This window comes from Lissotriton vulgaris, unplaced genomic scaffold, assembly GCF_964263255.1.
Source record: "Lissotriton vulgaris unplaced genomic scaffold, aLisVul1.2 SCAFFOLD_6280, whole genome shotgun sequence".
In the NCBI taxonomy this organism is placed as follows: domain Eukaryota; kingdom Metazoa; phylum Chordata; class Amphibia; order Caudata; family Salamandridae; genus Lissotriton; species Lissotriton vulgaris.
In genome coordinates this window covers 2,709-74,797 of record NW_028242100.1, presented here as the reverse complement: position 1 = coordinate 74,797, position 72,089 = coordinate 2,709, and the positions used below count along the sequence as shown (strand labels likewise).

Genomic DNA, 72,089 nt, shown 5'->3' with positions numbered 1-72,089 from the left:
CTCCGTTTGTTCCACTGTCACGGGAGCTTAAATCTGTTTGATGCTCTCTGCATCAGGTTGTGAAACCCACCTACATCTTCAGGCGGTGAATCTGAAGGCTGAGGAGTCGGAGGGGATGGCATGGGGATAACGTATTCATCCCATGGGTCTGATGAAGGTACGTTAGGCAACTCTCAGTCTTCTACTTCCTCTTCTGATGACGTGTCCGGAGTTTGCGGAGGCAATACCGGTGGCGGGGTTTCCACGACTGGAGAAAGCGGTGGATTTTGAGGAGGAGGAACAGTAGTACTAGGTTGAGGCATTTGTGGTGGAAAACGTTGTTTATAATCCGCCAGCATAGCCTGTAGGTCTTGTATCAAAGTAGGCGGTAATTGAGTGACTTCTGAGACCCTAGGCCGTCTCTGATGTTCCAATGCATGAGGCACTATGATATCCTCCTGGTAGTAGTGCTCAGTGTAAGGTTCGTCTTCATCATCATCCTGACACTTGATGATGAGGTCAGATGGGTGACGCCCCACACCAAAAGCACCTTCATTATCATCGTCCTCAAAATCATCCTCTTCATCATCGGAGTAAGATTCTAGAAGATGAGAGGGCATAAGTGGCGATATATATGAACCTTGTTGCCTCTTGTAAGACACGAGTTGAAAGTTCTTTGTTGAAACTGGCGTACAAAAAGCCTGATTCCCCAGCAATAGGCTTCAGCAAAGCTGATTCCATGAGTTTTGATGGCACCGGTGACAAAGGTGCATCCGCCTGCTGAAAAGATGCCGTCGTCGACGGGTTTATCGTTGACGAGGTTGACGGCATCGTCGTCGATGGTCTTACCGTCGACGGGACCGTCATCGATGGGCTCGACGTTGACGGGCTCGACGTCGACGGGACCGTCGTTGATGGATTCGACGTCGATGGAGTCACCGTCGACGGGACAGTCGTTGACGGGATCGTCATCGACAGAGTAACTGAAGGCGGGCTCGTTGTAGACGGGGCAGCCGTCGATGCTTTCTTCGTCGACGAGACCGTCGTCGACGGCGGCGTCGATGACTTCGTCGACGGGCTCTTTTTAGACGACGAAGGCTTCGTTGACGATGATGTCTTCGTCGACGAGTCGTCTACGAGAGTTCTTTTTGCCACAATACAAATCTTTGTAGACACAATAGGTGTAGCAATAGATGCAGTGGATATCATAGCCATAGAAGAAGAGGTAGAAGTAGAAACAGTAGTTACTGGTGAGGAGACAGTAGAACTCTTACTCACAGTTTTCTTTGAAGGATCGTTGGTGGCTGAGGCTCCAGAGACAGAAGAAATGCGTTACTTACCTGTAACTGCAGTTATCCAGTATTAGTGTCTTTCATAGATTCACATGCCTGATTCATTCCCCGTCGTCGAGACGGGAGCCTCCGGTATATAAAAAAGTAATGTCCTAAGACATACATAAAGAGATTAGGTCTAAGGGGCTCGCCTTAGTAACCTATCTAGGTCCTTATGCAGGAAGGACCAAACAGAGTAGGCTCCAGGGTCCCACCTTGGTAGCCTATCTGAGTCCTTTTGTAAAAAAGGACCAAAGTAAAAGAAACAACCAATCAGCAACTACCTCCCTCTAGAACCTTCCTGTGAGGAGCCTCAGTCTCTCAGATTTTCGTACGCACCAAGTTGGTAGGTGTAAACCTGTTAGAGAGAGGTGAGTCCTGCCATGGGAGGCGGGAGGGTGCATGTGAATCTATGAAAGACACTAATACTGGATAACTGCAGTTACAGGTAAGTAACGCATTTCTTATCCAGTATTTGGGTGTCTTTCATAGATTCACATGCCTGAATCAGAGTAGCAAGCAATACAATATGCACATCCTGTGTTGATACAGAACGTATACACCTGCAAATAAGGAACATTTGTGACTGTATAAGCAACAGCATACAATGTCATGCAGAATCTAGTAATAAAGAAATGTGCATACCAGTCAAGGATGGCGGGAAGTAGGAGGGCTCACCTCACCGGAATAGATGGCGAAGCACTGCTCTGCCCACTGCTGCGTCTTTCGTCAGCTCGGCGTCCAAGCAGTAGTGCCTGGTAAAGGTATGCGGGGACTTCCAGGTCGCCGCTCTACAGATGTCCAGGAGTGGCACTCCGGCAAACAGTGCCGCAGACGTAGACATGGCCCTGGTGGAGTGGGCTTTGGCCCGTGAGTCCAGGGGTCGTCCTGCCTTTTCGTGGCAGAGAGTTATAGCTGAAGAGATCCATCTTGATATACTTTGCTTTGATAGGGGCATGCCCTTCCTAGGTCTGCTGAATGCGACGAAGAGTTGGGATGACTTCCTGAATTGTCTTGTTCTATCAAGATAGAATTTTAGGCATCTCTGAAGGTCTAAAGAGTGCAGTGATCTCTCAGCCGGAGTAGATGGATTCGGAAAGAATGATTTAAGAACCACGGGCTTATTCAAATGGAAGTCCGAAGGGACTTTGGGTATGAATCGTGGGTTAGTACGCAGGATGACTCTGTCCTCTTTGAATTGTAAGAACGGGTCCTGGATGGATAGGGCTTGCAATTCGCCTACTCTTCTGGCCGAGGTTAGTGCCAGTAGGAGGGCTGTCTTCCACGACAGGAATTTGATATCCGATTTGTGGATAGGCTCAAAGGGATGCTTCATCAACTGGTGAAGAACTACGTTGAGTTGCCACGTTGGAGGGACAGGTTTTGGTCTAGGGAAGGACCTAAAAAGGCCTTTCAGGAATTGTTTAATGAGCCTGTCCGCCCACAGGGAGGGGCCCCTAGAAGTTCGAGTGAACCTAGAAATTGCTGCCAAGTGGACCTTGATGGACGCATGGGCAAGGCCTGAGTGCGCCAGGTGTAGGAGATATGGCAGGAGTTGTTGGGGAGTGACCTGGAAGGGATGTAGACCTTCCTTCTCACACCAGACGCAGAAGCGTTTCCACTTGAGAGTATAAGTCTTTTTTGTGCTGTCTGCTCTAGCGTTGGACAGGACGTCTTTGCACTCTTGTGGTATGTTTAGATGACTGAACTCGCGGTAGTCAGGAGCCAGGCTGACAATTTCAGAGGGCCCAGGTTCGGGTGGAGAACCTGCCCGTGAGACATAGTGAGTAGGGTCGGGTGGCTGTGTAGGCGAAGAGGTGGATGGACCGATAGACGATGGAGCTCCGTGAACCAGTGCTGCCTCGGCCAGGATGGGGCGATGAGGATCAGGGTGCAGGGCTCCGATTTCATTTTCCTGATTACCCTGGGTATCAGTGGGAATGGCGGAAAGGCGTAAGCAAACACGTTCTGCCAAGCTATGGAAAATGCATTCCCTAGTGATCCTGGTTGGGGAAGCCTGCTTGCGAAGCTTGGGCATCTGGCGTTCTCCCTGGTGGCGAAGAGGTCTATCTGTGGTGTCCCCCACTTCGTGAAGATGTAGTCCAGTGCACTCTCGTCTAACTCCCATTCGTGGGACAGGGACTGTTCCCTGCTGAGGGCGTCTGCCAGGACGTTGTCTTTGCCTGGAACGTATTCGGCTTTGAGGGTGATGCCATGTTGTAGAAGCCAGTTCCAAACTCTCTGAGATTCTCGAGAGAGAGAGAGCGAGCGCGTCCCTCCCTGTTTGTTCAGGTAGTGCATCGTCGTGGTGTTGTCTGTCCTGACTAGCACTGGGGAGTTTCGGATGCGCGGGAGGAACGACTGGAGCGCCAGGAAGACTGCCCGTAGCTCCAGAATGTTGATGTGGAGCTTGGATTCCTGTGGCGTCCATTTTCCGTTGGTCTGTAGTTCTTGCAGGACTGCACCCCAGCCCTCCAAGGATGTGTCCGTGGTGATGATATGCGGTTGCGCCGGAAGCAGGAACGGCAGTCCTTGCGACAGGTGTTTGTCTGATCTCCACCATTGTAGACTGTTGATCATAGGTTGGGTGACTCGTAAGCGGTCCTCGAAGGATCCCGCCGCTTGTGTCCACTGTTTTGACAGTTCTTCCTGCAGGGGCCGCATTTTTAGGCGGCAGTGCGGGATGAGTAGGATACATGATGACATCATGCTGAGGAGCGACTTGAAGATACGGACGGTCAGAGTCTTTTTGGATGCCACTGACCTGGCCAAGGAGATGAGTTTCGACTTTCTCTCCTGTGATGGAAAGGCCTTCATGCATTCCCTGTCCAGGGTCGCTCCTAGAAAAGTGATGACTCGGGTTGGTGTTAGGGATGACTTTTCCTTGTTGAGGGTCAAGCCGAGGCGGCGGAAAAGATTGCAAATGCTACTTACCAGTATGCATCTGTTCTTGGCATGTAGGGCTGCTGACATTCATATCTGTGCATAGTCCGCCACCTAGTGTTGGGTCCGGATGATTGCACATTGTTGTCCTGGAAGAGTCTTCGAAGTATCACAAGATAGGTGGCTCCTCCCTTGGACTTCAGTGCGCATGGGCATCGCCTCCATCCCCAGATTGTTTTTAGCCATTGGCAGAGATGGAGTGAAGAAAGTGAGTGATGACCATGCTATGAGCATATGTGTGTATATGAATAAATACTGCAGCTGCTACAGGCGCCGGGGAGGAGGGTGGGCGATATGAATGTCAGCAGCCCTACATGCCAAGAACAGATGCATACTGGTAAGTAGCATTTGCAGTTCGAGGCATGTGGGCTGCTGAATTCATATCTGTGCATAGAATACATAGCAGTCCCTCCATTAACGGCGGCCGCCCGTGCCAGCTGCAGCAGTTTGAAAAAGCGTTTTTAGAACAGCCTGACCAACAGCTGCCTGCTGTTTGGAATGCACGTCTACACAGTAGTGCTTAGTGAAAGTATGTGTGGTAGACCATGTGGCTGCTCTACAGATGTCTTCTAAGGGAATGTTACCTAAGAAGGCCATAGAGGCCCCCAACTTCCTAGTGGAGTGGGCCCTCGGTGGGATAGTGAGAGTGCGCTTAGCTTTAGCGTAACAGATCTGAATGCACTTTACTATCCATCTAGCAATCCCCGCTTTGGAGATTGCATTTCCCTTGTGTTGTGTGGCAAAAGCAACAAAAAGTTGTTTGGTTTTGCGGAAATCTTTTGTCCTGTCTACATAGTACATCAAGGCCCTTTTCACATCAAGGGTGTGGAGCATACGCTCCGCCAGCGTCTCTGGGTTTTGGAAAAACACCGGCAATTCAATTGTTTGGTTTATGTGAAACTGTGAGACCACTTTGGGTAAGAACTTAGGGTTAGTGCGGAGCACCACCCTGTTAGCATGTACCTGGAAGAAAGGTTCTTGGATGGTGAGCGCCTGCAGTTCGCTAACCCTCCGTAGCGATGTGATTGCTACTAAGAACGCAACCTTCCAAGTTAAAAACTGGAGCTCACAAGAGTGCAGTGGCTCAAAGGGAGGACCCATCAGCCTTGTAAGAACCACATTGAGGTTCCATTCTGGAGCTGGTGGAGTCCTTGGTGGAATGACCCTTTTGAGTCCTTCCAGAAAAGCCTTGATAGCAGGGACCTTAAAGAGTGACAGGTGCTGCCTATTCTGGAGGTATGCTGCCATAGCCGACAGGTGAATGCGGATGGAAGAGTACGCTAGATTACTACGATACAGGTGAAAGAGGTAACATATGATGTTTTGAATGGAAGCGTCTAGCGGGTCAATGCTGTGGTCCACGCAGTAGATGACAAACCTCTTCCATTTAGCCGCATAGCAAGCTCTAGTAGTGGGCTTCCTTGCCTCCCGAATGATGTCCATGCAATCGGGAGGAAGATTGAGGTAGCCAAACTCTAGGACTTCAGGAGCCAGATCGCCAGGTTGAGATGTTGCGGATCTGGGTGCTGAATGTCGCCATGGCTCTGCGTCAGAAGGCTGGGAGTGAGATGAAGCCTTTGATGCGGTACCACGGACAGTTCTAGAAACGTGGTGTACCATGGTTGGCGAGCCCACGTCGGAGCAACCAGGATGAGCGTCATCGAGTGTTGCCTGAGCTTGCGTGCCACCAGCGGTATCAGAGGTGCTGGGGGAAAAGCGTACGCAAATCTGCCTGACCAGTTCATCCACATCGCATTGCCCTGTGATTGGGGGTGTGGGAATCTGCCGGCGAAGCTTTGGCATTTTGCGTTCTCCTTTGTGGCGAACAGGTCTATCTCTGGATGACCCCACCTTTGGAAGTACGGTTGGAGTACTGATGGATGTATCTCCCACTCGTGCATCTGATGGCTGTGCCTGCTGAGCAGATCCGCCATTTGATTGTCCTTGCCCGGGAGATGCTCTGCCATGAGGAAGATGTTCCTCTGAATGGCCCACTTCCACATGCTCTGAGCCAGATGAGACAGCTGTGGAGAGTGTGTACCTCCCTGCTTCTGGATGTAGTACATGGCCGTCATGTTGTCCGTCCGGATCAACACGACCTTGTTGCACAGATGTACTTTGAACGCCTTTAAGGCCATGAAGATTGCCATCAGTTCCAACACATTGATGTGCATCTTCCTTTGCTGAAGTGTCCATAGTCCCTGCACAGTGTAGTGGAGTACATGCGCTCCCCATCCCTGGAGAGAGGCGTCCGTCGTCAGGATGATCTGTGGGACAGGCTCTTGGAATGGTCGGCCCTTGCAAAGGTTTTGTGGATTCCACCAATGCAGAGAGTTGTACGCCCGACCGCTCACCAACACTAGGTCTGTCAGTTGCCCATGAGCCTGAGTCCACTGACGTGCTAGGCACTCCTGAAGCGGACGCATATGTAGTCTCGCGTGCGGGACAATGGAGATGCAGGAGGCCATCATGCCTATCAACTGCATGAACACCTTCGCTGGAAGCGAGTGTTGGGGTCTGAATCGTTGGATCAGCGCCTGGATACTGGCGATTCTCACTGAACTCGGCTGCGCAGTGGCTGCCAGAGTATTGATTGTCGCGCCCAGATACTGTCGCACGTGGGCGGGCTGGAGATGGGACTTTGGGTAGTTCAGAGAGAATCCCAGATCGTGCAGGAGGTGAATGGTGCGTGACACGTGGTCTACGCACTGCTGTTCCGTCTTTGCCTGAATAAGCCAGTCGTCTAGGTATGGAAAGACATGGACGTGCTGGCGACGGAGATGCGCCGCCACAGTCGCTAGGCATTTAGTAAATACTCTCGGTGCCGTGGTGACCCCGAACGGCAGGACTCTGAACTGGTAATGCTGGTCTAAGATCGTGAATCTGAGATACTTTCGGTGGGAAGGATGCAGGGGAATATGAAAATAGGCATCCTTCAGATCCAGCGTAGCTAGGAAGTCCCCCTGTTGAAGCAGGGGAAGCACCTGCTGCAATGTGAGCATATGGAAGTGCTCCGAGTTGATGTACCAGTTCAGGGGCCTGAGGTCCAGGATCGGCCTGAGTGATCCGTCCTTTTTGGGGATCAGAAAATACAGGGAGTAAACCCCTGTTCCCCGCTCTTGCAATGGAACGAGCTCTATCGCCCCTTTTTGCAGCATGAGTAGAACTTCTTGCTGCAACAAGGTCAAGTGCTCGCCGGACATAGCACGGCTTCTTGGCGGTATGTCCGGTGGAATGGACGTAAGTTCTAGACAGTACCCGTACTGGATAAGAGACCTCACCCACCTGTCTGTGGTGATGGACCTCCACGCCGGCAGGAACTGCTGGAGTCTCCCCCCGACAGGTGTCGTGTGATCGGGGGGAAGTGACAAGACGTCACTGCTTGTTGGTGGTGGTGGACCTGGAGCCATTGTTTCCACGTCCCCTGCCTTTGATATTATTGCCTCTGTAGCCACCCCTGCCCTTGTTGTTGTTATACGAGGACTGGGTGTTACCCTTGTAGTATTGTGTGGACTGGGATGCCTGGCCCCTTGAGGTGCCTCTTGAATTGGAGCGGCGAAAGGAACCACCCCGAAACTGCTGACTTTGTAAAGCCCCCATAGACTTGGCAGTTTCGGTATCTTTTTTCATCTTTTCTAGGGAGGCATCCACCTCAGGGCCGAACAGATGGTCAGGATTCACTGTTTGGCCCAATATTGTGGTTTGGATGTCGGGTTTGAACCCCGAGATTCGAAGCCAGGCATGGCGTCTAAGTAACACACTTGTATTGATAGCCCTGGAGGCAGTGTCTGCCACATCTAGGGCACATTTGATGGATGCATTTGTAATGAGTTAACCCTCCTGAATGAGCATCTCCCCCGCCTCCTTGTATTGGTCAGGCAAGTGTTGCAGAATGGCCTCTAATGTGTCATAATGGGCCCTATCATAACGTGCAAGCAGGGCTTGGGTGTTAGAGATCCTCCAGATGTTTGCTGCCTGTGCAGCAATGCGTTTGCCTGATGCCTCAAAGATCTTGGACTCTTTGTCTGGGGGAGGAGCGTCACCAGTAGTCTGCGAATTCGCCCTCTTTCGAGCGTTGGAAACCACCAGGGAGTCCAATGGCAAGTGTCCCTTAATATACGTGGGATCCGTGGGCGCCGCTTTATATTTCCTGTCGATTCGAGGATTGACCACCCGCGCCCGAGTGGGCTCCTTGAATACCTCCTGTGCATGCTTCAGCACCCCTTTAAGCATCGGTAGTGTCTTGACTTGCTTTTCGGCTACCGAGAAGGTGTCGACTAAGAAGTCCGCATCCACGGGGTCCGAGTGCAGTTCAACGTCATGGTTCGCTGCAGCTCTCTCTATTAAGGCATTGAAGGCCGCCGAGTCCTCTGTCGGGGACGTCTTGGCGGCGAAAAGTTGAGTGTCCTGACCCGACTGCGGGTCGTCTGCGTCGCCTCCTGCGGTCCAGGGCACATGCTCCTCTTCCGGATCCGAGTACGCAGGATACGTGTACTCGGCATCTTCCTCGTCCACATCAGGCGCGGGGGAATGCGTCGGCGAGTGTTCCAGGGCCTGTGGTGACAGAGGTTCCATCAGAGCCGAAGAGTCCGCAGAGTACCTCTTGTTCTTGAGCGGAATCTTAAAAGGTTCCAAGGCCGGCTCCGACGTAATCTTTCGTTTGAGGAGCGACAATTTTCCGGTGTTGGCGTTGATGATCACCTCACGACGTTCCTCCACCGCAAGCGGCTGGAGCCGAAGCTTCGACACCACCAAGGCAGCTTTCGGCGTCAATACCTCCTTTGAGTGTCCGCTCTGTTTAGGCGCGAAGGCCTTCGGCGCCGACTTGGGTGGAAGGGTAAAACGAATGGGCGCTTGTTCTTTAGCAGGCTTCGGCGTGGTTGTAGGCACTACAGTGTCCTGATCGGGAACCACAGTGGACTGTCGGATCCGCTGTAAGGATTCCCCCACCTTCCTTGTAAGAGATGCCGAGGGCTGAGCCGGCTCGAGCGACTCCTCATCACCGAGAGCCCGATCGCCGGTAGGCTTCTTCTTCGGGGCCGACGCCCCATGGCTATGCGCACCGTCGGCGTGACGCTTCTTCGAAGCCGTCTTCGGGTCCACGACCCCTTTCGGCGCCGACGCAGCCGCGTCGGAGGCCTTCACCTTCGGCGCCGACCCAGAGTGCTTCGGGTCGGCCATTTTGGCGTGGCTCCTCAGGTCGGCCATTTTGGCGTGGCTCTTCAAGTCAGCCATTTTGGGTTTCGTGGAAGTTGACGCCTCCAGAACCTTCTTCACTAACGCCACTTTCAGTTTCGGTTTCGCATCCGAGGGTGCGAGACCAGTTGGCTTCACTTTCGGTTTCTTCTTAGAAATGTCCGTGACCGGGCCCGGAGGCGGGGACGTAGGACTTATAGTTAGATCTTGGGTAAGGCCCGAAGGCGATCCCTCGACCTGGGCCGTATGACGGGGAGTAACCCCTGAGTCTGGTTGGGGATGCTCTTCCTCCGAGCTATCTCCCATCGTGGCACAAGCCAGTTCGTCGTCCCCTACCTCGTCGGAGACTTCGTCGTAGGCCTCCTCACCCGCGTCGTAGGTCTCTTCCTCGGACGCGGGGCCAGAGTCCGACCCTTGTACGTCGTCTTCTCCCTCGACAGATTCCTGGAAGATGTCATCAGGTGGGGGTGCCGAAGCCGATAATTGAGCCTGGAGCCGATTAGCCCGGCGAATCTTTAAAGTCTTCTTACTTCTAAATTTCGAACACGCCATGCAGGTGTCTTCTCGGTGATCCGGTGACAAGCATGTATTGCACACGGGGTGCACGTCGAGGTGTGAATATTTAGAGTGACACAGCGGACACTTCTTGAATGGAGTCCGCTCCATAGCAAAGGGTGTAGTGTAGGCCCGTCCGCGTCGAAAGCACGTGGAAGGGCAGTAAGAGATCGGAGCTGAGAGTCAGTAAGAAACCCGTACGCAACTATACCGACGCCCAGCCTAAAGACCTTTTGGTCTCGAGTATAAAGTAGAACAACTATCGGTTCCGACAGAGGGAACCGAAACACATCCGAACCCAATGGCGGAAAAAAACAATCTGGGGATGGAGGCGATGCCCATGCGCACTGTAGTCCAAGGGAGGAGCCACCTATCTCGTGATACTTCGAAGACTCTTCCAGGACAACAATGTGCAATCATCCGGACCCAACACTAGGTGGCGGACTATGCACAGATATGAATTCAGCAGCCCACATGCCTCGAACGCAGACAGGCGCTGGAAGATGCTGCTGCGGCTGCTCTCGACGGAGCCTTTACCAGCCAGTCGTCCAGGTAAGGGAAGACCTGGTGACCCTGCTGGCGGAGATAGGCTGCGACAGGAGAAAGGCATTTCGTAAAGATCCTTGGAGCAGATTTGAGGCCGAAGGGGAGGACGCGGAATTGGTAGTGTACCCCTGCGACTGCAAACCTTAGGAACTTCCTGTGTCCCTTGAGAATAGGGATGTGGTAATAGGCGTCCTGTAGGTCGAGTGATGTCATATAGTCGCCTTTTTCCAGGAGTCCCAGGATCTCTTGTAGCGTGACCATCCGGAACGACTGCTTCTTTAAAAACACATTGAGAGCTCTCAAGTCGAGGATCGGTCGCCATTTCTTCCCCTTCTTGTGGATGAGAAAGAAGTGGGAATAGAAGCCCTCTCCCTTCTGGGCGTGTGGAACCTTTTCTATTGCGCCCTTCTGGAGCATGGAAGCTAGTTCTTGTAGAAGCAGCCGTAGGTGTCTGTGAGGACGCTTGACAGGTGGTGTCCGTGGGGGGTTTGAGAGGAATTCCAGAGAGTGGCCGAATTGAAGAAGTTGTAGAACCCACCGGTCCGTTGTTATTTGCCGCCAATTTTGAAGGTAAAAAGAAAGTTTTCCTCCAAGTCGCAAAGAGAGCGATGGTGGAGGGGCTGGCCAATTGGTAGAGTCATTCACGATTGCCTGTTGGTCTCTTCTGCCCTTTTCCTCTGTAGGACGATTTGTTGAAGGAGGACTGACGTCCCGACTGGTTTTGGCGCTGAGGGAATTGCGTCTTACCCTGTGAGTATGAGTAAGAGGATTTATTTTGATAAGAGCCTCTATAGGAGGATTGTCCCCTCCCCCTGTTGGTACGAAAGGACTGATTGCGAGATTGCAGAGTGCCTAGGGCTCTGGCTGTGTCGGTGTCCTTCTTAATTGCAGTGAGGGTTTCATCAATCTTCTCGCCGAACAGGTGATCACCATCATAAGGCATATCTAAAATTTTGGTCTGGACCTCCTGTCTGAAAGAGGTGGCCTTAAGCCAGCCTTGGCGTCTTAGGACAGCGGCGCCCGCCAGCTGCCTGAATCCAGTCATGGCCACGTCAATGGCGCAGTCGATCAGTTCTGAAGCCGATGTTTGGCCCTCGAGGAGGAGCGAGTGTGCCTCCGCTTTAAGATCGTCTGGCAGGTCGGCAATGTAGGGCGCGATGTCCGCCCAGAGTTGGCGGTTGTAACGCCCGAGAAGGGCGATGGAATTGGCGATCTTCACCGTTGTCGCAGAGGTAGTGGAAAAACGTTTCCCAACTGCATCCAACTTCCTGCCTTCTTTATCTGGTGGAGTCGATAAAGGCGATGCAGGGTTACGCGAGTTCTTCTGCGCCGCCTGGGTGACCACAGAGTCCGTCTTGGGGTGACCCGTAAGGCATGCTGGAGCTGATGACGTAGCTCTGTATTTTTTGCCCAGTCTGGGTACGATTACCTGCAGGGAGGCTGGAGACTGCATGAGCTGCTTGCCCTGTTTAAGTAGATAATCAATGATCGGGATCGATCTTGTAGTTTTCTTTGTTTGTTCTTTAAAGTCATAGAGAAAACATTCAGTTTCCTGAGATTCCATGGACATGTGGAATCTTTTGGCTGCCCTTTCCATGAGGTTATGGAAACCTCCAATATCTGCAGGTGGGGACTCAGAGGATTGCGGCTCCGGAGAGGCTGGAGAGTGAGTGACATAGTCTTGGTCTGTATCCACGTCCGTATCATCATCTCGGACTTCCCCTTCTTCATGTTCCCTTTCCTCTTCCTCGGACGAGACGCACAAGTTACTACTTGTGTAACGATATATCTGTAAGAGACATTAGTTAGTGATAGATTCCTTACCTTAGAATATCCCCAGGCGTCAGACTGGATCCGGAAACTTTTGCGTAGCAATACCCCTGCGCGCTGGTAGGCGTCGTCTGCGGCTCCGCGTCCGTCGTCGGCGTCGTGAGCGCCGGGATGACGTCGTCGGAGTACTTAGACGGCGCCCATGCGCGCTGACGTCAGTTCTGATAACACAGCTTTTCCGCGCCAGATACACAGAGCCATGATAGAACTAACACTGGTGCCATGAAACTAGGGCCCTGAAAGGGGATGACCTTAACCCTAGATATCGGTTCGCAGAACGGGGAGGAAGGGTGGGCGGTAAGGAATCTATCACTAACTAATGTCTCTTACAGATATATCGTTACACAAGTAGTAACTTGTGCATCTGAAAGAGACACGTTAGTGATAGATTCCTTACCTTAGAATAGATACCCCAGCAATACCAACCCCGGTGGTGGGTCTGCGAACCAATATCACACCAGAAAGTCCTGGAGGACGGAACGGCCAAAGAAGCCATCCCTCCGGACTTGACTGTCCAGGCAGTAGTGTCTTGCGAACGTGTGCAGCGAGGCCCACGTGGCTGCCTGACAGATGTCCTGCAGGGGGACACCGCGGCCCAGGGCAGTTGTCGTTGCCGTGGCCCGAGTGGAGTGAGCCCGCAATCCAGCCGGGGGCTCCTTCCTCGCCATGGAGTAACATGCTTGGATACACAAGATGATCCACCTAGAGATGGTCCTCTTGTGCACAGCCTTTCCCTTCTTCGCGCCCACGTAACCAACAAAGAGTTGGTCATCCACCCGGAATTGGCGTGTGCGATCTAGGTAGTAGGAGAGCGCACGTTTTGGATCCAGACGGTGGAGCCTCTCCTCCTCTTTCGAGGGATGCGGAGGCGGAAAGAAGGTGGGCAAAGTGATGGACTGCCCAATGTGGAAGGCCGTGACAACCTTGGGCAGAAAGGAAGGTTGTGTACGTAACACCACCTTATCAGGATGAACAGACAGGAAAGGTGGAGAAGAAGAAAGAGCCTGGAGCTCACTCACCCTCCTGGCAGAGGTGATGGCAACCAGGAAGGCCGTCTTTAGAGTAAGGAGACGAAGAGGGCAGTTATGAAGTGGCTCAAAGGGAGCACACATCAGATAGGTGAGAACCAGATTCAAGTCCCACTGGGGCATCACGAAGGGAACAGGAGGGAACATGTGTGTGATGCCCTTCAGAAATCTACTCACAATAGGGGACTTGAATAAAGAAGGCTGATCTGGTAGCCTCAAGAAGGCTGATAGAGCAGAAAGGTACCCTTTAAGAGTGCCCAGAGCAGAGCCCTGCTGGGCAAGGGAAAGAAGAAAGAGCAGCACTTCCGAAAGGGGTGCAGAGAGAGGATCCACAGCCTTTGCTGTGCACCATGCCACAAATCTGTTCCACCGGCAGGCGTATACCGACTTTGTGGAGGGACGCCTGGCTGCCAGAATGATATCACAGACTTCGGGAGGCAAGTCAAATGGCCTCAACTGCCGCCGCTCAATCTCCAAGCTTGTAGGTGGAGACTGGACAGGTTCGGGTGCAGGACCGTCCCTTGCTGCTGCGACAGAAGGTCCTCCCGAAGAGGCAGACGAATCGGGGGATCGACTGACATGCTGAGTAGCTCGGGATACCAGTATCTTCGTGCCCAGTCCGGAGCCACAAGGACGACCTGGGCCCGGTCGCGCCTGATCTTCTTCAGCACTCTGGGCAGAAGTGGTATAGGCGGAAAGGCGTACAACAGACCGCAGCTCCACTCGCGACGAAAAGCGTCTCCGAGCGAGTGCCGCCTTGGAAACTCCAACGCGCAGAACTGCTGACATTGCGCGTTCTCTTCTGTGGCGAATAGATCTAACCAAGGCTCTCCCCACTGTCGAAAGACACCTTGCGCCACGTCCGAGTTCAGACGCCATTCGTGATCCATCATGCACCGGCGGCTGAGTTCGTCCGCCCTGGCATTCAGAGAGCCTGCCAGGTGTTGAACCACCAGGGTCACGCCCTGATGTTCCAGCCACTGCCAGAGGCGCAGAGCCTCCTGGCAGAGGGTCCACGACCCCACACCGCCCTGTTTGTTGCAGTACCACATGGCGGTGGTGTTGTCGGTGAACACTTGCACCACGCTCCCCTTGACAGAGGGGAGGAATGCCTTCAGTGCAAGACGAATCGCCCGCAGCTCCAGAAGGTTGATGTGGAGCCGGGACTCCGCCGGAGACCAGAGGCCTCTGATCTCCGCCTCTCCCATGTGGCCTCCCCAGCCCTGGAGGGACGCGTCCGTCACAACTACGTGCTCCGGCTGGGGTAGGGAGAGGGGTCTGCCACTGACCCAGTCGCGGTCCGTGAGCCACCACTGCAGTTGCTTCGCAGTGCCCTCTGAGATCAGGACATGATCGGACAGGTTGCCCTGATGCTGGGCCCACTGAAACTTCAGGTCCCACTGCAGAGCCCGCATCCGCCACCTGGCGTGACGCACCAGAAGGATGCAGGAGGCCATCAGCCCCAGAAGCCGCAGCGTCAACCTGACCGAGACCCGGGATAACGGCCTGAAGACAGGAATCAGAGCCTGAATATCCCGAACCCGCTGTTCGGGTGGGTAAACCCGAAACTGCGCCGAGTCGAGAACCGCTCCGATGAAGAGGAGCTTTTGAGAGGGACACAGGTGTGACTTCGGCACATTGATGGAGAACCCCAGCAAGTGCAGGAGGTCGGCCGTAGTCTGGAGGTGGCTGACGACTGACTGGGGCGAGCCCGCCTTCAACAACCAGTCGTCGAGGTAGGGGAAGACTGATATCCCCTGCCTGCGCAGATGGGCTGCGACCACCGCCATCACCTTCGTGAACACCCGTGGGGCGCTGGCAAGGCCGAAGGGGAGCACGGTAAACTGAAAGTGCTCTTGGCCTACCATGAACCGTAGGTAACGCCGGTGGGCCGGCAGGACGGGGATGTGGAAATAGGCGTCCTGCAAGTCCAACGCTACCATCCAGTCTCCCGGGTCCAGGGCAGCCAGGACCTGAGCCAAAGTGAGCATCTTGAACTTCTCCGTCCGGAGGAAGCCGTTGACGTTCCGCAGATCCAAGATAGGGCGTAGGCCCCCTTTGCCCTTCTTGGGCACCAGAAAGTAGTGGGAGTAACAACCACGTCCTACTTCTGGCCCAGGAACGCGCTCGATGGCCCTCTTGGCCAAGAGGGCCGAAACCTCCTCTTGCAGAAGTTGCAAGTGATCCCCCGACACACGGTGGTATTGAGGTGGCATGGATGGAGGGGAAGACTCGAAGGGGAGGGAGAAACCCCTTTGGACAATTTGCAGCACCCACCTGTCCGAAGTGACTGTATGCCAGTGGGAGAGGTGATGGCGAACCCTGCCTCCCACAGGCGTCACATGGGCCTGAAAACTCGGACTAGGAAGGTTTTGAGGCGGGGGCTGCTGAGGGAGGTGTGGACTGGCCTCGCCGCTGGCCCCGACCACCGCCACGGCGGTTCCCACGGCCGCCACCGCGTTGCTGAACATTCTGCGGCGCGTGGCTGACGGTCCGTGGTGGGGCGCCCCTTCCGTGGCCACGAAAGGAGCGAAAGGCACCCGATTGCTGGCGTGGGGCCGTAAGGCCCAAGGACTTGGCCGTGGCCCTGGAGTCCTTGAAACGTTCCAGCGCATGGTCTGCCTTGTCGCCGAAGAGGCGACGGCCATCAAACGGCATGTCCAGGAGGGTGGCCTGGACATCGGCCGAGAAGTTGGCGGACCTCAACCAGGCGTGGCGTCGAACCGCCACCGTCGTTGCCATCGCCCTGCCCAGTGAGTCCGTGGTATCCAGCCCACACCGGATAGAGAAGCGTGCCGCATCTCGGCCGTCCGCAAGGGTTTGGCTGAGTCTAGCCCTGACCTCCTCAGGGCATTGTGGCAGCACCTCCGCAACCGTGTCCCACAGAGTGTGGGTGTAGCGGCCCAAGAGACAGTTGGTGTTCACAGACCGTAGCCCTAGGCTCACAGACGAGAAGACCTTCTTCCCGAACTGCTCATATCTCTTGGATTCCCTGTCGGGCGGGGCCGACGGGAATGCGGTTTGGGAGTTAGAGGCCTAGATGACCAGGCTCTCGGGGGTGGGATGGGTGGACAAAAAGCATGGGTCGCCCGGTGCCGGGCGGTAGCGTCTGGCCACGTTCCTGTCCACAGGGGGGCCTGTGGCGGGCTTGGACCAAGTGTCCAGCAGAACGTCACACAAGGCCTCATTGAACGGCAGGAGGGGCTCCGCGGAGCCGGACTGCTGTTTGAGGACCTCAGTGAGGAGATTAGTCCTCACGGCCGCGACGGGGAGCTGAAGGTTTAAGGCCTTAGCTGCCTTCGTCAACACTACCCTGTAAGCAGAACCCGCCTCCGAAGCCACAGTCGGGGGCGACGTAAATCCAGTGTCTGGCGAGGTGTCAATACCACTGGCCTCCCCAAGCTCATATGTCCAGTCCTGATGCGACTGGCAATCACGTGCCAGAGGGTCCTCAGACCCCTCCCATTGCTCCTCGTCACCTGGCTCCTGGAGACCAGGATTAACAGCCAGGGCCTCCTCGTGGAGATAGAAGTCTCCAAAGGCCAACGGAATCGGCGCCCAGCGGCGCCCCTCCGACTCCTGAGTAGGACCGTAGGAAACATTGGGGTCGGCAACCACATCGGCTGCCGGGGACGACACCTGAAGGGACGGCGCCGGCGAGGTCGTAAGGTCGACCGGCGGGGTCCCGGATCCGGAGCCGGATCCAGCGAGGTCGCGCGGCGCCGGGACCGAAGTCGCCAGCGGCGCCGGGCCCGAAGCACCCGACGTCGTCGGGGCCGAAGCGCCCGACCCGGAAGGACCTCCAGACGGAGCCGATCGGCCCGAAGGCGCCACGGGAACCGACTGAGGAGGGAGGGCCCTCATGGCCATGAGGTACCTCTCGACCTCCTCCTGCGACGCGCCGTGCCCAGGGACCCGAAGGCGTGGGGCAGGCGGCGACGCTTGCGACTCCCGCGGAGCCGCGTGGGCGGTGTCGCCCGAGTCCCCGGCCGCATCGAGCGAGCGTCGGGGCGGGTCGGAGGACCGATGGTGTCGCTCCGACCTCTCATGCCTCTTACCTGAGGACTTGGAACCAGACGATCGGTGTCCACTTCCGGAACGTCGATGACTTCGACCTCGCGACCTATCCCTCGACCTCCCGTGGGACCGGGACCTGGAGCGGCGCGGGGCCGAGTGCCTCAGCTCGAGACGCTTGCGGGACCGCTCCCGCCTAGCCTTCGACGTCAGGGCCCGGCAGTCGACGCAGGTTCGATCGTCGTGGTCGAGGCCTAAGCACTTCAGGCACCGGCGATGGGGGTCCGTGACCGACATGAGTCGGCCGCACTTCGAACAAGGCTTGAACCCGGGCATCCCTGGCACCGATAGTCGAGACAGTCGACTAAAAGAGATCAAAAAGGATCAAAAACTTTTCAGTCAAAAAGTGACTGGGGGTAGAGCTTCTTCCGGATCTGCGCTAGCTGGCGCGGAAAAAAGAAGAACTGACGTCAGCGCGCATGGGCGCCGTCTAAGTACTCCGACGACGTCATCCCGGCGCTCACGACGCCGACGACGGACGCGGAGCCGCAGACGACGCCTACCAGCGCGCAGGGGTATTGCTACGCAAAAGTTTCCGGATCCAGTCTGACGCCTGGGGATATTCTAAGGTAAGGAATCTATCACTAACGTGTCTCTTTCAGATGGGGTCTTGAGCAGGGTCCTGTGTCCTAGGAAGAACCAGTGGAGGGGGCTTATGTCTTGGCACCTGCACAGGAACGGTCACAGCTGGCTGCGGAGTTGGCGGAACAGCAGAGGTGGCTTTCTGTGGAAACCGCTCTTTGTAGTCCTGAACGAGGAAGCGCAAGTCCGAAACTAAGGAGGCTGGCAAGCACACCATTGGGGTCACTTGGGTGTGAACTTGGGTAGACACAGCTGGAGGAACTGATTCTTCAACCTCCTGCTCTTCGTCCGTACTCTGGCACTTGACAATCAAGTCTGAGGGGCTGGTGGCCTGGGTAAACATCTCCTCCTCCGGTTCTTGGTCCTGTAAGAGGCAGGATGGCGTCAGCTGTTGGACCTTACTAGGCGATGTCATCTCCGGAGTAATCGGTATTTTGGTGATTCTGATGGAGACATGGGATGTCTGAGCGTCCATCGCATGTGATAGGAGCTCGGATTCTTTCCAGGTACCAGCAGCCGTCGGTATGGTCTTCGTCGACGGTGCGTCCGGCGACGACGTTCTCGTCGACGGTGCCTTAGTTAACTTTTCCGCCGTCGACTGCTTCGTCGTCGGCGCCGTCGTCGACGGAGCGCCCTTCGTCGACGGAGTGCCCTTCGTTGACGGCTTCGTCGACGGTGTGACTTTCGTCGATGGTGTCGTCGTCGACGTCCTCGTCGACGGTGCCGTCGTCGACGTCCTCGTCGACGGTGCCGTCGTCGACGTCCTCGTCGACGGTCGTGTCGTCGACGGAGCGGAGGATGAAAGCGGTCTTCCAGCTGACGACGAGTGAGTTAGAGTCGTCGCTGAGGATGACGCCGACGACGCCATCGTCGTCGATACCGTCGTTGTCGATGTAGAGACGGTCTTTAGCGATGAGGTGGTCGCCGATTGCGCCGTCGTCACCGTAAGCAGTGGTTGCTTCCTGGGGACAGGAAGGTCCTTGCTAGACACGGTAGGCTTGCCCTCTGAAGACCTTTTGGACTTCTTAGGAGGGGTTGCTGAGTGGCCAGGCGAGGAAGCCCTAGGCCTCTTCAGAGAAAACTGTGAGGCGCCAGACATGCTCTCACCTTCGGAAATGAGGTCGCCTTCCGGTTTGTCCTTAAGCCTGTTTAGCCAAATTAGAAGTCTCCCTTCCCGGTCTTTCTGGGTCTTGACGGAGAACTTACGGCAGATCCTGCAGTCTATGGACTGGTGGTGAGGATAGAGGCAATATAGGCATTCCTCATGTTCGTCGTCCACGTGAAGCCTCAGTTTACCACAGGAGGCACAGGGACGGAAAAGTGCTCTCTTCTTGACATCAGCCATAGCAAGAAAGTCGAAAAAACTGTGAAGTTAGAAGAAAATCCAATATTCCTGAGGAGAACTCAGGTGGAGAATCCCTAGCACAACGTGCGGTAGAAAATCTGAGAGACTGAGGCTCCTCACAGGAAGGTTCTAGAGGGAGGTAGTTGCTGATTGGTTGTTTCTTTTACTTTGGTCCTTTTTTACAAAAGGACTCAGATAGGCTACCAAGGTGGGACCCTGGAGCCTACTCTGTTTGGTCCTTCCTGCATAAGGACCTAGATAGGTTACTAAGGCGAGCCCCTTAGACCTAATCTCTTTATGTATGTCTTAGGACATTACTTTTTTATATACCGGAGGCTCCCGTCTCGACGACGGGGAATGATTCAGGCATGTGAATCTATGAAAGACACCCAAATACTGGATAATGTTGGGATCTCTGTGAAGAGCCTGAAGTGGAGTGGGAGGTTTTAGCATGCTTTCTCCCCTCACTTGTCTTATCCTCTTGAGACCTTGCCCTCTTGCTAGAGGTAGAAGCTCTATCATCATCATCCGTGGAAGAGGATTTAAGCCACAAAAGGACTCTGGCCTCCCTATCCCTTAAGGTCTTAGAAGGGAAGGTACGGCAGATCTTACAGTTTTTTTCCTCATGTTTGGGATAAAGGCAATAAATGCAGTCCTTATGCTGGTCGTCCACATGGACCCTCTTCTTCTCTCAGGTTCTGCAAGGTCTAAATAAGGCCTTCTTGTCAGACATCTTGAAGCTCTGAAGAAAAAACTGAGTCAAGACTCAGGGAGACTCCCTTCCACACGACGTGTGGTGAAAATCTGAGGAGAGCTGGCTCTGCAGGGAAGGTTCTAGAGGGTGCTGTAAGCTGATTGGTTGGAGCAAAGACTTTGGTCTTCTTAGCATAATGATGTAGATAGGCTACTATAATCTAGGCCTCAGGCCTTTTCTAGGGCCTACTTCTACAAAGTGCTTTTGGCACTGCTTTTTTATTTACCGTGGGACTCCCGCCTCGACGACGGGGAATGATTCAGGCATGTGAATCTATGAAAGTAGTGTGGCTCACTGGTTAGAGGCGGCAGACCCGAGAGCAGAGGACGGCCTGGGACCAGGGTTCGATTCCCGGCGCGGCAGGTTTCTGGAACAGGGTCAGCGGACTCGATAATTCTCTCGCCTCGGTGCCCACTCTGATCAGCGTTCACACTCGGCAACTCTGGGCATTAGCTTGCCTCATCTTCACTAACGGCCCCACCAGACTGCCGGGGATGCCTTGTCTCACCCTGGAGACACCCATTAAGGGACCATCTCTCAGGGAAGCCAGGAAGGGTTTCGCAGCGGTCGAAGCGCCTTGGGACCCTCTGGGTAAGTAGTGCGCTATATAAATGCCTATACATACATACATGAAAGATACCCCAATACTGGATAACTAGGAGAGTATTCTTGAACATATGAGATTTTGCTATAGAAAGTGGGAAGATTTTGTTTTTGTCCTGATGAAGGTGGGCAGCTACTCCCATTGGACCAGGCGAAACGTGTCGATGCTCTAACTTTGGGAAAACACCACGGATATATGACATATGCAAACAACAGCTTTTGATTATCTAGCTAGAATGTGTTTTTGCCTAAAGCTTTGTGCATACAATTCACAGGTCCTAGTACCGTGGTGCTCCTTGACTTGAAACTAATTTTTCTTGCTGTGTTTTTGTCCCACATGCTGATTTATGTTGTTTAATGAAATGTTTTTAACTTGTCTTTTACACTTGTACAATGATTTTTCAATTTTATAGCTGTTTTTGTTATAACATTGTTAATAAATTGTTAAGCTATCTTTTTTTAATTTTGCTTTTGCAATGATTTGTTTTTCTGGTTCATAGTGTGAAACTCTGTGAGTGGGTCATATACATCTGGTTGAACGCTGAGTGTGGCTGTAAGATTGAGTTGTTACATTGGTTTCCCAGGGGAGCTTTTTTTCACATGGGTAAATATGTACCTGTGTATAGGAATCACAGTCTACTTTACTAGAATATTAAGTAGAACCCACTTTGTACCAAACCCAGATCACTTGGGCAGTGTGATACAGGGAGAGTTTGGCTACACACTGTACATATAGCCCTAAGAAAGTTATTCATGAAGCCCATGATCAAGCAACAAAACAGCCTCCCGATGGGCATAGTAAATGGGATTTTTTTTTAGCTGCGAGATCCGCAGATGAACTGTGTAATAATAAAGATTATTATATCCCTGATATTCACTCCCATTAGTCCCTTCTCTTCCCCCTTGATACTGCTCGGTACTGCTACTTTTATCTGCTTTGACTGTAACACAAAGCCACATATTGTTTTTTTTTCCTTTTATGCAAGTGTTTGTACTAGTTGAACATGGTACGCCAGATGTAATAACTGGACATTACAGAGCTAATTAGAAACCTTAGGAGCTTAGAGCTACCTCAAACATATGAAGGATAACCCTATGATGATACTTCAGACTGTGGCCCAGACATACACACTGTGACTGTTACCCTGATGTGAGAGTTTTCCCATTATTTCAGAGTAACTCATCTTTTGAGATGCATTTACTTTAGCACTCAAACTGATTCTGAGCTGAGTGTGTTTGTACAGCCACTCTTATTCCACCAACTACTGGTGAGTGGTGGGCCAAGAATGCCAAAGAATGGGGAACAGGCTTGTACCCCTGCCCTGAGGGCATGATTGTGTGAGGAACTGGTATCCTGTCTTTTACTTTGAGTCAAACTAATCTAGTGTGTGTTCTGATGCCAAGTCCTGTCCCTGGTAAATTGAGGTCCATAACCTGTTCTGTGACCTGCAGGGGTGCACCGTGCTAGCCCTCATTGTGAGCAATGGACTACTCTCCATGCCCTAGGTGCATCGCAAAGCAGTGGTATCAGTGTACTGTGTTCTTCAAGGCTACAGTGTGTCTGTGTTAAGAAGAGGCAAGCCTCCTGGCTCCTCTGGTGTAAAGTTTCGCTCTTATGTGAAAATAAGAACCTTGCACTGGCATCCTATGTGGAGTGTGCTTATGAGCAGCGGGAAGCACATGTATCGTAGCAGGACTCAGTGTGTTGTATGAATCTGAGAACGGGGGCCAGTGGGATCCAATAAATAAATAAAACTAACGTGATGTCATTATTAGCGCACACCTACTAATATTAAGTGACTGTATACCCTATACTCAATATGTTTTTGTAAAACATCCTTGACAAGTGGTAATTTCACAGGCATCAACATGTGATGAAATTCAAACGTCACTTGGTTTGATTTCAAACCCAAGCTCAACATCATTAAATAAATAATGCCTAGAAGAATAATGAATATAAAGCATCTTGTACCACTTTTTGATAGAGGTGCTACTATTTCAGCCACTTATGTGTGTGCATTCCTATGCCACACTGTATTCACTGTCCCACTATTTCTAAATCTGGGCCCAAAAATTATTTAAACAAGTATTTGCAATGCAAAAGGTCTGGCATTACTAAAAGTTTGAGCTATTGGCGTTGCTAATAATAATGCAATGGCAATAGATCAAACTCTCAGTAATGCGAGAGCTATTGCATTGCAAATCAATTGCGGCACCCGCGATTTAGCTTTAAATATCTTAAGGTAAAGCACGGGTGCCACAATTGCTTTAAAGTAAAGAAAAAGACATTAAAAATGTTTTTCTATTTCTTTAATTTTGAAGAAATTGCAGCACCCAAAGATGTTTAAAGCTAAAGCACGGGTGCGGCCATTGCTACAAATGGCGGCACCTGCGCTTTAGCTTTAAACATCTTAAGCTAAAGCGTGGGTGCTACGATTGCTCCAAAAGTAAAAAATTAGAAAACAAGGATTTTTTTCTATTTCTTTACTGTTGAATCAATCGCGGCACCTGCGCTTTACTTAAAATGTTTAAAGCTATAGCGCAGGTGCCGCGATTGATTTGCAATGCAATAGCTCTCGCAATACTGAAAGTTTAAGCTATTGCCATTGCATTAATATTAGAACACCAATAGCTCAAATTTTTAGTAATAGTAATGTGAGAAGTTTTGCATTGCAAATGCTTGTTTAGATGATTTTAGGTCCAAGATTTAGAAATAGTGGGACAGGCTCCTAAAATTCGTTGTTTCCCACCCCCTTATCACTTAGCTGTGAATGCGTTGCAGTCTCAAGGCCTAGTCTGTATGAAAAACGTACCCTCAGTAACGATTTATCTTTTGGATACTCTAGCTGCAGATTTCTCACCTTTGAATATCCTTGGGGCCAGACTAGATCTGGAAACTTTGGCATACCTCTCTGGCGACATAAGGGGTCTTCCTTGTTTTTGCTGCAAGTCTGGTGACAAGCCTGTGCTGTGGGGTGGGGTTAACTTTAAATAAGCTGATGAACAAAATTGGTTTCTAAGTCTGGTGGCTGGGGGAGGAGGCTGTAGCCCTTTGAGTTCAATGGACATTGAGTGCCTGGAGCTGTGGGTCCCGCCAGTAAAGCACACGAAAGGTCCCCCCCCCCCCCCTCTCCGACACGTCCCATAAATCATTGGTTCAATTCCCACGAGCCCTCATACCTGGCGCCTGTGGCCGAGAAATGTGCCAGTCTGTTCTTCAGGGTGAGATGTTGTTACAGCCTGTCTCCCTCCCCCCCGCCCCCAGCAGGGAGGCACAGAGGTGCCCTCCCATGAGAGAAGAAGGAAGAAGACGCAGAGAGATAGATACTGACCCCCCTCCCCCCACCCCATGAGAGAGGCACAGAAAAGGTGGGTGGGTGGATGGATGAAGGATGAATGCATGGATGGAAGGATGAAAGGGTGAATGGATGTATGTCTGGAAGGATGAAAGGGTGGACGGATGAAGGATGGATGGATGGATGGATGAAAGGGTGGATGGATGTATTGATGGAAGTATGAAAGGGTGGACGGATGATGTATGGATGGATGGATAAAAGGTTGCATGGATCATGATGGATGGATGGATGGATGGATGTGTGAAAAGGTGGATGGATGAATGATTGGTAGATGGATGGATGTGTGAAAAGGTGGGTGGATGAATGATTGGTAGATGGATGGATGGATGAAAGGGTGGGTGGATGAAGGATGAATGTATGAATGAAAGTGTGGATGGATGAAGGATGGATGTATGGATGGAAGGATGAAAGGGTGGATGGATGAAGGATGGATGTATGGATGGATAAAAGGTTGCATGGGTGAATGATGGATGGATGTGTGAAAAGGTGGGTGGATGGATGGATGGAAGGGTGGATGGGTAAAGGATGGATGTATGGATGGATGTATGGATGGAAGGATGAAAGGGTGGATGGATGTATGTGTGGATGGAAAGATGAAAGGGTGGATGAATGCTGAATGGATGTGTGGAAAGGTGGGTGGATGAATGATTGGTGGATGGATGAAAGGGTGGGTGGATGAAGGATGGATGTATGGATGAAAGGGTGGATGGAGGAAGGATGAATGTATGGATGGATGTATGGATGGAAGGATGAAAGGGTCGATGGATGAAGGATGGATGTATGGATGGATAAAAGGTTGCATGGATGAATGATGGATGGATGTGTGAAAAGGTGGGTGGATGAATGATGGGTGGATGATGGAAGGGTGGATGGGTAAAGGATGGATGTATGGATGGAATGATGAAAGGGTGGATGGATGAAGGATGTATGTATGGATGGAAGGATGAAAGGGTAGATGGATGAAGGATGGATGGATAAAAGGTTGCATGAATGATGGATGGATGGATGTGTGAAAAGGTGGGTGGATGAATGATGGGTAAATGGATGGATGAAAGGGTGGATGTATGGATGGAAGGATGAAAGGGTAGATGGATGAAGGATGGATGTATGGATGGATGGATAAAAGGTTGCATGGATCATGATGGATGGATGGATGGATGTGTGAAAAAGTGGGTGGATGAATGATTGGTAGATGGATGGATGTGTGAAAAGGTGGGTGGATGAATGATTGGTAGATGGATGGATGGATGAAAGGGTGGGTGGATGAAGGATGAATGTATGAATGAAAGGGTGGATGGATGAAGGATGGATGTATGGATGGAAGGATGAAAGGATGGAAGGATGAAAGGGTGGATGGATGAAGGATGGATGTATGTATGGATGGATAAAAGGTTGCATGGATGAATGATGGATGGATGTGTGAAAAGGTGGGTGGATGGATGGATGGAAGGGTGGATGGGTAAAGGATGGATGGATGGATGGAAGGATGAAAGGGTGGATGGATGGATGTGTGGATGGAAAGATGAAAGGGTGGATGAATGCTGAATGGATGTGTGGAAAGGTAGGTGGATGAATGATTGGTGGATGGATGAAAGGGTTGGTGGATGAAGGATGGATGTATGGATGAAAGGGTGGATGGAGGATGGATGTATGGATGGATAAAAGGTTGCATGGATGAATGATGGATGTGTGAAAAGGTGGGTGGATGAATGATGGGTGGATGATGGAAGGGTGGATGGGTAAAGGATGGATGTATGGATGGAAGGATGAAAGGGTGGATGGATGAAGGATGGATGTATGGATGGAAGGATGAAAGGGTGGATGGATGAAGGATGGATGTATGTATGGATGGATAAAAGGTTGCATGGATGAATGATGGATGGATGTGTGAAAAGGTGGGTGGATGGATGGATGGAAGGGTGGATGTGTAAAGGATGGATGTATGGATGGATGGAAGGATGAAAGGGTGGATGGATGGATGTGTGGATGGAAAGATGAAAGGGTGGATGAATGCTGAATGGATGTGTGGAAAGGTGGGTGGATGAATGATTGGTGGATGGATGAAAGGGTGGGTGGATGAAGGATAGATGTATGGATGAAAGGGTGGATGGATGTATGGATGGATGGATGTATGGATGGAAGGATGAAAGGGTCGATGGATGAAGGATGGATGTATGGATGGATAAAAGGTTGCATGGATGAATGATGGATGGATGTGTGAAAAGGTGGGTGGATGAATGATGGGTGGATGATGGAAGGGTGGATGGGTAAAGGATGGATGTATGGATGGAAGGATGAAAGGGTGGATGGATGAAGGATGGATGTATGGATGGAAGGATGAAAGGGTGGATGGATGATGGATGGATGGATGTGATGAGGTTTAACAGGCGCATTTATGGTTGTCAATAGTTGTTGATGATGAGGAGTACCAGTTTCTAGAAACTTTTATTGGAAGGGGTCCTTAAGCCTAAAAAGGTTTTACAAGGGGGTCTCGGCATCAAAAAGTTTGAAGACCTCTGGCTTAGAGGGTTCTCTATACAAACAATGGTAATACATTTAACTAAATAACATATAAAGGTAACAAGCTTTCTGTACATTAGTGGCTGCACAGAATGCATTTTCTTGAGGATCAGGTAAGAATCTCTGTAGGCAAAAGGGTTTTCATGTTCAGTGCATTTTACCATATGCGGAGTGATCTTTTGATTATTTTGTCATGTCTGGGGTAATGAAAGCATTAAACCATCATAAAGAATCGTTTTGAAACCTAATGCAACATGCCCAGATTCAAAATACTGAAGGTATGACAGTCTGAAATACCACAGTCTCTCACTGAGCCAAATTAAAAAATATATACGTTATTGGACGAGGCATGGAAAAAGTTCAATTTGTTGTCCATGCTAAGAAGTAAAAAAAATAACAGTTTTATATAAATTATGATTAATGTTTAAAAAGTTCAATTTTGGTTAGAATTGTTATAAGCCTGAACTAACAGTAAAGTCTACATTCTTAATAACAGGAAGCAGATAAACAGATAAATATAATTGGCAAAGAAGGGAAGGATAGGCTTATTACACAAATAAGCTAATTTCAAAAGGTAGGAGATGTCAGCAGTTTCTGTATCTATTTTAAGAGCCTGTGATAAAGAACAACCACTTTCTAGGCAAAAGGAATGCATTAAAAGTACCTTTTACTGTGTCCTACTCCTTTGGTATCATGTCTACAATGTATTTAGTATGCTATTGTAGGGTATGCAGTGTCTCTCTTTTAGAACAGGCCAGGCCCTATTATTTGATGCAGTGCAAATCTCTAAGACCAGGACTGTATAGTTTGGTATTTTCCTCAAATGTCTGTCCCGACACAATATTCAGTGTTCATTTGTATAAACTGGCTGAAGACGGCTTTAGTTGTCTGTTGCGAACACTAATTTAAACTATATTGGGGCACAGCATAATGCAGATGGTTACACACTGTGTATGTAGTTCATACAGTAATTACCTAGTTCACAATTTTACATGCATGGAATCATGGTACCACCTTGCTTACTTGTGTGCATTACAATACAAGCCAGATGGGTTAAAATTGCCAATACTTGTTTATACGTGACCTACTGTTGCACGTTATTCAGTAGTGTCTATAGCTCACCTGGCTTGAGGTGTTCCAATAGCCTTCTTGGTAGCTCCTTGCTTGTAGCCATTAGCACTGACATCGAGTGGTTGTTCTGGGACTTTACACCAACTGATCGCTAAAAAGAAAAGAACAACAGTTTCTCATTGCTTAGGCCATCTCATTATCTACAGCGGTACTTTAGGGGATGGGTATTTACAGAATGTTGAGCCTCAATTCCCATTTATATAAAATAGAAAGTGAATGACCTCAGGTCCCATCAGATTTGCAATCTTCAAAAACATAAGATTCAAAACAATTTTTCAATCCAGATATATGTTCCAATTGCCTCTACTAGTGCAGATCACGCTGGCTCACATAGGAAATTGATGCCTCTTTATGATGCACTACCAGTAAGAATAATTAAGATGCTAATGCGGGTGAGTGGTGCAAGTTAAGTATCTCAACTGTGGTGTGGGACATGACCTAGCACTGGTTTGTGACACTGTCCAGCACTGTTACGCGATGATTCCTTCTACGGGTCTGCGACGTACCATCGTATATGCAAATTGCACCTTTGCAGCCAGAAAGAACGGAGGCCTGTTAATGGAGATCATGCTCCTACCATGGACTTGCTGCAAACAACAGGGATTATAGTTACTCAATTTAACGGTACTTGATTTACTGGTCTAAGAAGGATTGAAAGTTGGAAGCCCTTGGAGGAATTCAAACCTGTGACCTGCCAATCACAACAGATGTCAGCAGTGAACTCCCTCTAATTTAACATCTGACTCCTTCGTTGCCAGCTATGGGAACAAATTATCAAGCAAAAATCATTTTGAAGACTATGGGCAAATGTCAACCACCTCATACCGGAGCAAAAGACATGGAGGAACATTATGTAGACAAGCTGAGCCTCATCCCCAGCTTGCCTCCGAAGAACAGAATTTTCACAATTGAACAGTTGACAAACTCTGCTTTTCATACAACTGAAAATGGTCATTCTGGTTTGAAAGAGAAGACTTGTATCACTCCAGGAAGTGTCCTCCTACAAGTCAACACAAAGAGTAATGCATTGCATTGTCAACACATAACATAGGCAGTAAACTCATTGTTGTAACCAATCTTAAAGCACAGAGTATGACAGACATTCAGGTAATGCATCTTTTCCTTGCTCATTGGCACGCAGGTATATTAACATCATGGGGATACCCTGTAACTCTAGGAACATGGGAATTTGCCTAGTTGAGGGTGAAGGAGTTGTCTACGGCAGAAGGCACCTTCTTTGCCCCCAGCTACGCAAATGTGCACACCGACTGGAGGCAGGAGCAGGTGGTCTGGACAAGTGAGATGGAAGACTACCTGGAGCATATCCAATTGTGGCTAAGATACATCAAACATTTGCTGACTGTGAAACAGTGTAGAAAAGATCGCAAAGTAGGTTTTTGAAAAACTGGGCAATAATCAGTTTCATTTAAGTTTACCACACACATTGAGCTTTACTTTAGTCAGAGACTGAGGCATAACATTGATGAGGTGAATGGGAGAATCGTATAGTAAATAAACAGCTGGAAATCTCTCGATATATATGGGCAATCAACATCCTGCGCACTTGAACTGGAGTATTCCATACAGGGAACTGGTGAGGGATGCAGGAACTGCAGCAATGATACTGCATACCAAATATAGAAGAATACAATAATGGCAAGATGTGGAGATAAAGAGTAACCTTAGCATATCCTCCGAAAGGCTACAGAGAAATTGACACATAAAAAGCAGTCATCACCCTGCGTTTTTGAACAACTGGAATATCCTGTACAGGGAAGTGCTTGCAGCACCCAGTAACTACAGCAATGAGGCTACATACCAAATGCAAAATGCCACTTGAGGGTTACAAATGCAAAAAGAACGATCAATGGCTGGAAAGATGAATAATGTCAAACATTCACCCCCAGTACAGTATCACTCTAAGTGGGATGGGTATGCCCAGACGTGGGTCTCGTGCGCACCATGCCACTAGATTCCAGCTATCCTGGCTGATGAGGGGTGATACCCCGAAATAGGTCCTAGCATGCTTATTTCCAGGCCAGGGAGGACCTGGCCTCGCAGTATGGGCTGGACTGTTCCCACGAGGAGCAGGGTCAAGACTGATTTGCATATGGCTAGGTTCAAACTGGGGTGGCCTAGTGAGCAAAAGAACAATGGTTTCAACCCAGATCTCTTGACTGGGGGGGTGAGTGGTTGAAAAATTTCAGCAGTCCGCCCATCATCTTGTTGTGTTTGCTATGTTCGCCCTAAGTGGCCAAGGGTATGATTAGACGTGGGGCCCTTGATCGCTGTACCACTGGATTCAAGCTAGCCTGGCTGATGAGGGGTGATACCCAGAAACCGGTCCCAGGATGTTTGTTTCCGGTCCAGGAAGGACCTGGCCTGGCAGCTCAGGGCTGACTGTTCCCATGAGGGTCGAGATTGATTTGCATATGGCTGGGTCCAAACTGGAGTGACATAGGGCCCAATGTAGGTAATTTTATTTTACCACTTCTTAAATACCGAATGATACCGAATCGGAATTTAAGAAGTGGTAAAATAGAGGGGGGGGGGGGGGTGTAGGTAATTCAGACTCGCTAAATACCGAATCGTTAACATTCGGTATTTACCGATTCTGTAAATACCGAATGGGTAATGCCCTTTGATTCCAATGGGCATTGAAGCCCATAGGAATCAATGGGCATTACCGAATCGGTATTTACCGATTCGGTAAATACCGATTTCAGCAAGGGTGCAGGGGGTGTCACTTTGACACCCTCTAGCACCCCAATTCCGGACTTGTGTGCCATGTGGCACACATACATGCCCTAAGGGCATGTCTGTGTGTCACATTGCACAGGTGTGTATGCACAGATATGCATGCACACATGAATTCGGTATTTTACCACCCAATAGGATTGGGTGGTAAAATACCGATTCTTAGGGGCCTGTGGCACTCTTAGGAGTGCCACCCACATGTGGATTTACCGAATCAGTAAATATATAGATTCGGTATTTTACCGATTCTGTAAATTTACTGATTCGGTAAATTTACAGAATCGGTAAAACATAGGCCCCCTACATCTGAAAACCCATTTACAGGTCGGTAACGGCCGAATTCGGCCGTTACCAGCCGGTAAATGGCCACCTACATCGGGCCCATAGTGAGCAAAAAAATAATGGATTCAACCCTATCACTTGCCAGGGGGTGAGTGGTCAAAAGGTTTCAGCACTCTGTCCATCATCTTGTTGCGTTTGCTCTGTTCTATCTTCCTGCATACCTGGCACTTTGTCTCTAAATGATTCTATTGTGTTCAGTGCACACATAGCCCCTAATTGCCCTTCAAAGGGGTCCAAATATCTTTAAACAGCGAGACTCATATTCAAACTTGTTTTGCTGGATTTCCAATTTTTTACCTGGAAGTTGTTCAGGCAGCTTCCATCCATTCCTTATTGTTCTTCAGATAAATTCACATATGTGTGGCGCATCGGCCTAGATGTCATTGCTTTTTCCCCGTTACAGAACTGTATACATAGCTTCACTTTGTCTCCTGCACAATTTTTAGCAGGTGAGCTCTTTGGACTTGTTTTGAACCTTATTTCCTTGGTGCTCGAATCTTTATGCTTTCGATTGATTGGCACTGTGTCAATGATTGAGGTGGCTGGGTTCATCATGCTAAGAAGTATATAGGATAAGGATTATTTTGAATGCATGATGTATTTGAAACTTAAAACATAAAAACACTTCTCGGTGACATAAATGGGCATAATATAATTGCCCGCTCTAGCCTTGAGAAAGTGGCACTTATGCTTGTTGCTTGATGGGTCAAAGTCTCCTAGCATGGTATCCACAGTGTCCTAATCTGGCGCTGTATAAAGGTCGTATGCACTGCTAACCACTGATCTGCATTGGAAACAAGGTGAGTGTCATCTCGTCTTTGCACCTCCTAATCATTGCTGCTCAAATCTGCAGGCGTCAGGAGAAGTACTGCCTGGGCGCTTCCTCTTTATGGCCTAATCAGTGTGGTTTCAGAGATGAGGGTACTTTCCCCTTAGGGCAAGCCAGGAGTGTAGCAGTCAATGCAGAGGAGCCTGTCTATATGATCTAGACAGAAGGGTCACAGGCTGTGGAACTTGGCTGCCAAACTTGAAGTAGCGTAGGAAGGAATTTGGCATTTAAATCTTGATATATCTCTTAAGAAGCTCAGGCAATTTCAAGGCGCCTGAACCATGCGAGATCTGGGTATATATTCTGAGGGCACACAGCACGGGTATTTTTGAGCTAAATTGTATTACTTGGCGAAATTTTCACCTTCTACTGTGAAGCACTGGTTGCACTTCACTTTAAAACGGCTTATGCTTCCCCAGTTGTGCCTTTGCTCGTGTAAACTGGAAGGTCCCCAAACGGGCATCAAGAAGTGTTGCAGTAAAGATAGGTAAACTGGTGTGGCAACAAACAACCTATCCAACTGCTGACTGGCTGGAAGGCAGGGAAAAGGCTTTAAACAGCTAGATCAGTGTGGAACTTAAACATTCTCCTGTGAAGAACTGCTTACACTTTATATTTAACTGACTTCACTTTCCAAATCGAGCCCTTGCCTGTTAAGGTCCGCTGCTGAAATGGGGTCAAGATATGACGCCGGTAGGATTAGCAAGGAGGTAGTGATAAACAACCCAACTAGCACCTGATTCGCTGGAAAACAGAGAAAAGGCTCTGAACTGCCAAAACCATGCAGCAGTGACGCACACTCATATGCAAAGAGTGCGAAGTACAACGCTGTTGTGCCAGTGGGATGGAGAGCAGTGTGCAGGTGATCTTGGCAGTTTTCTTGCTGGCTTTGTTAAATTTCTCTTTAAAGAAGAAAGTATTCCTTTTGGACAATTCTTGAGGACACACTGTGTCAAACAGTCCGACTCTTCTTTAGGTATGCAGGAAAGCAGTGGGGGAGAGAGGGAGGAGCAAGGATTAGCGCAGTTTAATAAAGAAGCTTCCTGAAAAGTGTTAACAGGCAGATTTGTAGACTTCGTCACAAAGTCCTCTACTAGGGGAACGGTCAACTGGCTATAGGATTAAGCGGAATCAAACCAAACCATGTAGCACTGTTTCATATCCACATAAGGGCTCACTTAATAAATCAACTTCCTCTGAAAGTTGTGAGACCAAGTGTTTTGAAATAGTCTGTCCCAGTGGAACCAAATTTCTGCTAGCCCTCCGAGTCCTCATACAGAAAGGCCTTGGGGTAAAGGAAACTGTAAACAATACCATTCGTGAAAGCACAAAATGTCACATAGAGCAACTTACAGACCAGAGAGAGGGGTACTATGTAGCACCTGGCTCCAGGACATTAGAGGAAATGGCAATGGCCGTGTCTCTACAATGATAAAATAGAAATCCAGGAGCAACCAGCTCCTCAAAATGTACCTGCTCTTCTATTCTAGATCAACTCTACTCTCTTCCCACAATGATTGGGACACTTGTTGATGGTAGTAAACAAAGCGATATCAGTCCCTTCCACTAGTAGGGAGGTTTTGAAGAAGAATGGATAATGTTAAGCAGCCAACTGAGTGCTACATAAGTAGCAAAATCCCTGTGACAAAAAAATGAAGTATTAGAAAACAATCAAGAAGACATATTAAGGGTCTCAAATGTGTTATCAGCAACTGGGTGAGAGAACAGTGAAAGATGTAGCACCTGATATTTTCAGATAATTGCTTAAACACAGATAACAGCTTATTAAGAAAGAACAAGAAAAGGCTAAAAAAGCTTAACGCACAAGTTACTACTTGTGTAACGATATATCTGTAAGAGACATTAGTTAGTGATAGATTCCTTACCTTAGAATATCCCCAGGCGTCAGACTGGATCCGGAAAGTTTTGCGTAGCAGTACCCTTGCGCGCCGGTAGGCGTCGTCTGCGGCTCCGCGTCCGCGTCCGTCGTCGGCGCCGTGATGACGGTGTCGGAGTACTTAGACGCCGCCTCCGCGTGCTGACGTCAGTTCTTAGCCACAGCTTTTCCGCGCCAGAAGCGCAGAGCCATGACAAAAACCGACACTGGTGCCAAGAAACTAGGGCCCTGAAAGGGGATGACCTTAACCCTAGATATCGGTTTGCAGAACGGGGAGGATGGGTGGGTCGGTAAGGAATCTATCACTAACTAATGTCTCTTACAGATATATCGTTACACAAGTAGTAACTTGTGCATCTGAAAGAGACACGTTAGTGATAGATTCCTTACCTTAGAATAGATACCCCAGCAATACCATCCCCGTGGTGGTGGGTCTGCGAACCAATATTTACACCAGAAAGTCCCGGAGAACAGAACGGCCGAAGTAGCCGTCCCTCCGGACTTGACTGTCCAGGCAGTAGTGCCTTGCAAACGTGTGCAACGAGGCCCACGTAGCTGCCTGGCAAATGTCCTGCAAGGGCACACCTCGGCCCAAGGCAGTTGTAGTGGCCGTGGCTCGAGTGGAATGAGCCCTCAGCCCAACAGGGGGTTCCTTCTTAGCTAAGGAGTAACACGCCTGGATGCACATGATAATCCATCTAGAAATGGTCCTCTTGTGCACCGCTTTCCCTTTCTTAGCGCCCGCGTACCCAACAAAGAGTTGATCATCCACCCGGAACTGGCGTGTGCGATCCAGATAGAACGAGAGCGCACGTTTTGGGTCCAGACGGTGGAGCCTCTCCTCCTCTCTCGAGGTGTGCGGAGGCGGAAAGAAGGTGGGCAATGCGATGGACTGCCCAATGTGGAAGGCCGTGACCACCTTAGGCAAGAAGGAGGGCTTAGTCCTCAAAACAACCTTGTCCGGATGGACTGAAAGGAAAGGAGGCTTACAAGAGAGAGCCTGGAGCTCACTCACTCTCCTGGCAGAGGTGATGGCTACCAGGAAGGCAGTCTTCAAAGAAAGAAGGCGAAGTGGACAGTTGTGAAGTGGCTCAAAGGGAGCGCACATCAGAAATGTCAGAACCAGGTTCAAGTCCCACTGAGGCATCACGAAGGGAACAGGAGGAAAAGTATGAGTGATGCCCTTCAGGAATCGATTTACGATAGGGTACTTGAACAAAGAAGGTTGGTCAGGCAGCCTCAGAAAGGCTGAAAGAGCCGAAAGATAGCCCTTGATAGTGCCCAGAGCAGAGCCCTGCTGGGCAAGAAGAAGAGAAGAATCTCAGAGAGAGGGGCATTGAGGGGATCCACAGCCTTTGCTGTGCACCATGCCACAAATCTGTTCCACCTGCAGGCGTATACCGTCTTTGTGGAGGGACGCCTGGCTGCCAGAATGATGTTGCAAACTTCAGGAGGCAAGTCAAATGGCCTCAACTGTCGCCGCTCAATCTCCATGCATGGAGGTGGAGACTGGACAGGTTCGGGTGGAGGACCGTCCCCTGCTGCTGCGACAGAAGGTCCTCCTGAAGAGGCAGACGAACCGGGGGATCGACTGACATACTGAGTAGCTCGGGATACCAGTACCTTCGTGCCCAGTCCGGAGCCACAAGGATGACTTGTGCCCGGTCGCGCTTGATCTTCTTCAGCTCTCTGGGCAGAAGAGGTATAGGCGGAAAGGCGTACAACAGACCGCAGCTCCACTCGCGACGAAAAGCGTCTCCGAGCGAGTGCCGCCTTGGAAATTCCAACGCGCAGAACAGATGACATTGCGCGTTCTCTTTGGTGGCGAATAGATCTAACCAAGGCTCTCCCCATCGCAGAAAGAGGCCTTGCGCCACGTCCGAGTTCAGACGCCATTCGTGATCCATCGAGCACCGACGGCTGAGTTCGTCCGCCCTGGCGTTCAGAGAACCTGCCAGGTGTTGAACCACCAGAGTCACGCCCTGATGTTCCAGCCATTGCCAGAGGCGCAGAGCCTCTTGGCATAGGGTCCACGACCCCACTTCGCCCTGTTTGTTGCAGTACCACATGGCGGTGGTGTTGTCCGTGAACACCTGCACTGCATTCCCTCGGACAGACGGGAGGAATGCTTTCAGTGCCATACGAATCGCCCGCAGCTCCAACAGATTGATATGGAGCCGGGACTCCGCCGGAGACCAGAGTCCTCTGATCTCCGCCTCTCCCAAGTGGCCTCCCCAGCCCTGGAGGGACGCGTCCGTCACAACTACGTGCTCCGGTTGGGGAAGGGAGAGGGATCTGCCGTTGACCCAATCGCGGTCCGTGAGCCACCACTGCAGCTGTCTCGCAGTGCCCTCCGAGATCAGGACATGGTCGGAGAGGTTGCCCCGGTGCTGGGCCCACAAACTTCAGGTCCCACTGCAGAGCCCGCATCCGCCACCGTGCGTGATGCACCAGAAGGATGCAGGAGGCCATCAGCCCCAGAAGCCTCAGCGTCAACCTGACCGAAACCCGGGATAACGGCCTGAAGATCGGAATCAGGGCCTGTATATCCCGGACCCGCTGTTCGGGCGGGTAAACCCGAAACTGCGCCGAGTCGAGAACCGCTCCGATGAAAAGGAGCTTCTGAGAGGGGCACAGGTGTGACTTCGGCACATTGATGGAAAATCCCAGCCGGTGCAGGAGATCCGCCGTAGTCTGGAGGTGGTTGACGACTGCCTGGGGCGAGCCCGCCTTCAACAACCAGTCGTCTAGGTAGGGGAAGACTGAAACCCCTAACCTGCGCAGGTGAGCTGCGACCACCGCCATCACCTTCGTGAACACCCGTGGGGCGCTGGCAAGGCCGAAGGGGAGCACTGTAAACTGAAAGTGCTCGAGGCCTACCGTGAACCGCAGGTAACGCCGGTGGGCCGGCAGGACGGGGATGTGGAAATACGCATCCTGCAATTCCAACGCTACCATCCATTCTCCTGGGTCTAGGGCAGCCAAGACCTGAGCCAGTGTCAGCATTTTGAACTTCTCCTTCCGGAGGAAGCCGTTGACGTTCCTCAGATCCAAGATAGGGCGTAGGCCCCCTTTGCCTTTCTTGGGTACCAGGAAGTAGTGGGAGTAGCAACCACGACCTATTTCTGGCCCAGGAACGCGCTCGATGGCCCCCTTGGCCAAGAGGGCCGAAACTTCCTCCTGCAGGAGCCGCAAGTGATCCCCCGATACGCGGTGGTGTTGCGGTGGCATGGCTTGAGGGGTCGTCTCGAAGGGGAGGGAGTAGCCCCTTCGGACGATCTGCAGCACCCACCAGTCCGAAGTGACTGTGCGCCAGTGAGAGTGGTGATGGCGAACCCTGCCTCCCACTGGCGTCACATGGGCCGAAAAGCACGGACTAGGAGGGTTTAGAGGCGGATGCTGCGGGGGCAGGTGTGGACTGGCTCCGCCTGTTTCCCCGACCACCTCCGCGGCGGTTTCCACGGCCGCGCCGCGCTGGACGACAGTTTGCGGCGATTGGCTGGCGGCACGTGTGAGGGCGCCCCTTCCCTGGCCATGAAAGGGGCGAAAGGCACTCATTTGCTGGCGCGGGCCGAGAGGCCCAAGGACTTGGCCGTAGCCCTGGAGTCCTTAAAGCGCTCAAGCGCGTGATCTGCCTTGTCGCCAAAGAGGCGACGGCCATCGAACGGCATGTCCATGAGTGTATTTTGGACGTCTGCCGAGAAGTTGGCGGATCTCAGCCAGGCGTGGCGTCGTATCGCCACCGTCGTAGCCATCGCTCTGCCCAGCGAGTCAGTAGTATCCAGTCCGCACCTGATATTATACTTCGCTGCGTCCCGGCCCTCCAGTAGGGCTTGGCCGAGTTTGGCCCGTACCTCCAACGGACACTCTGGCAGCACTTCCGCCACCGTTTCCCACAGAGAGTGGGTGTAACGGCCCAAGAGGCATGCGGTGTTGGAAGACCGCAGTCCCAAGCTAAGGGACGAGAACACCTTTTTGCCATAGGCCTCGTACCTCTTGGATTCCCGATCGGGAGGAGCTGTCGGGAAGGCGGTCTGGGAGTTAGAGGCCTGGATAACCAGACTCTCGGGGTGGGGTGGGTGGACAAAAAACATGGGTCGCCCGGGGCCGGGCGGTGGCGTCTGGCCACGTTCCTATCTACAGGCGAACCTGTAGCGGCCTGGACCAAGTGCCCAAAAGAACGTCCGTCAAGGCCTCATTAAACGGCAGCAGAGGCTCCATGGAGCATGACTGCGGCTTAAGGACCTCAGTGAGGAGGTTAGTCCTCACGGCCGCGACGGGGAGCTCAAGGCCCAAGGCCTTAGCAGCCCTCATCAACACCACACTATAAGTAGCGCCCTCCTCCGAAGCCACGGTAGGAGGAGAGACGAATCCAGTGTCTGGAGAGGTGTCCAGGCCACTGGCCTCCCCAAGGTCTCCTGTCCAGTCCATTGTAGACTGACATTCCCTTGTCAGAGGGTCCTCAGACCCCTCCCAATTCTCCTCGTCCCCCATCTCCTGAGATTCAGGGTCATAAGCAAATGAGGTGGGTTCATATTAGAATTGAAATTCTCCGAACGGCGTCGAGAGCGGCGTCGGTAGACGTCGACCCGACGTCGGAACCCAGTGAGAGGAGGCATCGGGGCCGGCGCCGCCCGAGGACGACGCCAGAGGGGACACCATACGGACCGACCCCGGGGGGGTCGTAAGGTCCACCAGGGACGATCCAACGCCCGATGAGGGTCCAGCGGCATCCTGCGGCGCCGGGCCCGAAGGCACCGACGACGCCGGGGCCGCTGCATCCTGCGGCGCCGGGCCCGAGGGCACCGGCGGTGTCTGTATCGTGGGGCCCTGCGGCGCCGGGCCCGAAGGCGCCGGCGGCGTCGAGGCCGGAGCATCCGACGGTGTCGGGGTCGAAGCCCCCGACCCACTAGGGCCCCCAGACGGGTTCACTGGGCCCGAAGGCGCCGTGGAACCCGTCGGAGAAGAAAGGGATCTCATGGCCATGAGGAAACGCTCGATCTCCTCCGGCGTCGCGTTCAGCCCAGGGACCGGGGGGTATGGGGCTGGACGCGGCGCCCGCGACTCCCGAGGAGCCGCGTGGGCGGTGTCACCCGAACCCCCGGCCGCATCGTGCGAGCGTCGGGGGGAGTCGGAAGAGCGATGATGTCTCTTCGACTTCTTGTGCTTCTTACCTGACGACTTGCACCCAGAGGAGTGGCGCCGACTCCCGGAGCTGTGACGGCTCCGTCCCCGCGACCTGTCCCTCGACCTCCCGTGGAACCGGGACCGGGACCTCACACGGCGCGGGCCGACTGGCGGATTTCGAGTCGCCTGCGGGACCGCTCCCGCCTGGCCTTCCTCGAAAGGGCCTGACAGTCGGAGCAGGCCTCGTCGTCATGGTCGACGCCCAAACACAGCAGGCACAGGCGGTGGGGATCCGTAACCGACATGGTACGGTCGCACTCGTCGCAATGCTTGAATCCGGGCATCCCTAACGGCACCGTCGGAGTCGTAGGACTTCGAAATAGATCAAAAGAGATCACAAAAGTTTAGTCAAAAAGTGACTAGGGAACTGCATTTTCCAGATCTGCGCTGGCTGGCGCGGAAAAAAGAAGAACTGACGTCAGCACGCGGAGGCGGCGTCTAAGTACTCCGACGACGTCATCGCGGCGCCCACGACGCCGACGACGGACGCGGAGCCGCAGACGACGCCTACCGACGCGCAAGGGTACTGCTACGCAAAACTTTCCGGATCCAGTCTGACGCCTGGGGATATTTTAAGGTAAGGAATCTATCACTAACGTGTCTCTTTCAGATAAAAAGGATACACAATTAGATAAACTAGATAGGAAATAACTAGGTCGCAGGGCCAAAGGTTTTCCCAACCTTTGAGAAACAAAAAAGTGAGACGAGCAGTAACAACGCAACTAACAAATAACTTTTCTGCTAGTACCAAAACGGCCCCGCAGGAAAACGTTTAGACCATCTTGGTGGAACAACTCAAACAGAAAATAATGTTGCACCCCTAGAACGTCAGTCTGAGCACATAATTCCAAAGACCTTTCAGGCTCTGAAGCACAGCAAAATAGATCCAATCACTTCTAGACCACAGACACCTTCTGATGCACCTCAGATACTTCAAACAGAGCCACTAAACAACTGTCGTCCTGATATCCTTGACAACCACTCTAATCAACAAGGGACAACCCAAGACTTTCGTGGTGGTGAGACCAGCAACCGAAACAGAAAGCCGTCTAGTTTGAGCACTAGAGTCCACTTAGACTTGGAAGCACCACAGCCTTCTGACTTGCCCAGCCTAGTACACATACCCCAGACTATAGAATGGTAATCCCCGGACGGCCTACAGAAGTGAAGACGCAAAGTGCAAATTAAAGTGGCAGTCTTCTTGTAGGTCATCTACATTTTTGTCATTCCACATTGGGGCATTGAGCTCTAACAAGCAAAACTTAGATGAGAGTATTTTTCAAGCTAATAAATCTAATGTGATCAAACCCAGTGTTCTAGAAAAAAAATTGTTGGTCTACCCAGAGTATTTATCGAAAGCATAAGAGATGTCCTTGATAGGAGTAATATAATTTCCCTCATTAAGTTGCAACCTAAATTTGTGCAATCACCGTTCGAAGGACAACATTTCTTTGGCATTCCAACCAAGTTGAGGCCGACCCCAGAGAATCAACTGAAGAATTCTAAATTAACACTCGTGCTGTGGAACTAATTTTCAAGAGCAGAAGCGTTTTCAAATATGAAGAAGTAATCACCACAGAGAGCCTATTCCCGGTTGGATGGACTCTCTCCGAAGGAATCTTTCCCCAGGTTTATTGCCACTGCGAATGGGGCCTATAGGCAGACTATGGAAGGTTGTATGAACCAAGAGACTGATATCTCTGATAAGTGGTACTTGCTGAACTCGGACCACCTGTCTACAATCCAAGTCCCGAACTTGGCCCTAAACTCTCCTGTACTCAAGTCACTCCTTTCCCTTTGAGGGCCACAACTCTTGTGGCGATCCGAGTTCTTACCCACTTTTTTGATGGAAAAGGAAAATTTGTCAGGACCAGTTGGCTTGATATTGTTTTTATATTGTATACCTTTTTTTCCTTATGACCCTGCCCGGGATGGATGGGAAAACCGAGGAATGTTGGAGGAAATGATTTGGTTGTCTATGTTACAAGCTGATAAATATGATGCAATACTTAAACCTCAACATGATGAGGAGTGAACACCTCTAATTGAGCATACAAGGCCTAAACGCCCATAACAAACGAAGCCAAGTTTGGAGATACATCCCAAAACACCACCCCAATGTTATCTTTCTCCAGGAAACACGCCTACTCAGAAAAGGTCATCAGGGGATGAGACACCCTGAATATCAAAAGGTGCGATAATTGAAAAATTGATGGCATCCCTTTAGGGCACACAGAATGCAGGGGCAATTTTCCTCCTTGCAAAGTTCAAAGAAACAATTTTGACGAGTTGATTCTAATTGAATACGTTTATGTTTAATTCATTTTAAACATTCAAGTATGTTTACACATACTTAGCATAATTGATGAAGTTTTAACTTGCAATATCAAAAATTAATTTCTCCAGCTCCAATGCATTTCGGGCCATGCCCTTCGCCTGGGAGCATCTAAAAAACAACATATAAGCCATATATGTAATATCCACCTATTGATTTCAACAAGAATAACATGCTATATCATATTAAACAGGTAAACGTGCTAGTTATGCAAAAAGTCGTTAAACGTTCTCATGTTGATATAAAGAAAAAGATCGTGCAACGGACGTGTAGACGCATGCTAATAGTAATTACCAAAAGTGTGGGCTATCGACCGGTTATGCCCCAACACATTACAAGATCTTATTTTCACACACTACTAGCGGAGCAACTTTAAGAGGTCCAAGGGGGAATTCATAGAGGGGGGACTTCCACTCTGCATGGGACATAGAGATAGAAACATGAATTCTTGTCAAGGGATAGGAGCAATGTTGCCCCCTCTAAAAGTTGATCACTTAACTGAGACTAGTCAATGCATGGTACCATTTGCACCCCGACCTGAGGATCTACTCATTGTAATCCCATGGACATACCACCTACTCATGCATAGACTTAGCATTTATCACCCACTTTCTACTCCAAACACTGGACTAGGACATAATTTCGGTATCTGATCACGCTCACCAGGCACTTACCTGAAAAGATATGCTTTGTCCGCTTCAGGGTCCACCCTACTGCGGTTGATCCCGTAAATATTGAGAAGTCCAGTGAATAGGACTACCATTCATGATGCATTTAAGGAATACATTTTAAGTAATACTGCACTTAATGGTTCTTGCCATACACTTTGAAAGGGACAAGGTGGGCACTCTTTTAGCACATAAAATTACACTACACAATATCAAATCATATATTGCTCCAGTTAAAACACACTCTGGTTCATGGAATACAAAGGAGAGGGTAAAACAGGAAGCCTTCTACAGATTAGTTTATGCACTAAACACTCAAGGGGGAGAGAACCCAGCTGACATCATGGCTTACCTTCACAATTATGACTGGACACCTATCCTCTTTCTGCACAGGGACCAACTAGAATCTCCTACAGACGCAACTGAGCTGGAACAAGCTCTTAGACGCATGCCTCTGGAAATGTCTCCGGGACCAAAGTCTTCTTTCCCCTCTCACAAGAAAATCTAACAACTTTGTTTAACTCTTTTATACAACATACTAGTCTTACTCCCAACATGTGCAAAAAAGAGATTGCAATAATCCCTAAATAGAACAATGGCCTGGCTAACTGTGCATCTCATCTCCCAAATGCCCTTCTAAACTTGGATGCAAAACTCTACACCAAAATACTTGCAATGTGACTGGGCCCTCTTCTTCCTGGCCTATTGATGCGGACCAATTCAGCTTCATTCGCAACTGACAGGGAGCAGACAATATTTGGTGCCTAGCTCATCAGGTCAAAAAACTCATAGGCACAGCATAGCAATTGTGCTGTTATCCCTTGATGTGGAGAAAGCATTCAACTGGGTTAGCGGGGCCTTTCTCAGCGCAAATCTGGGAAAAATACACCTTGGTCATGTATGATAAAAGCATGGCTGCCTATACCTCTCCCACAACAGTCATCCGCATCACTGACCAGTGCACCAATCCCATTAATCTAGCAAGGGGTACTAAACAGGGTTGACTCCTCCTCTCTCCACTTTGCCCTGGTGGTAGAAACACTGGCTATGAAGATTAGGCAAACTCATCTAATCAATAAATACTTTCACAGGGCAGGGGTCGAGAATCGGGGAGAATTGTAATGTAATTCGGTGACAGTGTCGCAGTTAGATGTTCCTGTTCCTGTTTTGTTGCACATGTTCACCATTAGGGATTGGGATGCATATGTAAGGCATGTTCTCCCCCTGCAGGGGGGGGGGGGGGAACATGAGGACACACTTGGGCGCTCATGATTTCTCTACGGACTAATTGCATGTACTGTTATAGCGCCTCTCGTTGTGCCCCACTGTCGGTGCACTTCTGCCCAAGAACGGCTGTAGAGATGAAATGTGTGTGACGAAGTGCCTAATGTAATGCTACTTTTTATAAACAACAATAAACAGATTTGACCCAAAAAATGAAGATTAGGCAAACTCAGGAGAACATGGGTATACCATTCGGGGAGTGACCCCATAAAGTAAACCTGTCTGCAGATGACTAACTTCTTACTCTGACCAACCCCTCCGAGTCTTTTTCAGGACTGGTGCAGGGCTAGATGACTCTGAACTGGTATCTGGCTTCAGGATGAACAAAGAAAAATTCCATGACCTCAATCTGACGGTTCCCCCTTACATTCTCCCTTGTTTGCAAGCACTAGTCCCCTTCACTGGACTTCTACTTCCATTAGGCACCTGGGACTTAATATAACGAGTCGTCTTGAAGGGTGGTCCAAGGTTAACTGGGTTGAATACCATAAGGCACGTCCTCAAAGACATTAGGAGATGGTGCCTTTTATATATTTCATAGCTAGGTTGCAACAATGTGATTTAAATGAATTTCCTTCCCAGAAAAATGTATCTCTTTCAATTACTTTCAACTCCCATACCTCAACAGTTATCACCCTGCTCCAGACCAAGGTGCGTTCTTATATGGGGAGGTAAGAAACATGCATTCTCATCAAGTTTTTTATGCAGGACTTGCTATGGTGAGTCAAATTTCATCAGGGTAAGCTATTTTTACGGCCTACTCGTCCTTTCTGGCAAGCTGCCAAAGAACAGCTGTTCTGTTCACTCACAAAGAGAATGAATAATAAAGATGTATATAAATCTTGTTTTTATCTTGTCACATTTGCTCAGCATTCAGAGACAGCCACCAGAAGTCACTTTGTCTTCCTACATTTTCTTTTCTTTGTCTGACTGTGAAGTTAAAGGATTTTGTAAAGTGAACCGTGTGACTATCGTGCTGTGTAAAGTGTGTGAAATTAAAGGCTGTAAGATAGTGTTTTTATTCTAACACAACATTGAGCTAGCTAATATGTGAACTGTACAAACACCTCAAAATATTTTCAGTAATTATGGAGGCAAATTTTTATATTTCTGTGTGGTGAAAAAAATATATTTTTTTAGAGGATGAAAACAAAGCAGAACACTTTACTTGGTGAAGTGTAAGTGATGAATATTTTGCTGAAAACATTGTTTTATCAGTAAAACTGCAGGTTAGTGGGAACATTTGTGGCCATTTCAATGGAAAATGTGCTGTCTGTAAATGACGGTGCACTACCACATCATGCTTTAGTAATATATTTATTCAAAGTGAGTTTTTAAACATGAATTAAGAAATATTCTTACCCCCACTCTGATGACAAAGCTATTAGTGAACTAACCCCCAGATGCATCAAAGTTATGTTTTGCGAGTCCTTAATAGCGAATTTTAAGGAATCGCTATTAAAGACTCGCAAAACGTGATGCATGTAGGAATCGCAATGTTATTTACGATTCCTACTGATTCCTTATTTGCGATTCGCTAGTTGCTAATCGCAAATAAGGAATGGCTTTCCCATTCATTCCTATGGGCCTAAGGCCCATAGGAATGAATGGGAAAGCCATTCCTTATTTGCGATTAGCAATTAGCGAATCACAAATGTGCTGCAATTTCAAGGGTGCCAGGGTGTCCAAAGGACACCCTATTGCACCCTTGAAATGGTAATGTTCACTGGTGTTGCGCACACACATGTCCCAAGGACATGTGTGTGTGTAATATACAACTTAAAAAAATGCACTAAAGTGCATATTTCTAAGTTTTTGCTTTTTACCACGTAGTTTGGATTCGCGGTAAATAGCGACCCCAGATTGCGAATTTGCAATCTTGGAATGGTTCATGCATTGCATTTAAGGAATCGCAAATTACGATTCCTTAAATGCAATCGCAATTTGAGAACTCGCAATTATTTGCGAATTCTTAAATTGCGAGTGCATGAACCCTTGATGCATCTCAAATGCCATTTTTGCGGGCGCAAACGTACGAATTTTGCGATTCACACCGTTTGCGCTCGCAAAAATGCTTGACGCATCTAAGTTTAAGAGGCAAGTTCAGGGTCATGTGATCCCTATATGGTGGTTCGATTCTTATTAAACACGGAGCATGATTAGTCTATTAAATTTAAAAATATTTTTTTTGTATACCTGAAATGCTGAACTCTCATATTTGAAGGTGTTCTTATATGTTGAAATGAAGAAAAGGTGGCACCATAAAATAAAATATTTGCCTAGTACCACACAATTTGAGACCAGTTTACTGGTCACGTACCTTGCAGTTAGGTAGAGTATATTATTTAAAATACTAGACCTGCAGGTCTAGTAAAATTTTTATGATTTTTTTAGGCCTGTGCTAATCTTATGGAATATATAGCTGGGCGGCACACTAACTTTATCTTTCGGAGTGGGTGGTGAGGTAAAGTGAGAAGAACTAGCTCTGCATGGACCATTTTGCCCGTTATGAGACCTAATCTGGCTTCCCGACAAAGTAGATCGAAGAGCACCTATATTGCTGCACCAACAAAGACTGTGTTGGATACGTGGTACCACGTAGCTATTAAGAAGCAGCTTACCATATCCCCTTCTCCTACTACGCCTATAGCAAGAAACCCAGACTTTACCCCAGCAGCAGATTCCCTGCAATTTCCTGAGTGGTCTGAGAACTACAGCAGGACTCAAAGGTTTTTTTTAAATTAATCAATGCACAGAAGACTTTCAAATTTCCGAACAATGCCGGCTGCATTACTACCACTCACACACTGGGCCATGCAGCTGTCAAATGCCTTAGCTACCACAAGGCCACCCATTTTTAGAAAATTTGAGAAAATGGTCCACACATTTGAAGGAATGAAGGGCCTTATATCTAGAACTTATCACAATATCCAAGATTCCAAACAGCTCACCAAGCATCCATTTCAATATCAGTGATGGGGGAACTGAAGGTGGATATGCAGGGCAAGCATTAGGAGCATTTATGGAGCAACATCCCCAAAATACATAGAACATAGAAGCATTCTCCAGAGTGTATTGCCATACAAAATAATATACCAATGGTATAGGTCTCCAGTAAGACTGAGTCAGATGTATCCCTCAACGTCTACACTAAGTTGGAACTCTGACCAAGAGATGGGTGCCCTTCTACATATCTGGTGATCTTGTATAGTCATACAACTGATCCCAGCAGATCCTTGGTATACGAGAACTAGACAGAGGATATGACTGACACTAACTGAGAGATTATTTGCCACATGTCGGGAGCGGGTATACAGCTTAATGCACTTTTCTGGGAAAAAAAGACCCTTTGGCTAGTGTTCTATGGTTCCACAGACTCTGGCAAATATTAGTCATAGAGTAGAAAAGTCATAAGATCTCTCACTCCGAAAAGAATTTCACAGGTAAATGACAACTTCTCACAGATTACGTGTAGATGGGAATTTCTATGCTTTACCTCCCTAGAGACTCACTGGGCTCCAACTTTTGGAATTACCTACATCGCATGTGCTGTAGAGATCGCTTTTCATATCAGGTAATCTACCCCTGCACACTCAGCAATGCTTATGAGTGAACATTCTCAGTCATACCCCTTACTCCCCGCTACATGCTCACAGTCTACACTGCACGCCCTGTTTGATACCGAACAGACTCTTTCATGGCCCCCAACCTGTGATCCTCCTTACTTGGCAATAAGGTTCTTGACAACCATCCCCAGAGATAGCCTAGCCTATAGCTAGCACCCTCCTTCTTTCTCTTTGTAGGGCATTAGGTTTATGGTTAGGGGTTGTTTCTCTGTTTATTCTACATTAAATAGAGTAACATCTATTATAGCGTATGACCCTGAATAGCATACATTGTGCAGGCACTGAATACTTTGACATCTGATTGATGATGTAATGCATTACTGTTATATACAATTTATGAAAACTATTAGTAAAACGATTTGAAAGAGAAAAGCCTCTTTTGCCTCTTCATCTGACTATAGACATATAGCTTTACTCAATGTTGAATGGAAATGCTCCACAAAGATCAAACTGGAAGACCTTGAAAGTTGGGTTGGAAAGAACAACTTCCCTTTTTTCCCCAAAACTGACTTTCAATAATATTGCAGCTCTGAGGATAGCTTAATTGTGCTAGTCTCATTAATTCATCAGGCAACATATATGTAGGATACCTTGTTATGTGCTTCATTTATTAATTTTCAAACACAATTGTTGAAAATACACAGCCCCTTGGCATAACACTCAACAGAAATCTCAAAATGCAAGCTCAAAGTAGCTCCAATTAGCACGTCAACATGAAGTGCACTCCTACATCTTAAGATTCCTGAAGAAATTGAAATCATTCATACCAGCTTCCGACCTCAAAATAGCAATACAATCACTAGTATTATCTAGATTTGACTATGGAAATGCGACAATGTTGGGAATTCCCAATATTACAACTGAAAGTGGAATATACACCAAACCTTTAGTCCATTTTTAACTAAAAAGATATTTGTTCAGGTATGAGAGATTGGTTGACTGATCGAAACAAATCTGTTAACACAGAACTGGCATGGTACGCCTGAGATGACAGAAACAGCTTTGGTCAGATGATTTCTTTGGTGTATTAGTGGTGATGCCAACATTTCTCATCCTTTTACTGATAGTGACAGGTTTTCCAAAAGAGTGAACATTAGTAGTTTCAGAGGACTCACCTGCACCACTAGGAACAAGCTTGCCTTTACTTGCATTTTGCACCGGAATGACTGCAAGGCGGCTATGTTGGAACTGTAAGCCTGACTGCAGTATTACTACATCCTGAACTTTGAAGCCATCAGGTAGGGCCTGGATGTGCTGGCACCTAGACCGAAATCAAAAGACACCATTACATTTTACCGGTCATCAAAATAAGTAATTAATATCCTCAATTCCACAAGGGAAACTGCACAACTGTCAAAGAAATATGAGGTCAAAGGTTTGTATGAATCAGATACACAACATTGGGTGGTATAGGGTCAAATCGGAGGACAGCGGCTTAAGACAATACATAGTTGACTTTAAAGGCAATTTCAAGAAGATTCATTCGCTCAGATCATAAAGCAGTAGTGTTTGCAGTAGGTACAGAGCTGGCTATGTCTGCGGATACCATTCTCTTATCAGAAGATAGAGTATACTGGAGCATGGAATAATGTGAGAAGGAAGCTAGACTGGGTGAGAGGATGGTATTATCCAACAATGAGAATAGATGATAGATGATTCTGTAAAGAGGAGGTGTGATTGGGGCACACCGTAATAAGTGTTTATCATGAATCTGGGATAAAGACACACACGATTCAATAAAAAAAGAGATCTAAACAGTGAACAATCTAGTCAGCTAATACTGCATATGAAAGATGACCGGAACTTAACATAAGCAGGTGAGTGTGTTTACATTTGATGCTCTATCTTTTCACTAAGATGTTGGTATCTACTTTACCTTGTGATTAGAGCTCTTTCCATAGCCTCTTGGCTGTAAGGACACTTTCCTATCACAAATGCTGAGAAATACACAGGCTGCTGCAGGAAGTGCACAAGGAGAGCTCCCTGGCAGCCAAGCACATTCCAGCGAGCCATTTTATCACTGCAAGACATAGAGCATGTCCTGTCACCACGGCCTGGCTTCACCCGTAGTAAACCCACAAGATGGTAGTCCAGCCCAGGCGCACAGCTGTCTTGGAGTTCACCGGGCACACACTTTGCACCAGTTCTATGGACATCCACCACCTTAGCTCCACATGCGGAACTTGTGGTAAAACATTCTGCAACATTTAGACTGCTCTGAGGTGCAGAGGATGCTAAAGTTAGCTGCTCTCCAGAGGAACAATGAACTGTTTCTGTATCAGTGACTAAATGGAAACTTCCTTCACAAGTGATTCTAGAGCCAAGAATTGCTTTTTTTCTGGGCGTTGGACGTACGAACTCCATTGCTACATCATGGATGGAATGCAAAGTGTCTGCTCCTTCACCAGCAACTACCATGGTGGAATCTTGCCCCAAGTGTGCACCATGCGTTTTGACATTTGCACCTTCCCCAGTGCCAGGAAACTCAGGGTAGTGTCCGTCACTAGACAGTGGCAGAAAGATAGCTGTTTCTTTGATTAAGACCTCAGGCTCCCCTTCTTCTATTGTGTCTCCATCATGTCTCACTCTCTTGCTTGGAACGCCATGCATCATGTCCTGCAGTTCTCTTTTGTTACAAACAGTGGTCCCAAGAGCAATGTTGTCATGGGATGCTTTTTCTTGCTGCAACAGCTCCTCAAATGGAATTGCCTGGCAAGGCTGGTCCTCCTGCCCCATCATTGGTATAATGGATGCATCTCCACCTGCCAAAGGGAAAAGGATAGCAGAAAAGAAAATACCGTCACAAAACTAATAAACATGTAATTTTTTTCAATGAAATATTAGCTAAACAAACTAGTGATTCATCTTGCATTGGCTAAAACTGAGCTTCAGTACACTGGGAAAGACATATTTTATCTCTCTAAGCATAAGTAATGGCACGTAATTCGATAAGATATTGCTGCAGCTATGAGTCTTTCACAAATGGCTCAGACCTATGCTCCGTGTAACAAATCCTCCCAAACCTAGGTCTGGGTTGTATCCTTTGAACCTCTCACATTCAAATCTTATCTGTGGTAGAAAAAAAGTCACATGCATTTAAAAGATGGGCATCATGAGCTTTACATGCAGTGATCAAATCAATATTCAAGGTTTGAAGGTTCCTGACTCATGACGTTATGAACATCCCAAAGCTATATTAGATCCATGCTATAGGTATTTAGTCCCCATGCCCAGAAAAGATCACTGCTATACATTGTGAGCTTCTCATACCAGAATGGATTCTTGGGAAAGTATGCAAACCTCAGATGTCATCAGCTTCTCACTGCTGGATGAGATGTAAGGTGCCCGTCTCAGTTGTTCCAAACTCTAATCAAATCTATGATGCAAGTTTTGAACTTCCCATAACCAGAGGTTATAAATGTACCACTGATGTATCTAATTATATTGCAGGCTATAAACATCTCAGCGACAGGGCAGAAGTATGGTGGCAGCTCACATGAAGCAGACAAGATCAGGGATGCACATTGCAGGCATCCCACAGTCGGATCAGATCTGTTCTAGATATGATATGCCGCCAAAAGCTAAGTCAAATCCATCCTGTGTGTGCATGCCCCAATAAGAGGAAAAGTGAGGTGAAAAATCCATTGAGCTACAGAAACTTAAGTGTCAACGAACTCTAGATGAGAACAGGTCGAATTCACACAAATGATAGCCGGTCAGGTGTGCTAAGCCCATCTATGGTCTACTTGAGTCTCTTCTCACGTGTTTGTTGTCTCTTACTTTGTCTTTTCTTTGGAACTTTTTCTTCTCCTTTTTCTATGCCAAGGCTCTTTCCATCAGCATTCCTAATGGATTCAGTTCCAGGCATTCACTCCCTTTTCAGACCTCAAAAAAATCATAAAAGGTTTACCAGAACTGCAGGTCTAGGGACTTCAATAGTCTACTTGACCTAACGGTACTGTACTTGACCCATGAGCTGGTCTCAAATTGTGTGATCCTATGGAAATACTTTATTTCACAGTCGACCTTTTCTTCATTATCACACATGAAAGCACCTTCAAATGTATGTGTTCAGCATGTCTGCAGTACAAGCTAACTCTTGTTTGGTTTACTAGACTAATCGTTTGCTCTATGTAGGTTACACATGACCTTAGACAGACTTGCATTTCGATCACTAATAGTATTGTCATCAGGGAGGGGACAGGAATGTTTCTCAGTTCATGTTTAAAAACTCACTTTTTGATAAATATTTTACTACGCATGATGTGGTTTACAGACAACACATTTTCCAATGAAATGGACACAAACTTTCCCACTAACATGCAGTTCTACTGAAAAAACGATATAGTGTACAATCAACAATGTGGAGAATATTTATCATTTGCACATCACCAAGATTTGTTTTTATCCTAGTAAAACCTTAGTTTTTATCACACAGAATTACAAAACAAATGTGCTTTCCCAACTACTGAAATATGTTGTAAAATATTTGTACAATTTACAAGATATTTAAATATGGTGTGTAAGAAAAGAAACGGACAGCCTACAGTCTTTCATTTCATACGTATTGTACAGCACAATTCACTTTATAAAATACTCTAACTTCACAGTCTGAGAAAGAAAAGTAAACATCAATCATCAGGATATAATATCCAGCAAATTGTAAAAAGACATAAGCTGACATTTGATCTCCGTCTGAACACAAAGAAAATGTGCCAAGATAAAAACAAGATTTGAAGGCATTTTTATTGCTCATTCATTTGCTGAGTGAACAAAACACCTGTTCTTTGTCAGCTTGGCTGAATGGGCCAGTCCTTTGAAAAATAGCTCACCCTCATAAAATCTTACTCCACATAGCGAGTGGGTGAGTAGATTTCCCACGGTCTGCTTTTCTCTGAATAACTGCCTTATGTTAATTACAGTCCTTGATTTTTCCTGTTCCTTACTCACTCACTAGCCGCATGATAATTTGAGCCAAGCAAGGGCTGGCAAGAAGATCAGTTTCCTTGTTAAACTAATCTATTACCTGTACACTATTGAGATCACACTTAGGCCATCTTCTGTACTGCCAAGGCAAGAGGTTAGTCTATTTGCTCTTGAAATCAGGAGCGATACAGTATCTCCTCGCAACCTGAACCCCTTGATGCACAATGCCCATTCTGTTCACTGTAACCTATAAAAACACTTAGTTTCACAATGCTCACAGCTTGAAAATAGCTATAAGATGGCATGTTATCACTATATAATATGTATAAAACACCAGTATGCACAGGGTAGTTACAATGATGTTTGCAATGCAAGAGGTGCACAAAAGATTCATCTAAGATGTTCCGATTACTCACATGGAGTGTGACTGGTGAAAAATATGAAAGAAATTCCTTGTTTAAGCCTCCACTTTCCCTTCTCCCTGCCTTGAATGAAAATGCTGTCCTGTGTGGGAGATGCGCCTAGTGAGAGCTGGTGCAGGAGGTACCTGCAAAAAGAAGGTGTAACAATGAAATGAAAAAAATGAGTAAATCAGGGGTGGAATTGTCTTAAGTTCCCTATTTTGTGCTTTGTCTGTTCACTAACTAAATTATAAGGTGTGTGGCACCTGCCCTCGGTTACCCTCTGGTTACTTTAGAAAGGCTCTTAACCTTTTTCTGTACTTGCACTGCTCTCACAAACCAAGATAAGGATACCAACTTAATTTTTAGCTTCTTCCAATTTAAAATTCCTTCACATTTACAGAAAGTTTGAAAGCTTTCACTTTTCAATTTAGTTTTTTATGTAAGTTTTAATAATCCGCTAATAATATTTCATTTTCTGAACAGTTGTGGACCCCCACAGCCTACAGATTAAGAACATCTGAATTAGCAGATAGATAGCACCTACACTACACTTCCTAATCTCATCTCCTCACATCATAATCACACAATGCAAACCTGAATTTGCCTCTTTTAAAAAGAACAATTATCATGTGTGTGTTTTAATAAATGCAAACAACATTACAGGCCACCTCATGGTAGAATGGCCAAGGTTACGGTGTTTGAAGGTAGATTAGAAAAAGGGAAGAAATGTTAGGACCCCACCCAATATAACAAATATCTCGACTATGAAGAACAAATAAAAAACGTTTCCATCAAATTGTGTCACATTGAAAGGAAGGGGCAGAAAATGTGCACTTGGAAATGACCGTCTGTAGAGACACCAAAGGTGGTAAAAATCGACTCCAGTGTGCAGAGAGCTATTCCATGGATAGTGTAAATAACTAACCAGAATGCATGCAGATCAAAGCACCCTAACAACTGACCACCTGGACGGATGTGAAAGGAAAAAGAGGAGAGACAGAGAAGTATTCATCAGCACATTGAGATTTTGAATTAATGATTCAGAGAGGCTACTTCAACTTGCACAAAGATACTTTTTGCATCAATGATCACTCTTAATTCAGGGGTATACAATACACTTGCTTGAACATCATGAGCCCCAAAACCTTTTCATAGTCTCTGCACATCCCTCAGCTTAAATACAGTCCTTGGATTCTGCATTACCTTTCGCGTCTTGATTGCCATCATGCGACTAGTTGATACTGCATCCCCTTGAGCATACACTGTAGCACCATAGATCATCCAATATCGATGTTGCCCTTCTTCCTAGTATGCACACAGCACCACTGTGACAGACTAACAATTGTCCACTAATATCATATCACTCTGTATCAAGACCTCAGGGTCATCACATAGCACAGTATATTTGGCAGCTCATTGCCATCCTATTAAACAAATACTGGATGCTGTCCATTCTGCCTCCATGTTAGATGAAGAAGCAATGACACATCTTTGAAATATAGCAAATGTCAATCACACTGAAAATGTTGATCTCTACACCTATGCTGTCACACCAGGGTATGATTCTGCTTTCTCCAGGTCTAATCACACTAGGGCATGGGTGACACAGTGCCCTTATAGTCTGGTATGTCCCCCATCCTTGTCACATCAGTGATAGAGTGAAATTGATCTCTGCTACCATCTTCTGCAATAAAACTGACCTTTAGCTTGTAATGCCTTATCTTTTTACTGCCACGTCACAGACAAGTAATAGTGACCTGATGCCTCTGGTTACCCCTCCCTTTTCTCTACTCACTTAACTAGCAGGTAAGGCCAAGGACGCCTCGGATTCTTCCTGAGGTACAAAATGTTCCCTTGTGTATGACAATGAGGTGCTAGTTAGTGATGAACCCAACAGCTCAAAAGGTCAATTTGCTTTTGTCATCAGCAATCTTCCTTCTCAAATTCAATTAGTCATAAATCTTTTTGTGCTAGTGGGTCTGGTTATTTCAGGTTTGAGAAGTGCCTCTGGGTTTGCACGTATAGTCTCAGGTCCTCAAATGGTCTTCACTGATACAGTTCAGTGCTTAATTTATTTATGGGGCTCAAACCCACTTGCCTTTAAACTCAATCCAAATTACATGTTTCCGGTCCCACCAAATACTCGTTTCTTTGCATTCAACTCTTCCCTTTTAACTACCTGCATATGACATTACTATGCTGTCTTACCATATAAGATTTACTAAAATGTTCTTAAGAATTTATGTAGCTCATAAGAGTGATGGTGACGGGAACTGTGTCTTGTCTTGCAAACCCAAGAAATAAACAGAGAAGAGAACTAGCAAGATTTGACCAATAAATAAAGAGGCATAGTTTTAACTTGAATGTTTAGTGAAGATCAGGCTATCCAAATATACTTACCTCTGGAAACTTCTTTTTGCAACTACTTCTGCATGGCTGTCATTGAGAGCATCACCTATACACAACAAATGGAAAATTACTCAAAGTAGCATGCACAGTCCTTGTGCTCTTTCACATTACTATGACTTAGTGCTGGGAGAGGAGGCCAGAAGACATGCATACAGGATTACAGAAATGAAAAGAAAGGGTGTTGAATGTATGTTAAGTTCTCCCACATATCCCAATCAACGCAGTCCAATACATGTCCGATGCTTGGTTTCAGCAACATAGCTTACTTACTGTAGATCTGATCTTACCTATACTGCAGTGCCTGGGAGAAAAGTAGGCAATGTCACTATAAAAGAGAGTTAGGCATAAGACCACCAGTTTTACTACAGCCACAGCCATTTATCCGGGAGAAGGCTGGAAACTGAAATATGACCAAGGGCAGCAAATGTAGTAAGCAATTTGATTACCATGCAGTGGTGTTTCCAAGTTGCTGCTTTCAGTTGGCCTAACTAATTTTATGATATAAGGCAACGTTTTAAGATAACAGGTCAAGCAACAGGAAGGTACAACATTCCCTGGAAAAAAGGAAGACATTAAACAAGGCAATACGCAGGTCAAAGCTTTTAACCTTTTTTTTGGTTGTTAGGTGTTCTCGTCTCATCTTGCATGTCTTAGAACGCCTTAAAAGCATGCAATTGCTGCTGTCCTAAAAACTGGCACTGGTGGTACGCGAGCTCCAGATGATACAAGTCTGGTAGATAATATGTGGCCCACATTCCCTACAATCACTTGGACTTGTTTTGCTTAATGAAAGGAAGAGGTCTCGCTTTTTAAATATGATCTTTTGGTAAACTCAGCACTGTTAATTCTCAGCGTGGCCTAATATTAGTTCTACAGTTTGTCCACCATTTCAGGGACTGGTGAAATGTAAACTAGTGGAATAAAGCTAATGTAGAAATAGGGACTGTCCTAAAAATAAAGTAAGGCTAGCACCTCCTGGCCTCTTTTGGACAATGTTAGGTAAAACAATGTCAGGCCTATTTGCCTACTTACCTTCTCTGCTCATCTTTGACTGGCCAATGCATTTTGTTCCCGTTCCCATGGCTACAACCTCCGTAAGAACTGTGGAGAGAAAATGACATGCTGTGTATCTTAGGATCGTTCTTAGGAAGCTAATATCTGAAAGTCTTTAAAGAAGGCATTCAGTAAAACGTTTAACTGCTTTATAAGACTAAAGAAGCAGAAATTCCCTGAATCCTCAGTTATGTAGAAGTTGAAACATGCTTAGATCACTGACCTGATAATACAACGTTTGAAAAATCGCATTTTAACGACCTTTTGAAGAGTATAAAAATGGAGGAAATACAGTCCATTGACATAAGAGTTTTCAGACGAAACTTTAAACATTCTTTGTCCCTCCCTTAACATAAATGGAAAGTTCTCCAATTTGTTTTCTCTACACAACTGAGCACATTTAGGTACAGACTTCATCTGGTCAACTGGGCTCTAGTGTTAGCAGGACAGAATCCCAAAATAAGAGATATTCAAGAGTGACACAATGGCACCTATTTTTCTGAACTGTCACTATGTAAAAGAGTCCATCTCGGTTCATGTTAGTCCTTTTGTTTTTTTACTTCAAATTATTTTCATTTGATTTTAGTGCATCTCAACATATATTGCCTTGGGCCTCACTAATCAAGCTTTACACTACTATTCCATAACCAAACTATCAACTTGAACAGGTGCCCACTATCTCCCCTCAATGCCCCCAAACGCTAGCTTATGTAAAAAGAGGATGTGGCATACTCATCCGCCGGCTTAGCTTCAAATATCTGGGTTTCTGGGTTGCCCTACATCCTGAGCTAACTTGGTCCCTTAATTTGGCAACCCTGATGCAGAAAGCCAAAGCTGATCTAATTAAGTGGCAGTCTCTTCAGCTGAATGTTATGGGTTGTGTCGCTCTCAATAAAATGATGATGCTACCCAGATTTCTTGACACCTTTCAAAACTTGCCACTCCCGATACTGCAGAAATGGTTCCAACCATGGACGGGGTAGCGATCCACTTCCTCTTGCATGGCTTCAGGACCCTGTCTTGCATTCGCACATTGACAACTGGGCCACTACGAACGTAGGCTGGGGATGACTAACCTATACCTCTATTACTTGGCATCACGTCGCATGGTCATTCATGATTGGTGCAACGGGGGATGGTTGGATCCTGCTTACCGATTGGAACTGGTCTTGCTGGGGTTCCCCCAAATACTATCCATCCTATGTGGTTCACCCATTCCTGATTCCACACCCACAGTGACCAAGGTAGCCCTGCAAGCTTGGAAAGCTGCCTTGCGCCATATTCGTTGGGCTGCCACACTCACGCGGCAAACACTTCTCAGGCATGGTACCTGGCTGTGAGAGGTGGTGTCTCTATGGGGCTTTGGAGGATGCGATCTTATTGGGATCTCCCAATTAGGAGATATTTGGGCAGGATCACACATGGGCTCCTATCAGGAACTTCAAACTACATATGCTCTATCCCAAACACTGTTTTTCAAATACCTTCAATTGTGACATGCTCTACATTCACATCTCTCACAGATTGACTCATTTCCTGAATTTAGCCCACTGATGGGCCGATCGGGCAAAGGTGGAATCTCATTGATTGTTAATACTCCGAGCACCCTGGATCCTCTTAGTCGCCCGCTGGGAGAATTGGGTGGGACCTCTTAAAGACGACTGGCTCGACTCGCTGATGACACCAAGGGTAATCACGACTTCTTCTAGACTATGATTGATTCAAATTTACTATCTATACACTGCCTATCTTTCCCCAGCTAGGCTTCATCGAGCGGGACTGCTTCCCAAGCCTACATATTTTTTAGATGTGGTGCAACACATGCTGATTGTTATCATGTAGTGTGGGTATACCCCGAAATAAAAAATTTCTGGACCACGGTGATGGGGTACTGTCTGAGGTGTTGGGTTGGGAGGTCCCCCTCTCCCCTTTGATGCTTATATTGGGTGTTATTGAAGGTTCTGGGGGCATGAAGGCTGACAGGTCGTTTTGGGGGACGGCCCTAATGGTTGCCAAATGTGACATCACTGACCGATGGAAATCCCCTTCCCCACCCACTCTTTCCCAGTGGTGCCAAGGTGTAGACTGGTGCGCACAGCAAGAGAAAAAGAGTCTACGAGGACAGGGGTTGTCCCCATAAACACAGCCGAAATTGGAGAAATGGCTGAGCCAATAACGTTTGGTTTTTGATTGAGGTTGGAGGGAATGCTATTATCGATGTTATCTAATAATGCACTATTTCAACTTAATGCCAATGCCTTAAGATTGTGCCTTGTACTTTCCCTTGATGATCTAAGTCTGTGTCACAACATTCTCAATTCTTCTTGCAAAAATTGAATATATTTGCTTTCAAAGGGTAAGCTAGTTGGCCATCCTTCACATCTCTAGTCAGTTGGTGAGATTCAGACCCAGATAGTAAACGGAACTAGAGAGGACTGTTGCCGATCCTAAGCAACTGTAGATGGGATGGAGAGATAGAGAATGAGATATTTTTGTTGGCTGATCTTGAACCAATATACTATTTCAAATTGGTCCAGCTCTTTAATGGCTGCTGGGACAGACCTTTATGAGTACGTCAGTGAGAGCAGGATATCATCTGCAACGGCACAGGTCTTGTGCCCTTAAAAAGCGATGACTCCTGATAGCTCTGTGGGACTGGATTTTGTTTGTTAATGGCTAGTCACAAGAGCCAATAACAGAGGGGAAGGGTACATCCCTGCCTCGTACCATTGTAAAGGAGGAAGGTGGGAGATCTCTTTCATATTTGCACATAGCAATACTGTGGGTGAGTAGTATCCCGCAAGGTTCCAGCTTTTCATAATCTCCCCAAATTGCAGTTCCTTGAAAACATCTTCAAGGAACATCCAACTGGCCTGATCACATGCCAATTCGGCATCAAGGAGCATCAAGAAGCATCAAGAGTGGAGGAATGTTGTGCCTGCCGGCCTTTTCCATCAGATACAGTAGTCGTCTACTATCATTGCTGCTCTGTCTCTGCTTCATAAAACCCACCTAATCGGGGTCCATCAGGGGGGGAATGAATGCTTCAAGGCAGTTGGCAATGATCTTAGTGAAGACTGTTAAATCTATGTTTACGTATGTACCTTGATATTCATGTGGATATCCTTAAAGAGTAGCATGGTTCTGGCTCTTAAGGGTCAATGACAGAAACCCTAATGTTAAACTGATCTGTGCTCCTGTGATTTGGCTACAAGGCCCACACAAGAAGCCACAACATATAAATACAGTTCAGAGATATAACAAACTCTTCATTTTCTAGCCCACTGCTCTCTACTATAAAAACAATGCCCCACTGAACAACAGTTTCAGACTCCTTTCCTGGAACTATACAATCATGCTGGAGTGTAAAATGAAAAGGCGTCAGGGTACTCAAACTCATGCTTACGTTAAAAACAAACTCAACCATAATTTTTAAGGCTACTGAATTAGGGGAAGGTAAGTTATACCAGGGTTTGATTTTAATAATCTTCTGAGAACACATCACAGAAACGTAGAGGCTAACTAAATCAAGAGAAGCTCCATAAAAATAGCACACAATGCATACTGATTTGAGTAGCACACCTTGCCAAATGAAAAACTAGAAGCTAGGGTTAATGACTGCAGAAACAAGTTCCTGAAGTAAGTGAATGATGAACAGAGGCAGATCAACAATGTTACATGCAATTGCTAGATATAACAAGATTAGGATACAGACTGGTCTGTCACCCACCTGAATGCAAAGATTGTTAAGCAATACAAAGACAATACACGTTGTGCTTAAACGAGACTGAAAATTGGCTTACAACAAGTAAGAATGATTATTAGACTTAGTATGGAACTGTAATTGCTTTGTTGTTGCACATCCAAATGTTTTGCTATGTAAGGGAGTCGGGACACATACAAAATGGCATAGATCCTTTAAATCAAAAAAGACTTTTGCCAGAGTTGCCTTGCCACTGTCCTCTTGGGAATAAATGGTCAAAGATCCTTAGAAAACGAGCACTTGATTAGGCTTCCTAGGGTGTTACCCATAATATCAGAAAATCCTTTCATAAGTCTTACTGGGCATCATTCAAGCGAAGACCATATGAACAGATGAATGAAAACAGGGTTGCAAGCAAAATCCTCCTATTTCAACAACTCAAAAATGTCCAGAATAAGAATTGATAGCATTGAAACTCCAATCTGTACCAATACAAATTATTTGCTGCTGATCAGAGCTCTCCAAATTACTATACAGCATGGCTAAATGACTGATGTGAATCTTAAGTATACCTATTTGATTGTTTCCGTATTTGATTCGTGGAAATGTAGGTTAAACATTCTTTTATTTTGGATCTGTTATGCACAGTACAATAAGGTTCTATGACAACCACCTCCACAACCAATAATCACACCTCTAACAAACTGGACAGAGAACAGGAAAAACTACCAAGGACTTTATTTGGCTTGAAAATAATTATTACTGCTGATACATTTAAACTTACACACATTCAAACCTTATTAATAATTAACACTAAAAGTGCTTAGAACTACAGAGGCATACTGTGACAAAATATGCTTGCAGACTAGAGTACTGACCTGGCTGCTGTCTAGTGCTGGAACCACTGTTGGGCTGGGACACTACTTGCACTACAGCTGCCAGTAGAGTCCATTCTCTCTTGGGGTCTGGCATACCCCTCTTGGGAAGCTTGGAGCTGTAGTGCTTGTAACACAACTCAGCAATGTCATCAGCTGACCACATTTTCCTTCAAAATTAAAATCAGAAAGAGGTTTAGATCACAAGGTTATGCAGAGCTCCAGAAAACTGCAATCAAACGTAATGCTGCTTTACTCCTGTCCGATAAAATCTAGACCTTTAGGAAAATCACATCTTCATTGAGAGTAGGAAGAAACACACTGGTTGCAGTAAGGAGAAAGCATTGTTGGAAGCAATGGCCTGTATATTTTATTTGGCCTATATATTTTTCTATTATATAATTTGTGTATATTTTTCGGAGGCAACGTACTACATTTTCTTTTTACCACTGTCACAACCAAGCTGCAAGGCACAAATGTAACTCTAGACAACTGTATGTTTGCACTGGTTTGGATCACCAAATGTTGTTGAGAAGGGGTTATGCTTGTTAAGGGACATCAGATGAATAATTGGTTGTATTCTATCATGTCTTGAGAGTGCTATATTAAGCTGAGCAAATATGTTCGCTTAATTGGGTTTTGGATGAAAAGTTAATGATTTAAAAAGAAACGATGCATAGCAACTATTCTGCACGTCACACTTTTCTAGGAAATCATAGACAGTACCTACTACTCAAGGAGTTTAGTATGCCGATTCACATTCTTTTCTGAGAGTAGTTCTGTGTCAATCAAAGCTGAGACGCTGCTTACCCCCTGAATTTTCAGGAGCAAGAGTTACTTGCAGAATAACGCACTGTGAATTGGACCAATGAGACTTGAGTGAGCGCTAGCATTTTCCTCTAATTGTGCTGATGAGTAAATATGTGGATTGTATTGACAAAATGTATTAGGAGCACTATGAATGAGTCCGGAATGTAGGAATTACTTAGTACATGTGTGCATCATGCTGCGCCTATGCTTTATCAAGTGTTTTTCTATTTTTTAAGCAAATGCAAGCATTTTACAGAGGCTGGACTTTGTTTAAGCAGCTGAATATTCACGTAGCTGATCCGATAATTGACTTGAGCTAATATGAAGGCATATTATTGCTATGATAAATTATTGCCTGGTTTATGGGCTGTAAGGAGCAAATGTTTAACTATTCATTAAATAAATAATACCTGAATAAATGCACCAGGCAGGTACCTTAAAAACAGCCAAGCAATATCATATGTGACACTTTCAGCCAGTTTAATAATTTATCCAACAGCACCCTGTATGATAAAACGTGCAGTTTGACTTTAATTGCAAATCTGTTGGTTAAAATGCAAGGAACTCCCTGAAGGTGTCAAAAATGGCATGACAGCCAAACACTAGTGATAGGCTTTTCTTTTACAACTCTTGTTTACTGGTGTTACTTCACCTAGCTCAACTGACAAGAACCATGGCTACAACTCCTGGACTGTATAAGGCTTTTAAATTAAAACACAGTACTGGGATAAGGAGTCATCTGGTAACCTTAAGCCAATAGGTTTCGTCTATGCAAGAGCTACTGGCTTTGCCAATACGTTTACCAATGTTAAACACACGTGTGGCTAAAATTTACTGATGTAAATAAAGTAGAATGGAGTGGAGTGTCGTGTCATAAAGTGGAGGAGAGGTGAGTGGCATAGAGAGGTGTAGAGTAGGGTTGAGTGACGTGGAGTGGTGTAGAGTGTTGTGGAGTAGAGTGTCATAGAGTGGAAGGGCACAGGGTTGAGTACTGTTGAGTGGTGTGGAGTACAGTGTCAATGTGGAGTACAGTGTTACAGAATAAAGTGGCACAGAGTGTCGTAGAGCAGAGTGGAGTGGTATAGAGGGTTTTGTGTAGAGTTGAGTAGTCTTGTAGAGTGGCATAGAGAAGAGTAGATTGTTGTAGAATGAGGTGGCATAGAGTGTTGAGTCGAGGGGCATTGAGTGTCAGAGTGGAGCAGTGAAGTAGGTGGAGAAGTGTGTCATAGAACAGGGTGGAGTATAGTAGCATGGAGTGCTGTAGAGAGGGGTGCGTAGTGTGTCGTAGGGTAGAGTAGTATCATAGAGTGTTGTAGAGTGGAGAGGCATAGAGTGGAGTAGCGTTTAATGGAGAAGAGCATCATAGAGTGGAGTATTGTGGAGTGTAGTAGATTGAAGTAGAGTGAACTTGAGTTAAGTTGCGTAAAGTACAGTGGTGCAGAGTAGATTGGCTTTGAGTAAATTGGTACAGAGTCCATTGGCGTAGAGTGAAGTGACGTACAGTAGAGTGCTGCAGAGTAGACTGCAGTGGCGTAGACTGCAATGGCGTAGAATGGAGTGGTGCAAAGTGGAGTAGAGTGCATTGATGTAGAACAGATTGTTTCAGAGTAGAGTGGTATACAGGCATATTCCCCTGCACGGAGTGTCCAACTGCATGTTTATGTAATATTCTTTTATTTTAGACCTGGCATCAAGCTAATCCACAGTGTATGCAGAGACTTAGGCATGTCCTCAGAGAATATAGGAATATTGTTCTTGTCCCAGATGTAGTACATAAAGTGGTTGTAGCAGCATACCATGTTTCGAGATTGATAGTGCGTTCAGACCTTTTTATCTGAGTCAGTGAGAGAACAGACCACTGGCCTTCTCATGCAAGACGTTTTGCTGTCATGTGAATACCCCAAATACTGCATTGACATTATGTGTGGATCTTGAGTGTGTGCTTGTAGTACATGTGCAATAGTAGTTTTCTGTTTGTGAAGGAGTCCAGTACTGAAGCTAATAAGATTTATTGTAGACATCCCTGGTTTGGCACAAGATCGAAAACCGTTTCCCCAGACGGTGGCTGTATATTATCAGCATTCCTGCGGCTGGAGGATAGAACGCCAGACAGTGTAGTGAAGAGGATGGAGACAGAGCTACCTTTAGAAATTCCATGAGCAAGAGGCTGCTGATTATTTCTTTTGGAGCACTGCCATGTGGTGGATGGTACGGGTAAAGGAAGGGGATAGCTGTTTCTATTTTTCAACGTGAGAAAGTTTCTGGGTAAGGCCCACTCTTTTGTATATCCCCATTTACTGCTTCAGAGAACGTGATAACATTCAGGTGCAGACACCTCCCACTTCATTGTTCTCATGCTGCAAGTGCTCAAGAGAGCAACTCCAAAATGGTTCCGAAGTTTGAGACAGTGGATCCATATATCCTTTCTAGACTGCAGTTGCCTTGGTGAGCGTATCAGCCCAGTCATGCCTAAAACTGCCTTGGTAATTGCATTGGTCTAGACCTGCTTCGATGTTCCTCATCAGACCAAATGGGTTACATCCACCTTACTAGTCGCCATGAGTCTACAGCTACTGAACCCACACCCGTATGGTGCTTCCAAGGCTGCTGATCGAGACAGGACCAATCCAGGAAGGGGTGTACGGAAAAAACACGCCCCACGCTCTGCCTCTTCAGCAGCTTCGGAGTAACTGCAGCCAATTATCATGGGCCTCCGCCTCAATGAAGTCAAGCAGTACAGTTTTTTCCAAGCAAAGACTAAGATATGGAATTTCTAAGGGGTGTGGCCAGTTCTGCCCTCATTGCCAACGCAGGTTAACCTCTCTCTAGCCCATTTCCTTGGAACCCAGCATTTTCTTCCCTGCAAAAGACCCTATCCTCCTGGAGTAGGAAGCCTGCAGTGGCAGGGATGCATCCAGAGATGAGGCCAGAAGACGCCACCCAGTCCAGAACCGGGTGGCTAGGGCCTACTTGCACGGACCGATCTAAATTAGGTGTGCTTGTGTGCATAACACTAGTTTTGACGCTAACAGTCCTTCCAGGCAAATGGTCACCCTAGGGTGGCGGTGACCTGCAATCATAGACTACTCTGACTGATCTGGACTGTAGCTGGAGATGCTGCCGCTGCCTGAGGAGCTCCAGTGCCTGAGGACACAGAGTGCACGGGCCACCCCTTCCATCCTAAACAGGACCACTATTGTGGATTAGCTAGTGAGCATGGTGAGTTGGGAAACTATTGGGGCTTCACTGGGGGCGGGGGGCTCCACTATGCGGTATATTGCTTCTTTTGGAGGTGTGGGGACTGCTTCAGGATCTGCCATTGGCATTGTTGGTGGCTACTTCCCATGTGGAAAGCCACCGTGCCCCTCTGCCTCTTTGCGCTGGAGTGGAAGCCGGGTTTTCTGCACCCCATCCTTTGTGACATAAAACTCAGGCTCCAACCTTAGAGCCCCACTATTTTTCAACAAACAATGGCATTGCACATACAATTTGCCAAGCGACTGCCTCCCTTCTCCTAATATTCAGAGAGGCAGTACTGACCTCCTGGACTAAATGGGTTGCCATTGAGGTGGTCCCTCACATGGCATAATATGATGGAAAATACCCCCCTGGGTGACACACTGCATGGGTGATGTGACAAGCCTTCCTCTTGGCGGGAACTCACACTCAACAGAGAACCATGAGAGATAATACCATCCCTTGAGCTCCTCTCAAGTGGGACCTTGGGGCTGGTGGAGTGATCCTTTGTTGTTTCCCACCCTAATTCTACATGCTTGGTGCCTTAGTGGATTGTAAGCCCACCCCCAACAGACAAAGATAGACTACACAAGAGCATGCTGCGGGGTCCTCCTACAGCTGTGATCTGGCCGGATCCCTTGTGAGGCAGATTGAAATCTCCCCAGCAGCTCAGTCTCTCCTTTCCATCCATTTACATTCCACCTGTGAGTAAACCAACAGACACACTGCCCTAGGATCGGACCTATCCCCTCTGCTGGCCCTTTTTCTCTCTCTCTTGGTTGTCAACCAGGGCCACACCACTATACAGGTCTTGATTCAGACTGCTCATCATATACCGCTGGAATGCCTCCCCTCTGGTGACCAACGGGGTTTTGCAAGCGGGTCAAAATGCACCTGAGGCACTATGAACAGCTTTGAACAACAGGAAGGCCTAAACAGACCTGAACCAATGCTCCACTCACTGAAAAGCCTCAACAACTGCCTGAAGCAGCCCCCACAGCCACCGTCTTGGACAAACTAGACACTATCCTGGCAGCCATAAGTTCTACAGGCTCTGCAGAGAGCAGACAACAAAAGAAACTAGCAGAACGAGATAAGCAAACAAAGAAAGAAATACAAGATTCACTCCCCATGTACCAGGAGCGCCAAAGTCAACCACAAGACCTAACAGATCAAATATAATTCCTAAAGTTCAGAGCTGAAGACGCTGAGGGCCGGTCCAGGTGGAATAATCTGAGGGCAATTTGTCTACTGAAGGGCGCAGAATGGAACAACCCAATGCAGTTCTTTAAACAGTGAATCAAGACATTCTCGCCCGCCCAGAACCTTTCTCCTTCTTTTGCCATTGAGAGGGCCCATCACATCCCAGCCAGGTTCCCTCCCCTGGGCGCCTCACCTTGTCCCCTCATAGCATGGCTCCTGCACTACAGAAACAGGAAGGAAACCCTCCAGATGACATGTCTTCAGGGTGCATCGAATTTGAAAAATATCAAGTCCTGCTCTTTCCGGTCTATACATGCTAGCTGTTCAACACCAGTGCGCTCCCTTTCTGTGGGTGAAGAAGTTGCTTAGAGACATAGGTATCAAATATTCGCTCCAGTCCCAGAGAAGCTCAAGTTCATGACTGACCAAAGTCCTTTTACTTTATGGAACTGGAGGCTGCCTGGGATTGGGTCGAGGGGTAATGTACTGCTTCTCAGTCGGCTGATACATACAGAGGAGAAGCTAGCAGACCAAAACACTGCTGGCGACACCACTGAGCTGGAATGTCAAAGCCAACTGACACTTCGTTCATGCCATCTCCTGAATAAAACAGAGGCGATATGCTCTATCTGCAGCTGGCACTCATCATTACCCAGACGAGCTTTCCCCATCATCTGTGTCATCAAAAGACAACAATACCTCCTCCTCATTGTTCCCGCTCTGTAGCCAGAGATTTCCCAAGTGGCTGATGGCTTGCTGTAGAGTAACTCTTAAGACTCCTACAGCTGATTTCCACTCTGAAACGACCAGCTGCCTTCAGGATCCTTGATCACCCCTAGACATGAACCAAGGGGTGGGATGGAGTTGACCTTTGTTGGAAATTTGCCAGTCATGAGGTGGAGGTTGCCATTCCCAGCCCGGTTTCTCTGGCTTGCCATGCTTCCTCTTTTCTCCTGCCCTCAATGTGACTTTTACACAGGCCAAACTCCTGCTGAAACTACTAGGTGGGCCTTCTTAACAGCCCTAATCTACTGAAGATAACGAAAGGTCCACTGCATCTCATGCATCTGTGCCCATCTGTGACCAGACGGGACCCGGGGCCAGGACCCCTGGCTCGCGCATCATCTACGATAGAGGTGAGCTACTGGAAGTTAACCTGAGTAATACATCTCTCGAGGAGGGGAGTGCAGCCCTACTTCGACAGGAAGGGTTGTGGAGGGTTCCGGAGAAAGGGTCTGGATGGCCTCAGGCTCATAAAGCCAGGGTCTTGCACTACGGGCTGTTAAACACCCGTTCCCTCCAAAAACATAATGGAGTGGTGTTTTCATTACTGGAGGACGGGGAGCTCGACGTGTTAGGAGTCACGGAGACGTGGCTCGAGGACTCCTCGCTGCCGGATCTTGTGGCTGCTCTACCGGCAAATTTTTCGGTTCTATATTGTAATAGAGCGGGTGAGAAGAGAGGCGGAGGGGTGGCACTTTTCTTTGCAGATCGTATGCGAGGAGAAACAATCTTGGCAGAAAATTTGGGAGGGGCGGAGGTGCTTGGTGTTAAACTGAGGTTGGGGATACACTGCCTGACAGTCCTGGTGGTGTATCGTCCTCCATGGGCCATGCCGGAGTTTCCAGACCTGTTTTTGAAGCTAGTGCAGGATCTGCGCTCGAGGTATGATAATATGGTTATATTGGGAGACTTTAACTACCACTGGGAAACTACCCCGAAAGAAGGGCAGGCTAGCCAGATTGATGAGGCTCTATCATCACTAGGGCTAGTCCAACAAGTAAAGGGGCCGACACATGTGAACGGTCACACGTTGATCTGGTGTGGACGTCACTTCCGGTACAGGGATTGACGATTACGTTGCCTTGTGTCTGGTCGGATCACCATCTGGTGAAGGGAGATCTCCTGATGAACTTACAAAAAATGAAACCTGTAGAAGGGCAGAGGGTGGTGAGGATATGGAAAAATATTAATGGAGACAAAATGGTAGCACGTCTCCTAGTGAATCCACCCCAGAATTTTCTGGATGACAATCCGGATGCTCTTTGCAGTCATTTGGATGATAGACTTCGAAGGACGGCCGATTACGTGGCGCCAGCACGAAGGGTCAACTTAGTAAATAGAGGCTCGGGATCCCCTTGGTATAACGACTCTCTTAGGGATAAGAAGAGGGCTTTACGCAAGGCGGAGAGAGCTTGTCGCAGAGCCTATGACACTAATGCGCGAAGTCTCTATTTGCTAGAACTAGCGACCTATAAACGGGCAATAACAGCCAGGAAGGCCGAGTTCTATGAGGAAAGGATCACTACAGCTAAAGATCCACAAAAAGAAATCTTTAGAGTCCTAAATGAACTCAGGAAAACAAAAGAACAGAGGCCGGAGTTCACTCTAGAGGACTGTCCGAGATTTCAGGACTTTTTCACCAGCAAAATTACAGACCTCATCTCTGAAATTGCTCGTACTGCCATGCATGCCTGCCCCCTACAGACCATCCCGGCTAAGAAGCTGGTGGACAGTCCTTTGGACACTCTACCCTTGATTGCGAAGGATGGACTGTCATTGCTTATGGGGCGAGTTAAGTCTGGCTCTCAGGCCGATCCTTGCCCTCCTGAAGTATTCAAACTGGCTATGCCAGGAATAGAGGAAGAGGTCTTGGCTCTCCTGAATTCATCCTTAGTATTAGGCAAGGTTCCGTTAGCCTTCAAGGAAGCACGACTGATCCCTTTGCTAAAAAAAACAGGGGCAGACGTGAAATGCCTGAAAAATTTCAGGCCTATCTCCCAGATTCCTTTCCTGGCCAAAGTGCTAGAACAGCATGTTTTGTCCGACCTCTCCGACCATCTGGAAAGGAATGGTTTGTTGGAACCAAATCAATCGGGGTTCCGTGCGAATCACAGCACGGAGCTGGTCATGCTGTCTATCTTAGATGAGCTCAGGAATAGGGCAGATAGGAAGATACCTGGTGCCCTGCGGTTGTTAGACCTCTCCGCGGCGTTTGACACCGTGTGTCATAAACAACTTCTGTCGCGGTTGAGGGATTTCGGCATTCAGGGCACAGCTCATGCCTGACTTGCCTCTTTCCTACAAGGGAGGACGCAAAGAGTACAGCTGGGAGAATTGCTCTCCACTGCAACACCAATTTCATGTGGAGTGCCGCAGGGGTCTGCTCTGTCGCCCCTTTTATTTAACATATATCTACAACCGTTGATTTCACTCCTCAATCAAATGGATTGTCAGGTGTATAATTACGCTGGCGACACCCAAATCATCATCCAAATGGTTGATGCTCCTGGGCGTTAGCAAGGCTGCAAAATATCCTCAAGCATACAGCCAACTGGATGTCTTTGAACTCCTTAAAAATCAACCCTGACAAGACGGAGGTTTTACCAATCACCATTGCTGGTAACCCATGGCACGACGGGTTTTGGCCAAGAGAACTTGGGCCACCCCCAGAACCTGCAGCGGTGGTAAAAAGCTTAGGCATCCATGTGGATGATAAACTATCCATGCGGAAGCAAGTCACCACGGTGGTAGGAACCTGTGTCGGTCTTCTCCGACAACTTAGGAAAATTTCGCCATTATTGTCCTTCTCCACCTTGAGACGGGCGGTATCTGCAATGATATTATCAAGGTTGGACTATGGCAATTCGCTTTATTTAGGACTGCCCCAAAAACTTCTGGACAAACTTCAAGTGGTGATGAACGATGCCGCCAGGCTCATTTTTAAGAAACCAAGGAGCTCGCATGCGTCCCCACTTATGCGCGAGCTACACTGGCTGCCAGTAAGGCAGAGGGTGCTCTTTAAAGGGCTCTGCATCGCACACAAATCGCTCTATGGAAAGGCGCCAAGATATATCAAGACCCGTTTGACTCCATACAAACCGGGTAGGTCGTTAAGATCTGCTGAAGCAACCCTTCTTACCCAACCACGCTTCAGATTGGCCACAGTGGGTGGCCGCGCCATTTCCAATACCCTCCCAGCAGTCTGGAATAATCTGTCGGCGGATTTGCGGAAGGAATCCAATTTGATGTCCTTCCGGAAGAAGTTGAAAACTGTTCTTTTTCAGAAGGCCTGGGTTGGGCTATAACTCCTGGTAGGGCTTCTTAGGAATTTCTGCTGTGCTTACCTGACAAAGCGCTTAGAGACCCCTGGGTTATAACGCGCTATATAAATCGAATAAAATAAATAAATAAATAAATAAATCTCACTCAACAGAGTGGGAAGCCTTCAAGGTAGCTATCTGTGGTAATTGTATATAGGGGATCTTAATTGTCAGTAGGAAACTTCAGGAACTGTCCAAAGCAGAAAAAGCTTCAAGTCGCCTGAAGCAACAGATCATTGGCAAACCTATTTTACGTGAAGCTCTTCGCACTGCCCAAACCTGCAAAACCTCCTTACTGGAGAAGCTTGGGTGTCTAGATGATTCAGCATTCATTTTCCATACGCTTACAGAAGGGGACAGGCTGGTAGTTTGCTGGCTTTCTTGACCACTCGAGACACATTGCATGTCCCAATTATTGAGCTCAAGAACTCACTAGACACCTTGGTGTTTAGGCAACAGTAAATCCTACTAGGCTTTCATAATTTAAAATCATCTACACTGTGAAGAACCTGGGTACTTCCTGGCCCAAATAGCGGAAGATGCCTGAAACCAATGGCCTACTGATTGCCTTTTATCATGAATACCCATACCTCGTAGCTCCTAGACTGGCCAAATTCTATGATGTACCTCTAGAGGATAGTGTCTGCTTGTATTCAGTTGCTTAAGCCAGGATGTCCCCAAGGGATCCATCCTACTACCTGCGAATCGCCATCCTCAACTCAGATTGAAAAATTATTGGGAAGCTTCTGGCCTCCTATAATCTACCTGTTGTCCTCAATTGATCAATTCAGATCAAAATGGATTCATCCCCCACATTAACACCCCACTGAACCTCATGTTCCACTATAGACTCCTAGCAACAGCTCCTCTGGCCTGGCCACGATCTGCGGCTCTTAGCCTCGATCTCAAAAAGGTATTTAACTCTTTTTACTTTTCCTACTTTTTCAAGGTCCTACAGCACTTCGGTTTCGGAGACCACACCACCCGGCTGATGAGGCTACTATACACATGCCCCACAGCAAGGCTACAGGTGGGTAAACTTATTTCCCCCCTCACTTGCAATAGGCAGGGCGACTAGACGGGGTACCCTCTTGTCAGTCCAGCTTTTTGCCTTAGACATGGAGCCATTAGGAGTATGATTAAGGGCAGAGAAGTGTAGGCCACTTGCAGATGGGACACATTCTGTTTCCCTAAATGCAGATGATGTCCTTATATACTTTAAACATTTCATAGGAGAAACTTCCAGAATCACCTATATCTTAAACAACTTTGCTGCCGCCTCTGGGTTAATTGGCTAACATCATGTACCTTTTCCTTTGTGCAGAACATCACAGAAAGACAGACAAATCTCGGATGGTGTACCCTTTAATGGGCCAAAGTTACATTTCGCTACCTTGGGACCAGAATCTACAATAGTAATCGAGATCTGCTGGACAAAATTTGACCTACGCAGGGACAACCTTCACTACTCACTTGACTATCTGGAAGGCTCTCCTATTAGCCCAAATCTGTCACATTGACCTCTTGAAAATGGTGAATTCTATTCAACATTTAATATTAATTTTCCAACCTACCCACCACACTCTCAGAAGGTTTTTCCTCAGCTTGGACATACTCTTGGGTGAGCTCATTAGGTGCTACCAATGGCGCAGAGTGGAACTTGCAAGCTCCACCTTACAGTTGAGGAGGGTGGTCTGTGAGCTCCCCATTATGAATTATACTACCTTTCTGCCAAGCTTCAACGGTTGAGTAGATAGCTTACAGGTCTCTCCCTTGATGAGGCAAGCACAGAATTATGCCCCCTCCAACTAGATGAATTTAATGGACTTCTGGTTACAAACGCTTGTGAGCTCTGCTCATATCCTCACATCCTTCAAGTCGGGCTATGGTGCTATTACTGCGCGTTACACCTTTCTAACTGGGTGACTCCATACGCTCCAGCTATTCCCCTTCTGTACCTCCAAAAACCCCATGGCCCCCTCAGGCAGAGAGAACTGATATACTGGCATAACTCAAATCTCTCAACACTGGGTGATATCTTTGAGGAAGGACATGTACTCTAGTTTGCCAAACTCACATAACAATCCTGTCTCCAGGGAGGTAATTCTTCATGCATCGGAACACTCACCAGAACATTCACCAATGTTCATCACCAAGCCAGAGACACATTCCTTTACCCCATGGGGTGAGATCGCAAACATATTACCTAGTTTTACAAGATCCTTCTTCTGCACACTTAACTTTCACTAATAGCACCACGCGACAAATGGGAGATGTGGTGGGCAGTGTGTTCCACTCAAAAGAATGGTCAAGTCCCCTAGCTTTCCGACACCAAGTATCCTGCAATGCTAGGTTCAAATTGATTCTATTCTGCTCATTACACAGAGTTTATCCCACCCACGCTGCTGTCAATGAGTCCCCACTATTCCACTAAAAATGATTTTTTTCACTTGCTCTGGGCATAGGCCTCCTTGAGAAATTACTGGGCCCAAATTGTAGAACTAATTTCCACCATCACAAAAAAACACACACCCTTGATTTCGAATAAGTGGCTTTTGCCATTTTCAAGTAAAAAGACAAAGGTTGTATTCCATTTAGCCACCCTTGCTCTCTGCATAGTAAAACATACCATCACTATGCACTAAAAGGCCAAATCCCCCGCCCCCTG

At 47.6% G+C, this 72,089-nt stretch overlaps 1 protein-coding gene and 1 pseudogene across 1 annotated transcript; both read right to left on the bottom strand.

Annotated features, from left to right (window-relative positions):
* Positions 1 to 302, bottom strand: part of LOC147669067 (uncharacterized) — a 1,208-nt pseudogene extending 906 nt beyond the window's left edge.
* Positions 303 to 27,760: 27,458 nt separating this feature from the next.
* Positions 27,761 to 60,234, bottom strand: ADAT1 (adenosine deaminase tRNA specific 1). The gene is made up of 7 exons (XM_086948250.1): positions 60,072 to 60,234; positions 55,470 to 55,538; positions 54,429 to 54,483; positions 52,041 to 52,171; positions 48,575 to 49,460; positions 47,814 to 47,959; positions 27,761 to 27,864 (listed from the first exon to the last, which is right to left on the bottom strand). Exons 1-7 carry the CDS (start codon positions 60,232 to 60,234, stop codon positions 27,761 to 27,763), a joined length of 1,554 nt encoding a protein of 517 aa, XP_086804376.1.
* Between the last annotated feature and the right edge of the window lie 11,855 nt (positions 60,235 to 72,089).

Bases quoted from the DNA above. Each gene is read 5' to 3' on its own strand.
- ADAT1 (XM_086948250.1), bottom strand. From the start codon at position 60,234: ATGTGGTCAGCTGATGACATTGCTGAGTTGTGTTACAAGCACTACAGC. The intron at 54,484-55,469 runs GTAAGTAGGCAA...TGTTGTGTATAG, and splicing joins GTCAAAGATGAGCAGAGAAG to GTGATGCTCTCAATGACAGC. The intron at 47,960-48,574 runs GTAAAGTAGATA...ATTTCGGTCTAG, and splicing joins GAAAGAGCTCTAATCACAAG to GTGCCAGCACATCCAGGCCC.